This window comes from Melospiza melodia, unplaced genomic scaffold (assembly GCF_035770615.1).
Source record: "Melospiza melodia melodia isolate bMelMel2 unplaced genomic scaffold, bMelMel2.pri scaffold_28, whole genome shotgun sequence".
In the NCBI taxonomy this organism is placed as follows: Eukaryota; Metazoa; Chordata; class Aves; order Passeriformes; family Passerellidae; genus Melospiza; species Melospiza melodia.
The window spans coordinates 898,906-970,353 of NW_026948600.1; the positions used below are offsets into that span (position 1 = coordinate 898,906).

Sequence of the window (71,448 nt, forward strand, 5' to 3'; positions counted from 1 at the left end):
GCTCTTCCTGGCATCCCTTCCAGAAGGTGTCCACCGCCTCTGGCATATCCAGAGTGCTGAAGAACACTTGGAATAGCAGATGCACAAATAGGCGGGGGAAATACAGCCTCAAGATCCGTGGGAGACAGGGCTCCTGGAGGATCTTCCACATCACCACAGTTGCCTGCAAAGGACAAAGCCCCCCGAGACAGCGCTCAGTGCCGAGGTGTCCATGTGGCAGGGCCCGAGCGTGGCAGGGAGAGGCCCGGAGAGACCTTGGCAGGGGGAGCACGGGGCCTGGTGGGCCTGAAGCTGCCCCTGGGCCAGGTTTCAGGCCAGCGCCTGAGGCAGGGAGATGCAGTGGGGGAAGGAGGATGGAGAGCTGCTGGAGAGGCAGTCTTGGGGCCAGCAAAGGCCAGTTGCAGAAACTCACAGCCAGGGCAAAGACAGCCGTTTCGTCCCCATCGGAGGTGCAGGTGCTGTACTCTGGCCAGCTCCCCAGCACATCCAGGAGGATCAGCTGCGCCAGCTCCACAGTCCTGGCTGAGCCCATGATGGTCTTCCACATAGCCATGGCAGCTCTGCAGGGTTAGAGTTGTGTCTCAGGGGGGTGTCAGACCCAGCACCAGGGGCAGCTGAGCTGGCTGCCATTTCTGCCTGTGCCCACTGGCCCCCTGCCCGCAGCAGCCCGACAGCCCAGGCCTGTGGGGACAGAGCCCTGAGAGGCGGCAAGGGAGCATGGCAGCAGGCTCAGGGGCTGGCCTGGCAGGGCTGGGAAAGGGAGCAGCCAGAGGGCCCTGGAAGTTTCTGTTGCTGAGACACGTGGGGCAGGCTGTACAGGGTGATGGGCTGGGGAGGCCTGAGCCCTGTGGGTAGGTGGGCCCCATACCTGTCACAGGACGGAGCCACACGCAGGAGCGTCATGACTGCGTCATTTGGCTGTGCTTCGGTGAGATGCAGCAGGGTCTTGTCCAGCCTGTGCTCAGCAGAATCATTGGCCATGAGCCACTGGTGGATGTAGCTCACCATGGCAGGCACCTGGAGAAGGCACAGGGAGACTTGGAAAGCTGCCAGAGGGAGCAATGATCCCAGCTTCCCCAGAGGAGTGCTTCCCTTGCCACCACACTGCCATGTGGCCTGAAAGGCTCACAGCAACCAGCATGCGTGGCTTGGGAGGCCAAGCAATTGCTGGGAGGATCAAAGCCTGGCCACAGGCTGCTTACTTGCTTTGGAGTGTAAAAATGTTCCTCTACAAGCATAGACAGCAGGGCAGCACTGGTCTTGCTGTAGAAGATGGGCGAGTATGGTCTGAGGCCTACGCCCATGGCAATGGTCTCTTGCTCCTCAATTCTCTTGAGGAAGTTGCAAACGAACTGTAGGAGAAGGGCAAGGAGCCGGGGATGTTGCATGCAGTGCGGCACACACGGTGCTGGGCTGAGCAGGGACAGCAGGCCCAGCCCAGGTGGGGGTGGCTGCAGGTACCTGCGCTGTTCTGCGGAAGCGGCCACGGCTGGACTCCTGCTCTTGTGTGCACTCCAGGGCTGCATCTGGCAAAGAGCGAGCACAGCCAGAGCTGAGGGGCTGCGGGAGAGGCCGGAGAGCACGGCCCAGCCCTGCGCTGCCCAGGCAGAGAGCGCCGGGATGTGCCAGGGGATGGAGCACGGCCACTGCGGGGTGTCTGCCCGGCCCCACTTCTGTCCTGGCCGTGGGCATGTCCCCAGGGGATAGCATGGCACCGCACACAATGGCACGGCATGGCGTGGGGCCAAGCTGGCAGCAGGCACCAGTCCTGTGGCCCAGCTCTGCCACTCACCCTCCTGCGGTGGCTGGAAGGGCACCACCTCTTCAGTCTGCTGTGCCGGGGCAGCTCCAGGGCCTTCTTCCTCCTCCTCCACCCAGGCCAGCTCGGGCACTCCCGGGAGTCTCTGCTCCATGTCTCTGACTGGATTTGTGGCTATTTGCAGGAGAGATGCCTTGGAAAAGCTCCAAATCAGCACGTCCTGCAGTGGTGCCTGGAAGGCACCTTCAAGAAAGAAGCCTCAGGAAGGCTGCAGGACAGCAAGTCCTGCACTCGGTCACAAGGGCTCCTGCCACAAGGACAGGAGACTACTGACAAGGACTATGATCTGGCCTCAAGGGCACCTGCAGAAGAGAAGCCTCAGGGAGACCACGGGTCAGCAAGTCCTGTGGTCTGGCCTCGAGCTCAGCTGCAGGAACAACCCCTCAGAAAAGCTTCGGGTGGGACGCGAACGAGCGCACTGTGCGGGGGCTCCCCACGGCACTGCTCTCTCCCGTCCTGTCCCGTCGCCTGCTCTGAGCACTGTGGCGTGCTCTTGTCACCGCCAGCTCCTATGTCACCAGGTGTCACAGAGGTCCCTTGGACACCCGGTTCCATGTCACAATGACTGTGCTGCATCGTGTCACCAAGGGCCCTTGCGCCCACGGCTGCCTGCATGGGGCCACCCCCAGCCCACCCAAAGAGGCCCAGGTTGGAAGGAATGACGGGCCCCAGGTGTCTAAGGCAGGCGGACAGGATCTTTAGGAAGGGCTCAGAGCATCAGCGAAGGCTGCCCTGCTCTGCGGGCCCAGGGCAGCAGTAGGAGCCCCCAGGGCTGCTGACGCAGCCGCGCTGGGAAGGGCACGGGGCCTTTCAGGGAAGCTGGCAGGGCCTCCTTGGGACACGTCCCGGCTGGTGGCCATCCTAAACCCGGCGGTGTTAAAGGCACAAGGAACGTGCGGGCCCGGGCACGAATGCTGCTCTGAGGCCTGGGGCCCGGTGAGCGCTGACATCAGCAGGTGTGGCAGCGTCCCCGGCCAAGCAGACCTGCCCCTCCCGAGCCCTGGCAGCGCTGGTGCCTGACTCCTGCCCCAGAGACCTGTGCCCCCGGGGGGCTTCTGTGCCAGAAGGAGCCAAAGCCCACGTGCATTAGGGGCTGTGCTCCTTCCTGCAAGGGCTGATGGAAGAAGCACCTGGAGCAACTGCTGACACACTTGGTCTCTGTCAGATGATGTTGCTCCTTCCTGAAATGAATTTTTCTCATGGAAGGCATTTGCAGTAGCACCAGAGCACCATCCATCGCTGAGTTTCCCAGGGCAATTAAATTGCAAAGTAACAGTCTGAAATTTCCTTGCGCTTTTCTCACTCTCTTTCCCACATTCTGGAAAAAATGGAATCTGCCCAGCCTCTGCTATTCTCAGCCTCAGTTGCTGCATGTCGTGCTCCGGCAGCTCATGTCCAAACAAAACTGTGTCCCTGCTGAGCACAGCAAGGAGCGGCCACAAAGTGGCAAGTTCCCCAGTGAACATCAAGGCAGAGACTTGGAAGTGCGGAGGATAAGGACAACTCTGGGAGGAGAAGCTCTTCTGTGTCTCTGATGATGGTGGCCACACCCTGAAGCAGCAGCCAAGAGAAGCGCTGGAAGCAGACGGGCGCAGTTTTGGGCAGCACAAGAGAAAAAGTTACGAAGCCATTAGCCAGAATGCAAAGGAGGACTGCAAGGATGGAGTGTGGTCTGGAGGGGAAGGCCTAGATGCAGCTGAGGCCATTTTGTTCAGCCTGGAAGAGGGTAAAGGGCGTCATTGTGGTCTTCAACATCCTCCTGAGGGGAATCAGAGGGGCTGCTGCAGCTCTCGTCACTGTTGGGACCAGTGACAGGACTGGAGAAAAGGGCAGGCAGCTGGGACAGGGCAAGTTTCATTTCCATAGCAGGAAAAGGTTTTTCACCCAGAGCACGGTTGGGCACTGGGACGGGTTCCCCATTGACGCAGCCCAGCGGAGCCCGGGCTGGCTCTTGGGAAAACTGCGGCGCTGCGCCAGGAGTGGGGAACGGCCAAGGCGTGGGTTCTGCCCGCCGCTGACCCTGGTGAGCCACTGCTCAGTGGTTCAGGATCTACTAACTGCAGCACAGAGCAGGCCAAAGAGAAGGAGGAGGCTCCTCAATGGTGAGGTTCCACAGGCAAAGGTTTATTCCAAGGGAAGGATTCAGCACGAGAGCCGCCAGCACTTCTGTGCTGCACGGGATTTTATCGGGGTACAACTCAGGGGGTGGATACAAACGATTGAGCAAGAAGGAATCTGCAGGGGAGGAGCGAGGGGATTCCATCAATTGCTTGGCACTAATTAGGACAGATGAGGGGAGAGGGGAGGTCCCATGGGCCAGTGGGGCTTCCAGCAATAGAGGAATTCCAAAGCGGGGGTGCAGTCAGGGATCGGTCCAAGGCAAAAGTGACAGGGAAGGTTCAGGAATAAAGAGCTGGATTATCTTGAGAGGCAGGGAAGGAGCTGGAACAAAGAGTGGGGAATGGCATGAGGGAGAGCTTTGAGGGAGGGCATAACCTAGCGGTTACCCAACTTGGGGAAAATACGGGGTACATGAAAACAAACCATTCTACGATCACTGATAAATAAACACGAACCGGAATACCCCAGGGAAAGGGGCACAGCACCAAGCCCGTCTGAGTTTGAGAAGAGTTTGAGCAACATGGAGCAGTCACCTACGCTTTTAGACACTCCATCAAAAGTCAAGGGTTGTGACCTCTAGGTTTACATGAATATATACTCCTGAGTATGAATTCAGGCAGTGTTTTGCAAAACTCGTTTTATGTCCGATCATACCCCAATTCCTTGTAGATTGTGTGGAACGTGGAATCCTTTTGTTTTCATTGCTTGTTTAGGACTATGAGAAAGTATATTGGTGCAGGGTGACTCAGAGACAGCCCGTATGGGTTAAGTGTAGTCTACAGGGGATAAAGAGAAGAAAAAGAGAAGTACTAATACATCCTGATAAGTTTGGAAATTTAGATAGCATGAAGAATGAATAACACAAGAAGTAAAGATGGTATTAAAAAGAGTCCACTAGAATGTAATTTAGCAGATGAGAAAGATTTGGGAGGAATCCCAGAGGGTAATTTTTGAAGGAAAGGTAATCGGAAGAAATACTCTTCCCAGTGGTAGGCTTGGTATCCATTAGAAAGTGGTGAGAAGTCACGCCCTAATGGAACTTTACCATACACTGTTACAGTTGATGTTATTTTTAGGCCAAGAAGAAAAATGAGGTCCTGTGATATATGCAGACATGTTTTTCACCCTGAAGAATAAACCTGAGTGTCAGAAAGAATGTGGCTTTGATTTGGCCCCACAGGACCTTTAGTCCTAACTTTGGAAACAGATAAGAGGCAGAAAAGAAAGAGATGTCGTTCAGCATTCAGCATAGGGCAGAGATGTTTAAAATTGGCTCCAATGCACCAGGAAGATTGTGTTCTATGTGTCCAAGACTTAGAGCCCAGTTAGTCCAGGCCAGCTCAGGTACACTCCCCCTCAGGCAACCACTCCGGCCCCTGAATGAAAGCCAAATGGCAGTGAGGATGAGATGAGTAATTGTCCCCAGGTGAGGGGACAATTTCAGAGATCCCCAGTGACAAGCAAGCCAAGGAATAAAACCAAGAAAGCTTTGCCTTTAGTCACCCCCTTAAGGCAAGTCTTGAGTCCCCCAGGAGGAGCCATGAGGTGAACATCTGCTTTTCTACTAGTGACCTGAACAGCTGGTGGGAAAAAGTTACAATGGATAGAGAAAACCCTAGCAAAGTAGCAAAAAGACTGGAGTTCATAGTCAAGAATCAAGAGCCAGAGTGAGGTGATACTGATTTCATATTGACAGAGCTAACACAACCAGCAGAAGAGCTGGTGATCAAGGTAGCCAGAGCACGTGTGCAGGCACAAATTGCTAGTGGAGCCTTACAAGGTACAGTGCACCAGCTGTGTCCTATTGTAAGCCCTTTGTGGGACGCGAACGATGCAGGCAGCTGTGCAATGTTAACCAGATACCAGGAACTGGTCACATTGGAATTAAAAAATGCCCTTCCAAAAGCAATAACTTGGTCAGTAAGAGATAACGTTACACAGGGACAGCACGAGTCACCCGCTGACTTTGTGGACAGGCTCTGAGCAGCTGCACGTAAAGGCACAGCCCTGGATCCCTGGTGGCATATGGCAAAGCAGCAGTGGGTTTCCCTGATGTCAGGGCAATGTAACCCAGATGTCAGGCAGAAACTTGAGAAGCTGAAAGAGCCTGTAAAGAGAGATTAAAGGCATGAATGAGAAAAGCATAGAAAGTGGATGATAATCAAGAGAGAGAAAAAGGAAAAGAGCTCCCTGCAGCCATGGTGGCAGCTCTGGATTGGCACCAGGGAGAGGACGTGGCACGCCTCTGGATGAAGCAGAGGCAGGGGCAACAATATCAGAGGCAGAGGAGGTCCAAAGCAGCCACAGACCAAGCTGGGGCCAAATCAATGTGCATCTTGTAAGAAATCAGGACACTGGAAATAACTCCAGTGCCCAGAGTTAGCAGACAAAGTACACAAAACTCTTGCAGCCACTCTAGATGATAAGAAATGACCGAGACTGGCAATTCTTACCCTAGCAGGCCACCGGTTAAAATACAGCTAAAGAATGATAAAGAAGTTGAATTTTTAAGAAATTGTTGAGACACATTTTCACTCTTGAATCAAGCGCTGATACCCAAAAGTGAAAACTATCTCAAGCAATAGGAGCCACTATAGGCCAGCCAGAAAAAATTTTCTTCCTGAAACCACTTCAATGTAAAATCAAGAAGAAGCTGGGAATGCATCCGTTTCTTTATTTACCCAACTAAGCCAAATCTGTCCTAGGCAGGGATTTGCTTGAAAATTTGGAAGCAACAGTTCTGTTTAGAAAAAGAAAACTTAAATGGAAGGTACCTGAAGACAAATGAGCACTTTTAGCAGTAGGACTGACAATTGACACAAGAGCAACAAAGAAGAAGAACTATTTAGAGCAAGTATTGAATCAGGTGTATCCAAGAGTATGGGATACTCATAGCCCAGGAACATCCAAACGAGCAGACCCTATGAAAATTGAGCTACAGACAAGAGTTAGGCCAGTAGTCAGAAAGCAATACCCTTGAAGATTAGAAGCTAGGAAAGGAATAGAGCCAACAACCAATAAATTCCTGACATCAGGACAATTGGAAGAATGGGAGTCAAAATGTAATACTGGTAGGTTAGCAATAAAGAAACCTAATGGAACTTAGAGACTAGTGCCAGATTTCCAGGCAATGAATGAGTTCTACCTTACTAGCTCACTAGCTAAACTTGGAGATGATTTCATTTGGTGCGGGGAAGGTCCATGGGCAGGTGCTGTGGAGAGCCGTTCCCTCTTGGTCTGAGAGAGCAGCTCCCCCAGCCCACCTTGCTCTCATGCCCGGAGGTTGTAATGTGCGCTCGACCGGCAGCCGAGGGAGGGCTCTTGACACCGTGTCTGATGCAACAGGATTTATTGAAGGTAGGTCAGAGGGTGCAGGTTGGGTGAGGGTGAGAAGAGGGACAGGAGGAGGCAGGAGCACAAGCACTGTAACATGACACCTAAGGCACCTGCAAGCTGCTGGGGAAGCCTCAAGTCGGCTCAGTGAGCCACGTGTGCCCTCAGCACTGGGACAGCCACCTTTCCCTCAGTGAGCCTCACATCCCAGGGTCAGCAAATCAAGAGGCACCAGGCATGCTGTAGGTGACTCAGAGCGAGTGCAGTGGGTCATGGTGGCCAGGGGCCAGAAGCAGGCAGAAAGCCATCGGGGCTGGGGAAAAGGCTCTGCTCTGCTTACAGCGTGGGCTGAGGGCCGGGAGAGCTCCATTTCCCCCTTGAGATGTTGGAGACGGGGCCTTTCAGCCTCCTGATAGGGCTGCCCCTGGCTGCAGGCAGCCAAAGGAGTACGACGACACAAGGCCGAGAGCGGCAAAGCAAAGAGCCAGCCGTGCACAGCACAGGGAGGTGGCCCAGTGCAAAGCCAGCGTGGCACTCTGAAGGTGTCCGCTGCACTCTCATGTGTCCCTGGCCTGGCAAGGACAGGAACGCTCGTGGTCCAAGAGGGCCTTTCTGTGGCCCCTGTGGGCTCAAAGCTGCTGCTCTTCTGGCTCAATGGGGCCTAAAGCCACAGAGCTCGGCCTCCCCCACAGCAACAGGAACAAGACTTGGCAATCAGGCAGTGGAGCTCAATGCCTAAGGCTGAGGGGTGGGAGGCTGCAGTCTGGAGCACAGGGAAGGCACACGCCCAGCCCCACAACAGCTGGCCTCACAGCCCTGAAAGGCCAGGACCAGGGTTCCAACGCCTGATTCCAGGGGGCTGCCTATGGCCTCTGCCAGCCAATTGCTCAAGGCTTAGCAGTGCCTCAGCCCCTCAGGGTCTCCCCCAGCCTGGCCAAGCTTGCAGGCAGCAGCGCCGCAGCCCCACAGCAGCTCCAGAGGAGCCCCATCCAGAGGCGCCTGGGAGCTCTCAGCAAAGCAGCCAGCAGCACCCGGGCAGGAGGGCACGATGGCCCTTCCCGCCTGGCACAGGGCTTGTGGCCATCTCCAGGCACCGCTCTGGCAGGGATCCCTGCAGCTCTGGCCCCTGCCCAGCCGCTCTGTGGGCAGCACAAAGGCTTCAGCAGAACCACCAAAGGCCAAGGGGCTTCTGGCCATTTCCCCTTGCCCACTGCAGACCCTGGGCACCTGGCTGAGCACAAGCACCTTTTCCCCTCTTCCCCTATGCCCTGCGGTCCCTAGGCAGGAAAGAAATCTCCTTAGAGTCTGTTTATTATAACACATTTTTCTTATTTATCTCTATTATAACACATTCTATAGTTATCTATACAAAGGATAAAAAATGCAAGGGAAGGAAAAAAAAATCTTAAAGAAAAGGAAAATCCCTGCTGGCTCAGGTTGCCCCAGCAAAGAGAGCTTCCCGGATCAGCCCTCTACAGAGTTCCAGCAGTGCAGCCAGCTGAGCCGTGACAGACAAGGCCGAGTCATTGTTACGAATAAGAAGCTTGACTCGGCCAATATTCAAGCAGCAATCAATTTATTATTTAATATGGTAAAGTGTGAGCAATACAGTGCTGGGTACAGTGGGAGATGTTTTCCCTCCAACTGCACACTGATAATTGAGGGTTACAGGTATTTATAGGAGTACCCATCAGTTTTTTTTAGCAGTTTCTATTTCCAATCTTTTACTCAGCAGCAATTCTTATTCCAAATTATTACATCACAATTCCATACACTACTGTGATTTAAATTTCTCAGGATGTATCTCAAAGGAGTATCCCCAGATGGTGACGGTCCAGTTTCCGAAAGAAGAAAGACGAATCCCATCTGGTAGGGTCCGGATCCCCAGATGTGGGTCCACCTTTTAATTGCAGAGACCATAAATCTCATAACAGTGATGTCCAGCTTCCCTTTGGTCGAAACCATAAACCCTTGAGGTGATGTTCATCTTCCTTTCTCAAGCTGTTTTTCTCTGCTTCAATTAGGCGTGAGATAAGCATATTTCCTTTATATATATTCCAAAGCTACAGTTTCAAGGATACAAGTAATATTCTAAAATTATACTTCAAAAGGTTATTATTGCAGAGCTTTTTATGGATTAAATGCAAGGAAAAAGCAACATCTTTAACACCTTAATTCCAAAACACCTAAATCAACTAGGGTTAATTGCAAACAAAAGATAGGTTCAAAGGCCTTTTCCCATGCTTTATTTTCCTCAGTTATTATTAGAATTCACAGCTCTCCCATTGTCGAGGTCCACACATTTTGCATTCACAAATACACACATCGCCTATTTGTATCTGACACGAAACAGAGCTTTGCACCTCACAGCCAAGAAAATGCACTCATTGCTCTTCTGACACAGCTCTCTCTGTTCATGATGTGCGGGCAGGGAGTGTCCATGTGCAGGAGCTGATGCAAGGGACAGGGACAAGGATGCAGCAGACACACTGCCAAGCTGACAGAGGGATGATCTCTGGCAGTGGCACTGAAGGAGAAATGTTTGCAGGCAGGACAGAAAATGGCTCTTTGTTTGACCTCTTCTTTCAGTGCTGCTAAGAATGTAGCCTGGAGCGAGCTGGGAACACCAGAGCCTGGAGCCCTTTCCAGGCAGGGCTGCATCAGACACAAACCAGCCGGGGACTGAGGAGCCCCTGGGGTGGCAGTGAGCAACCTCGGGCTCTGCTCACTGCTGCTGGCATTTTCTATTGAACCATCTCCAAGGACTTCTGTTCTACTCTGTATTTCTAAGGGTTTTCCCTCTTGGTTTTTTTTTTTTGTTATCTCCTGCACCTTTTTTTTCTCCAAATTCTCCTACCCTGTCAGGAGCAGCCCCTCTCCGAAACTGGCTCTAAAATATCAGCACAGTAGCTAGGAACAACAATGGGTGGAATCCTGTGGCTCAGGAATTCATATGCCAGAGCCCTGCCTGTGCCTGTGCCTTATGTCAGGACCTCCTTCTCTGTGCAAAAACTAGGGATTAGTGGACTTTTTTTTGCCAAAGAGCTCCTGAGAGGCAAATGTTGTGCTAGGTTTCTCAGGAGTGTATCCTTTAAGTTCATTGCTGGCAAACAGAAAGTAATGCCAGGGTAGCAGAGCAGCTGGGAGCTGGTCACTCCCTGCAAAGGGCTGGTGTAGGATGTGGGAACACCACGTTCCAGGAGGGGCGAGCAGGGTCAATGTGCTCAAGGTGCTGCCAATGAGGTTTGGGTTCACTCAGAGAGTAGTCAGGGCTGGTGAGCACTGGAAGATCCAGCTGCAGTCCCCATCCATGTCCCTTTCAGTGCTGGCTTTAGGGTGTCTGCAGCCTGGATCCAGAGCGCCCTGGGGGTCTCCTGAGGCTGCCTTTGCACTCAGGGTGAGGATGCCCAGGAGCCCCTGAGGCCGCAGTGGGCACCAGGGCTGGGGCTTGTGGCCTGGCAGGTGTGGCTCTGGGGGCTGTGACATGCCAGGGCATGGGTCACTGTCACTGCCCTCCGCAGCCCTGGCTAGCTCTGTGATGCTCCAGGGACAATGGCAAGAGTGGGGAACTGGCTAGGTTGGGGTTTTGCCTGAGCCAGAACCTCTAGGCCAAATGCCGAGCAGCAAAGACCCCTGGAGGACTGAGTGGAGGAAGCACAGGAGGCTCTTCTGCGGTGTAAAGTGCAGGAAATTCATCAGGAGAGGCAGGGGGAAGGTTCTACAAGTCAGAATTCCCAAAGGGAACAGGTGTTCAGAGAAGTCCCAACACCCCTGTGCACAGGTTTCTAAAATCTTTCAAAACAAGGAGTGGACACCATATAGTAACCAATAAACGACTCTCGGGGTGTGGTTTTGAGGGCTACAACAAATCAGAACAAGGGGAGGAGAGAGCGTTGGGATAGGGATTTGATCTTGGGGTGAGGGACAGAGAACTTTCTGGAACAAAGGGTAGGGTTTGGGCTGAGGGATGGGGCAAAGGGGCCGGGTTGTGTTGACAGACAGGGAAAAATCTGGTGAGGAGGGAGGGGATTCCTTGAGAGACACTGGGGTAGGAGGGCATAACACAGGGGAGAGACTAACTGTAATAACTCAGGGAACACTTGAACATACCACTATATAACAGAACATTTGACAGAATAAACTAACACACTGCAACACAGAAATTCAGGCTTTCAGCAGCTGAGGTGGCAGTGTTATAACCCGCAGCAGCTGGTGAAAGCCATCTCTCTCCTTCAGGTTCTTGCTCTGTGGGAAGGTGCTGCGAGTTGTGGTGGCTGCACTCCCCCTTTGCTGGGAGGATGATCTGTACCTGGGCAGAGCAGAAAGCTGCCATGGTGAGCAGAACATGCTCAGAGCATTACAGTTGAGAGAATGGCACTGCCCCTGAAGGGCAAAAAGCCTGAAAGCATAGAATTCTGTGCAGAACTGTTGCACAAATTTTCTCTTCTAGAACAAGCCCATTTTGTAGATGAATACTCTGAGTTTTATAGAATACATGGGGTTTTTTCTTAAGGTTTTTGGGAGAACTCTCAAGTTTATTTCTCTTTGTATTTTACATCCAGCATGCATACAGGTTTTTTTTTAAATTATTATTTTTCTTTAATAAATACTTAGGGAAAAAATATCTAAGCATTTTTTAACCCTTTGGGATATTGTGATTAATATTGTTAGAAAGAAAACCTTGTTGAACAAGTGTGAAAACACAGAGAGAGGAAAAATAGCATAAAAGTCTTTTAGAACAGGGCGTGTAATAAGGACTGCAGAACTGAGTAATTCCTCCAAGGGCAGAATTAGCAAGATACATCACCAAGAATACCTGCCAAGATACTTCCTTAAATCAAGGGAAATGTGACCTGCAGCCATACGAAGTACAGCCAAAGCAAATGAAAACCTTTGGAAAATAGGGAATTTTGCCAGTGACATCAGTCTGTGTGGATAACTGAGGGATGCCCATCATTATTGCACTACACTCCTCAATATTTGCAATGCCTTTTCTCCCAATTTCTGTGAAATGAATAAGCTGCAGTTGTTTACCATTACCTTAAGCTCTTAGGGGAATTACCAAGCACTATGTGTTTTTCTGTAGCCGAGCAGGGCTTGAATTTCCCAAATCTTCTACAAAGCAGAAGGGAATCACTGAGTTACTTGTGCTAATGTTAATGAAGGGTTTCATGAAAGCAGGTGAATGAGAGCATTGCGTTGTAAAACTTGCACATGCAAGAAAACAGGAGTCCACTTAGAATAAAACATATAAGGCTAGCATGACATCAGAACAGGATAAAATGAAATTGCTAGACAGGAACTTATGCATCAGAAATTAGGTGTATCATTTCTGATACATCTGCATGCATTTGCAAGCTAAAACAGAAAAAGAAGGGCAGAGATAATAAGGAACGAAGATTTGGAAACTGCATTGTGCAGAAGAGACACACAAACCACCAGTGTGAACACAGCTGGGAGATTCAGCTTGGAGATGGATTAGAGTGGAATCCATTCACTGAAGGTCTCTGGTGCACATGAGTGCAAAGACTGAGGAAAAAAGAAGAAAAGTTTCATTTCTGAAAGCAATTTAGATTCCTGGAAGCATTGTCTAGAGACCTAAAAATCTAAAGCCTCAGAGAATCTGAACCTAAAACATCCCCAAATGGATTGATCAGGTATGATGTGCACATCTCTGCTGTTTTCAGAGTCAATGAAATTGACAATGAGTGTCTGGAAATTAGGAATGCCCACCCAGATTTTATCTCCATTACTTTAAGAACACCTTATAAGGCACTTCAGGAACTGAACACTGACATTCTCACCCCGCTCTATTTATTTTACATTTGAATACAGGCTGATAGAAGGAGAAATTTTGCTTTAATTTCAACCCAAATTACCTGTTACACTTTCAGGTTAGGAGTAGATGTAAAATTCAGCTAATCACTCTCTCTATGCATGAATATTCCACTAGTGAACTGACATACAGAACATCCTTTTTTCTCTTTTGTACCTTCCTAAATATTGCCCAATGAACAGGACTCTTGCATAAATCTCACAGAAAATCACCAAAATTGCTGAAATTAACACTCAATTCCCTGATAAAAACTTCTAAGATAAGGCTTGACAGGATCACTGAACAAACTGAAACTTGGAAGAGAAACACGCATTTCAGCACTTATCAAGGGGAAAGAAAAAGAAATGCTGTAAAAATTCCAAGTGGAAGGTAAGGAGAAACACAGGAAGCACAGAAAGAACAAGGCCCTGTCAGATGACCTGTGCAAGGTAACTTTGTGCCCCAGCACTGTTAGAGGACATTCCCTGTCATTGGTGCAAGCAGCTGGAGACATAAATGCTGATTGATTTGGGGGCCACAGTCTTGGTAAGTGCAGAGGTGGTTCAATAACCTGACATGAGGGAGTTCCCTCAGAGCAACTGGGATGCCAGAAAGAAGTGAACAGCTCCCCACAGCCTGGCCCGCTCGGCTGCTTTTCCTTCTGACCCTCCTGGGGAGGCTCTGGCATTTCCTCTGCCCTGATGGAAGCGCAGCTGCTGCCAAGGGAAACGTCCCCACCCTCACTCAGTGTTCCCTGTGCTTGCCAGATGTCCTATCTGCTGTCCCTGCCCAGGAGAGCTGCTCTGCTCGGGAGGAGGAGACCGAGCGAGAGCCTGGGAACATCGGCGGCTGCAATCCCTCCTGATCTAGCGGTGTTAATGGATGAGCAGCTAGATTTGGATAGTTACAAGTATAGGGATATTTACATACACTGACTGATATTTGTATAGGGATATTATGTGTGTATATTGTTATATTGATGCGTGTATATTCATCTGTTTACATACTTGTACAGCTTTGTAGCTGTGCATTTCTATTGCTGGGGTTGTATGGATTTTTTTATTGTGTCCATTGATATTTGTGTATTTATAGACAGGTTTGTTATCTTTGTATTATACTGTCATGTTACATGTCATGAAATATGTAATGCATGTTTACATCTCTATATTGTATGCCTATATAGGTATTTACTTCTATTTATTATGTATGGAGTTGTATAGTTCTAAAATTCTATTTCTTTAGTTCTGGATCTGGGATTCTTTAGAGAGGGATATTGATGTTTCTGTATTTGTATATGGGCTGTATGGCTGTACTAATATGTAATAAATTTAATTGTTATACTTCAGTTCAGTAACTTCAGTATGTGTGTACAGTGAGTTGCTGCAGAGGGTTGCAATAAAGTAATTTTTTTTTCACTGAAGTTGATATCTGTATATATTTACATATCACAATTCTCAGAATAAATTAGATTTTAATCATAAATTGATATTTCTGTGTTTCTATATTGGTAGCATAGCTGTGGCAATTTAAAATAAATTTCATTTTTAAACTTAAGTTAATGTTTGTGTATTTGTACATTAGTAGTGCGGGTGTAACTATCTACAATAAATGCAATGTTTCAACGGAAGTGTAGATTTGTGCTACCCAAAGCCATGAGTAGATGTAAATGCTGGAGGATTTTGGCCACGCAAATCTCCGGCCATGCCCAGCACCTGCCCCACCTGCACTCAGGCTGGGCAGGGGAAGCGCAGATTTGGGCTGGCAGCAGAGCCCCGCGTTGGCTCAGAACTCGCTGCAGAGGCTGCTGAGAAAACTCCGGGGCTCCATGAGCACAGAATCCAAGCAGGAGCCACCCAGGGAGGACAAATCCCTCATCCCACGGGCAGCTCTTTAGGAAAGTGCTCCAAGTGTCCCCCTGAAGCTCATCCCAGGGACCAGAAGCCAGCAGGGATCCTGATCCAGCTTTGGCAAATGAGCTGCAGCAAGGGGGAGGCAGCAGCGACTGTGACTGCTGCAGGCTGGGGATGAAGGAAGGGCCATGGACACAAGTGCTGAGATGCCCCAGAATCCAGAAGGAGGTTGGAGAGCTGGGAATCAACTTGGCATTTCAGTGCCAAGCTCTCACAGGCACTGAAATGATGGAATCCCTTTGTGTGAAGTGACCTGGAAGAACTGACAGGGAGTTGCTGCTAGGATCAGCAGTAGCAGAAAGCAAAAATGTACAAACACTAGGAGATCATCTAATACGCCCACAAGCAATGGCTTCAAAAATGATCTCATATATTCAATATATTATAATGTTTATAATATGTTATTATATTATATTATTATATGTTAGTAATTATGTTATGTTATGTTATGTTATGTTATGTTATATTATATTATATTATATTATATTATATTATATTATATTATATTATATTAGTCAAAATATATACTATATAATACGCATGAAATTTAATGCACATGTATTTTTGGACAATTTTTTTTAATATATATTATCATTTAACATATATATTTGAAATAGTCTTTCAGCTTGGGAGAGTGAAGATTTACAACAGTGCAAAACCATCTGCACACACAGCAGTCAGCCCCCGGGTGCGTGCATGCACACCCACCCACTGTGCTTGCTCTTCTCAGCATCTCGGGGCTGCTGTTTGCACACAATTGCGATGAATTTAACTCGACAGAGCCACGAGTGGGGTGTCCAGCTTGTCATGAACACTCATGTGGCAATGAACAACACAGAGCTCTCAAATCACATTATCACAGGTTATTTCATTCCTGCTGGGCACTGTGGAACTCTTAAAAGACACAGAAAAGGGGTGGAAAACATTGGCATCATGCTACTGCTGGTGTCCTCCTGGAGGAAAATCGGTTGGGTTTCTTAAGGTGGTAGATTTCCAAAACCTAGGAAAACTGCTCAGCACTGGTAGCCCAATTGTGAATGGTTTTCTTGACTTGGCAAAGCTGGGGTGTTACCAATGGACTCCGTCCTTGGTCCAAATCACCTGCCCTCACCTGCAGACAAAAGCACCACCATCACCACCAGAAGCTACATCAGTCAGTTTTCTCAAAAAGCTGTGTTAAACTTGGGAGAGGAAAGGAAAACACATCAGACACTGTGGATTAATGACAAGACTCTGAGGAACAGTTCCAAAGAAAAGGGCAGCAGCTTCTCTCTGGGCCACTCCTTGTGCCCCAAGGCAGCTGGGCTGCCCTGGCTGCCCAGGACCCTGCGCCCCGCGGGCTCTGCAGAGCTGCACAGCGGGGAGGCAGCTTTGGGCACCTCAGACCCTGGGCAGGAGGGGCTGCTTGCTCTGCAGGGCTGCCTGGGGGCAAAAGCAGGGTGCTGGCCTTCTGCTCCTGGCCCTAGCCTGGCCTTGCAGGGCTAATCCTGTTCCCTGTCTCAAATGTGCTAAAGACAGACTTGTTTGTTTCCAGCTCTGCACAGGTGTGATTTGCACCACAAAATACTGAAGGGCCTGAACAACAGACCCTGACTGAAGCCTCAACAACAGGACCTGAGCCAAAGCTGCCCTCTAGGTGACCTTCCCAAACCAATGTTCCATGTATCTGCTCCTTAACCAAGTGTTATTATCAAAAGGATTGTTGCATCCATTCACTGGTGAAACACGTCTTCACCTTTCTGCATGAGGAAAATTGACATGGCCACACCTGGCCTTGGTTCCTCCTTGAGCCCTGGGCAGGCTCGGGGAGAAAACCAAGAGGAGAATGACACCAGCTGTGCCCCCAGCAGAAGCTCTGGCACATTGCTCGTCCAGCACTGTCAGAGCCGGGCTACTCTCACAGCGCACTCGGGAGCCTCGTGGCCGCCAAAGGAGGAGGCACCGCAGGATTTCCCGGATCCCGGCCGTGGCTCTGCATGGCTTGCCTGGGACAGCTTCCCCCAGCTGATGTGCAGCTCTGGATGAAGGGGAAATCATTGGGGTACCTGGTGATGGATCTTCCTTAATCACCAGAAGAACCCTATTGTAATAATGCTGAGGTGCATTGCTTAGCTTATCCTTTCCTGACTCTTTTTTGCACTTTTGCATTACAGTAAATTACACTGTTCCTTCAGCTGGTGTCTGTGTCTGCATCTCTGACCCTCTCCACCATCAAAACAAACACACAGCCAGTTTAGCATGAGACCTGCCTCTCTGCCAGCCCATCTCTTGGCAAACACCCCTGGTGGCCATCTCCACAAATGAAATTCCCACTTTGCAACTTCCTTTTCTGCTGGCAGGTGAGAAAAGGAGCCACTCCCAGTTCTGGACACCTCCAGAAACCAGCTGCTTTCAGCATTCACAACCCTGAAGTATCAACCTCCTTCCTTAACCGGCCACAGAGAGCTCCCACCAAAAGGCCTTTTGTCCAAGGATACCCACAGAAGAGCTGGAGAAGGGAGCAGTTTGAAACACAGCTGCTTCAGAGTTTAAACCTGCCTTTATCAAATGAGCACACACCAACCTGTCCCAAAGGGAAAGCAGGCAGGAAAGAGAAGCTCCTCTCCCACAACAGCAAACTCTGTGCTTCCTTCTGTTCCAGCTGGAGAGTGGAGTCCATGGGCTACACCTCACTTTGGGAAGGAGCCCTGGGAATTGGCCTGGTCTGGGAGGACAGCAAAAGGAATTTCCCAAAAAGTAGGAAAAGATTCTCTGGAAGCATTAGATTATGACAGTATTTCTGGAGGAAAGGAAAAAAAATGAAAAGAACTGGGAACTTCAAAAAGTTCCCAGACTGAAATTTGTTTGCCAATACACCAACCCCAAAGTCTCTGTGGTGTGTCAGGAAGCTCAGGAATGTAGAGAGCATTTTGAGCAGACACTGGATAGAAGCAAGATGCACAACCCTGCATAGGTTGCCTTAGACCAGAAGCATGCTGCCCTTGGGCAAACATATAAAGAAGTTTGCCAAGATGTACCCCAGGAAAAGAGATGTGAAGCAAGATGTTCTAGGGATGTGAAGAGAAGATATGGGGCAGAATGTTCTGCTGACACTTTTGCCAATCTGTGTACCTGACCAAAGATATGTTAGCTCTTTGTCCTACACGTAACACTTTGTAACCACTTATAAGTATTCTCCCGTTGCTGAACCCTGCATTGCATATAAATGTACCCTGAGATTTGCAATAAACTGAGCATCGATCATTACCTCCATGAAGATTGATCTCTGCCTGCGGAGGGCTCCTTTCTCTATAACCCCTCTCCTTTTCCCCGTCTCTCTCCCATACACCTTGTTTCTCTATCTGGCGTCCGTATACTTTCTTTCTTTACAGGAATGAACTTGCAAGGCTTGGATAAACACCACTGGTGTCCGTCCCCGAGAGCACGAGCAGCTCCCCAACAAGACTTTAAGGGACAAAGCTTCCCCCTTCAGCTCTCCACAGCAGCTCTAGGGAGTCTCTCCCCACTGCCAGATCTCCTTTGTCAGTCCACAGTGACAAGTGTTGGCTGCAGGAGGCATTTGCATTGGAGCTCTCCCCAAATGGGGGGAAAAAAAGGAAGAGGTGATTCCTGTGGAAATACAAAGGCAACGCTGCTTGGGAAGACACCAGTGTTAGTTTGCTACAGCTCTAGGCCAAAAATCCTTTGAAGAAAGCAACATCCATCCATGGGGCAGCACTTTGGCCTTGATATCAATGCTAACAAAATTGCTTCCCATTCCTGCTGCTGTAGCTGACTCCGAATCACAAGAAATGTGCCAACTCTGCCAAAGACAGGCAGACATAGTGAAATAAAACCAGCTAGTCTGTGGAAAAGGAGACCAAATGAATGTTTTCTAATCACCCCTTTTCATCCTTTTCCCAGCCCAAACAGAGCAATGTCCTTCCTCTCTGTCACTGATGGTGACCCAGGCACGGGATGCAGAGTGGGGATAACCTGCTGTGCTGTGCCGTGCCGTGCAGAGCCGAGCCGAGCCGAGCCGAGCCGAGCCGAGCCGAGCCGAGCCGAGCCGAGCCGAGCCGAGCCCGGCCAGCCCCGGAGCCGCCCCGCCCGCGCTGTGCCCGCAGCCCCGGCTCTGCCGCGCGCGTCCCCGCGGGCCCGAGCGCAGCGCTCCCCTCAGGCCGCGCACCGCCGGCGCAGCCGCGGCCGTTGCGCTGCGGGCGTTGTGGCCACAGTCGGCGATCGACGCCATGGCGGAGCTGCCGCTGCCCGCCGGGCTCAGCGCCCGCACCTTCCCCGCCAAGCTCTGGCGCCTGGTGAACAGCCCCCGCGTCCGCTCCGTGCGCTGGGACAGCCGCGCCCAGGGGCTGCTCATCGACCGCTCCCTCTTGGAGCGAGAGCTGCTCAGCTCGGGCCGCGCCCCCAGGGGCCGTGGCCATGGGCCGGCCCCGGTGCCGCACACCTTCAGGGCCACGCAGTTCCGCAGCTTCGTGCGGCAGCTCTACCGCTACGGCTTCCACAAGGTGCCGGACTGGCTCGGCTCGGCTGCGCCGGGCGATGCCGGGGCCTGGCTCCACTACAGCAACCCCTGCTTTCGCCGCGACCGCCCCGACCTCCTGCTCCGCATCAAGCGCCGGAGCGCGGCCAACAGGCAGCGGCCGGCGGCGGGCCGGGATGGCCGCAGGCGCCCGCCCCGCGGCTCCCAGCAGCTCCCCGGAGCGCGGCCGCTGCCGGACGGGCGGCACGGGCGCGGTCGCTTCACGCCGCTGCCCAGGGAGCGGCCGCCGCTGCCGGCCAGGCGCCCGCCCAGCGGCTTCCTCCTGCTGCACAGGGAGCGGGCGCTGCCGGACGGGCGGGAGCTGCGCAGCCCCCGGCCCGGCCGCCTCCAGCAGCATCCCGGGGAGCGGCCGCTGCTCGCCCGGCGCCCGCCCTGCGGCTTCCACCTGCTGCACAGGGAGCGGCCGCTGCCGGCCTGGCGGGAGGGGCCGAGCCGCTTCCAGGAGCTCTACTGGGAGCGGCCGCCACCCGCCGAGCGGGCGGTGCTCGGCATCCCGCCCTGCCACTTGCTCGGGCTCCACGGGGAGCGGCCGCTGCCGCTCGGGCGGGAGGGGCCCCGCAGCCGCTCGCAGGAGCTCTACGGGGAGCAGCTGCCTCCGGCCGAGCGGGAGGTGCTCGCCATCCAGCCCTGCAGCTTCCAGCAGCTCCACAGGGAGCAGCAGCCCCCAGCCTACGACGCACGAGGTAAGAAAAGAGTTGTAGCCTTGTTTTTCCAAAAGGTCCTGAATAGTGACCGTTTGAAGTATTTTCCCACAAGGCTCTGCCATTCTCGGCCAGAAGTCAAGCCTACTAGGAAGGGGCACCTAGGAGGACAAAAGATTCTCTGCCTGGTTTTGCTGTGTGCTTCCCGTGATGTTTGGTCCACAGTAGCACTAGAGCTCTGTGTCCCACAGCCACGTTGTGGAGCCTGACCAATGTGTTTGGATTCTTGCAGCCACCCCGGGCACTTCAGGGCCCAGCACTCCACCCGGCAGTGCAGCCTGTGCAGCATGGACGGCCTCCAGCTCAGCACAGAACGCACCTGGGGAGGAGGAATGGCCACCAGCAGATCTGGGCCTTACCATAGAGAAAATGATTCGGGAGATCAGGAGGTCCCTGTCTGAAAGATCTCCCTCTGCTCAGGTAATTCCATTGGATTGGGATAAAAGGGGCTGGACTGAGAACTTTTGAACCTTGTTACATGGTTAAGAAGCAAAGGCTTCTTTAATTGAACTTATTTCATTATTATTTAGTTATTGAATTATTCTTGGTAAAGAAAGATTTCTAAAAGAGGGGATGAAGAAGAAATGAAGAAGAGGTTTTACTTGCTGGGGAAGAGGAGAAGAGTGTTTGGAGAAGTGGCACTGAAGGCCAAATGTCCCGTGCAGGGAGGGGCATGCCAGAGATGCCTCTGTTGCAGCTGCAGCAGATGTGGGCTGTGCCTCTTTTGGGTGGGAAGGCCAAGGCAAAGCAAGGACTGGGCTGCAGCTGCTGCTGCTGCTGTGTGAGCCCTGCCGAGCGTGTGGGCGCTCCCAGAGCCGTGGCTGGGGCTGGGCTGCAACTGCAGCACTCTGTCCTTTGCAGATTATTACACTGTTGGCCAAAGAATGTATGTCTTTCTGTTGATGTGCTGACCCATTGCCTGCAGTACATTTGTGATTATGACTCAAGGGGGAGAGTGGGATTTTTTGGATTTGCCAATGCCTTATTCTCAAGTGGCATGACTTTTGTCTTCTGTAAAGTCACACATAGCAGCTTAGAGAAGCATTTTATTCCATAATAAAAGGAAACATTGCAGGCTTGGAACCATCTTCAGAATCTTTAGGGTTCTGATGGACGGACTATGGCAGAAGAGATGAATGTTCTGAAACTGGTCATAGGGAGAATATCTTTGTGTCCAAAGGTAATTTGCTTCATTGTGGACATTTGCTTCCTCAGTATAGAGTATAGGAATAAAAACACGACTTGGTTGTCTGGCTTTTCCTGTCTTTTGGGTTGGTTTTTTTCCCCATCCTAACGATTTACAGATTTTTGCCACTGATCACAAATGTGATCCTGGAAATAGCCTGGGTGCATCAATGTTTGCCTGGATGACACAAGCGGGGCAGCAGCAGAGGGCTCGGAGAAGCAGCACCTTGTGATGGGTTGTGCGAGCGCTTGGCTGGGGGTGCTGAGACTGCCAGGCAGAAATGTGTGCTTTGCCTGTGGGTTTGCAGCACACAGCCCTGAGCAGGGCTGGGAGCCGTGCTGGCAGCAAGGAGAGCCCTGGCTTTGTGCTGGCTGATTTCTCACAGCTCTGGGATAAGGCAGGGTCAGAGTGTGGGGGCATGTCCCCTCACTTGGTGTCTTCTGGTGTTCTTTGTTCTTGTTTTGTCTCAAAGGTCATTTTGTGAGAGCTTCAGTTTCGCCTTGGCCCCCTGAATCCTGAGTTTAAAAGGCTTGTCATGTGAGCTGTGTGGGCAGTGTTCCCTCCTCTGGTCTCCATGTCCTTTGGGATTGGAGAAGGACAGTTACTGTATCCCTGATATGATTCCAGCAAAATAGTGAGTGATCTTTGGGTTCCTTTCTTTCTGTTTTTCTGCTCAGGACAATGTTGGTGTTGCCCCTGATTCTTCAGGAGGGGAGCCTGTGAACAGAGCTGCAGCAGAGGAAGCTTCATCTGGCACCGAGAGCTGCAGGAACAGTTCCCAGGAGCCCGAGGAGCCTGGTAAGGACAGATCCCACACTGGTTTAGAGAGCTGTGAGATGGCTGCCCTGAGCAGGGTTGGTGCTTCCTGGTGCCTTGAGTTCAAATCCTGCGCTGGCACAACCTCCCTGAGCCCTGCCCTCCAGGCTTCTCCAGAGGCTCTGACACGGAGTCCTCTGCTGGGGCAGAGAGCAGGGAATAAACCTGACCTTGTGCGAGTTGTGTCACCAAGCCGGGTGTCCCAATTTTGTGCTGAAGTTGGTGGATAAATTTACTGCAAGGTGCCAGGGGAGGCCAGGCTGAGCGACTCTTGAAGGAACAGGGAAAAAAAAGAGCAAAAAGTCAGGGTAGAAGTCCAAATCACTGACTAAATGTAATACCAGTGGTCGTGACCCAAAAGAAAAACAAGGAGCACAACATCAGGGGCCAGGTAATTGAAAAATCACGGTAACTCCAGTATCAGAAGGAAAAGCTTGAATGACCCCTGATTAGGGAGGCCTAAGAGGAGAGAAGGAGCACTGTGGATCCATTCCTTAGCCCAGCTGGTGCAGCCTGCAGGCCTTGTAGGGAGCTCTGTCCCTCCCAGCCCTTGCTGCCAGAGCTGATGGTCGAGTTGGAGCAGCTGCTGCTCACTGCAGAGGGCAGTTTGTAGATGGCAGGTAATGGAGCTGGTTCATGACTCAGCTCCCAGCACCTTCAGCTTCAGCCATTTCAGTGAGGACTGAGGTCTCTCTGTCAGCTCAGAGAAAGAACAAGGCTGAGCTTCCTTGTGGCCGCTGGGACTGTGTTTCAAGCTCTCCTGGGTGCCCTTTGCACTGCAGGGGCTGAGACTTCATTGAGATACTTCAATGTTTTGAAGCACACTTTTGAACACTTGGAATGGTCCCTGTTCTTTTAACGGCAGGTTGCTTCAAATTGCCAAGTGAGCGTCTGCCTTTCAGGCCATCTTTGACAGCCCCTGGTAGAAGGACAATTGCTGCCCAAAGGAAAGGTGCACAAGGGCTAATATTGACTGAGCGTTCCCTTTGCTTCCCAGATGCCATCTGACCAACATCTCCAGGAGGGCTGCCCTGCATGGCAGGAAGAGACAGAGGAGAGCCTGTGACCATCAGGCAGGTAGAACTCCTCTGCTTGTAGATATGTTTATAGATTTCTATGGTTATTTATTAGTGGTTATAGTTCCATTTATAGATGATAGTGTTCTATTTATATAGACATATATTGATAGATCTGTGTAGTTAAATGTGGATATGTATATAGGTATAGATATGATATAATTATATTTTATAATATATTTACATTTGTAGATTTTCAGAGTTAGATTTTTCTATGTGTAGAGTAAAATATTTATGTATATATATGAAGTTACATTTATGAATGTGTATAGTTATATAGTAAGAGGAATGTTTAGATGGAGAGACAGATGGAAGGATTGCTGTTTGTGTAGGCCTAGGCTGCATTTGTAGCTCTTTCCCCCCTCAGCTGCCTTTTTCACCTCTTGCTTTTCCCTCCGGTGCCCCCTGTGTCCCCTGTCCCTGTGCTGGGTCCGAGCTGGCGGCCGGGCCGGGTGGAGCAGCACTTCCAGCCCCGGCTGTCCCTGGAGCGGTGGGAGCTGCCTCTGGCCCCAGACACTGTCCCTGAGGAGCTGCTGAAGGACGGTGAGACTGAGGGGGCTGAGGGGGCTGTGGCGCTGAAGGGACGGTGACCCTGAGCTGCTGCTGGGGCTGAGGGCTGTGGGGCAGCCGAGGGCCTTGGTGGCACTGAGGTGACAGGGAAGTGGCACAGGCTGGCAGGGTGGTGGGTCTCAGGGGACGGGATGGCTCAGAAGGGACTGAGGGGGGTGAGAGGAATGTGAGGGGCTGAAGAAACTGAAGGCGGCTGGGGCTTCACCGAGAGCATGGCGGGGCTGAGGGGATGGAGGGGGCCAGCAGGGAGCACAGAGGGCTCTGGGACTGCAGCTCTGCCAGGCCTTGGAAGCAATTCCAGAGCCTCCACTTTTGCCACAGCTGCCATGAAGACCTTGAGGACAGCTGGAGACTGACGGGAGCCAGCAGGGAGGAGCTGAAGGCCAGCAGCAAGAGAAGTGAACGGGGCCCTGCTGCTGCCAGCCTGGAGAGAGCCCGGCTGAGGCCACAGGCCCGGGGAGGCAGGTGGGGCTGAGGCTGCCGTGGGCTGTGGCCGTGGGCACTGCCCGGCGGGGCAGGAGCGGGCCCTGCCCGTGCTGGGGCTGCTCAGCGCAGCTGCCCCGGCTGGCACAGGGGCTGTCCTTGGGCAAGGCAGCTGTGCCGCAGGGCCCGGGAGCTGTGCCGGCTCTGCTGGGCTGCCGGGCTGCGGGACAGTCCCGCCGCGGCTGCGCTCACCACAGCCCGGCCCGCCCAGCTGCTTTCTCCTTCTGACCCCCTGGGGAGGCTCTGACGTTTCCTCTGCCCTGATGGAAGAGCAGCTGCTGCCAAGGGAAACGTCCCCATACTCACTCAGTGTTCCCTTTGCTTCCCAGATGTCCCATCTGCTGTCCCTGTACCTGTCCAGGAGAGCTGCTCTGCACGGGAGGAGTAGACCAAGCGAGAGGCTTTGAAGATGGGGCAGCTGGGATCCCTCTGCTTTTAGTGTTCTTTACAGATACATGGACTTGAACATAGACAGGGATTATTACATCTGTATTTCTGTATGTGGGTTGCTATTTGTATGGATTTATTTCCATGTGTATATTCTTGTATTTATGTATATTTATTTTGTTATGAATGCATGCTATTTGTATATATACATATATGTTTGAAATTACATATATGTGTATCAGTTTATCTCTGTATACATGGATATTGTTATATCTGTGTTAATTCCTATTTCTTATGGGTACAGTGGTGTAGGTATCTCCTTTGACATGATTTTTGTTATATGGCTTTTAAAATAGGAATATTGGTATTTGTATAGGTATATAAGTCTATTTGTATAGGTATATTTATCTGTTTATGTATGTAATTCTATTTTCATATCTATGGATGTATTTTTGTATTCTTAGATGGCCTTAATCCTTGTAGTAATATATAATAAGTTGTTAAACGCCTAATTTTTCTTTGTGTATAGTGAGTTTTTGTAGAGGTTGGCAAGAAATTAACTGAGGTTGGTATTTGTATATTATTACATACACAGGTTGTAATAATCGAATAAATTCCAGTTTTTAACCTAAATTGAGATTTGTATAGTATAGTTCTGTATTGTCAGTGTGGGTGTAGCACTTTGTAATAAATGACATTTTTCAACTGAAATTGATTCTTGTGTATTTGTGGATCAGCAGCGTGGCTGTAGCAATCTGCAAGAAATGCCATTTGTTAGCTGTGATGTGTGTTCTGACATTTGTGCTACCCAAAGCCATGAGCAGGTGTAAATGCTGGAGGATTTTGGCCATGCCAATCTCCGGCCATGCCCAGCACATGCCCCACCTGCACTCAGGCTGGGCAGGGGAAGCGCAGATTTGGGCTGGCAGCAGAGCCCCACGTTGGCTCAGAACTCGCTGCAGAGGCAGCTGAGAAAACTCCGGGGCTCCACTGAGAGTAGAACTCCAAGCAGGAGCAACCCTGACAGGAGAAATCATTCACAATGAAAAAAAGAGAGAAAATGTGGCAAAGCAGATGTGGGGATACTCTGTGAGGCTGCTAAAATTCTCTGAATCACCCCTGCCTAGGCACGTCTTCTGCAAAAAGGTTTTGTTTTGAGACACACTCTCCTCATCACTAAGAATTTTTGCCCTTCAGCACCTCACATTTAATCAATGATGATGTACTACCTTGGCACCATCAATGAAAACAGCCCTGCCCTCGTGGCAGTGTTTGCAAAGTCTTCCCTCCTCCTGTCTCCACGTGTGACAGACGGAACCATCCCCTTCTGTCCAAACTGTGCCTGAGCTGAGTGAGGGCTCCAGGAGCTCACGAGGGTGCAAGAGCACCGCATGTGGGAAGGTTTAGCAAAGCTTCCTAAGCACCAGTAAACTCTGGGTTTGCCAATTTTCCCCTGCAATATTGTCCTACTCAAGAATGATCCTGGAGGACACTGTGCCTCCAGCTCCCTCAAGAAAAGTTTGTTTTCTTCAAGGTTTGAATAGAGGAAAATGAAAATTGTGGTTTTTAGAGTGAAATTCGGGGGGTGGTGCAGCTGGGTTCGCTCCACTATTTGCTGTGGAAAGTAGGGCAAAAGCTTTAAATTCCCAGCAGAAGCTGACTACCAGCCCACACAGACCTGAATGAGGCCCAGGTGGGCTTGCTGCACGCTGGTCCAAGGGAAAAGCTGGAACAAAGTCCCCTTTTATTGCAGATGGAGTCTGTACTGGTGTGTTCAGGGCTGTCTGTGGTAAGACACGGCAATCCAGCCAGAAACTGTGGATATGAGAGTTCCAACAGCAACCTGCTTCTCCAGGGTGAGGGACGAGGCCAGCCCAAAAGCCTGGAAGGTGCTCTGGGCACTGGAGAAGGCCAGACTGTCCTTGAGCAGGGATGGCCTTCAAAGGGGACCTCACACCTTGTGCTGCTGACCAAGGGCAGCTGGTGCCCTTCCACAAAATGCTTCTTTTGTCCAGCTCTTGGAAAATTCCAGCCAGCAACAATTCCTGCTGCTCACACCAGCCCTTTCCAAGCAGGAGGAATTTCAGCAGCAGCCTGATTGCTTAGTGGCAGGCGAATAAAATACTTAGCTGAGCGTTATCAACTCTGTCAGAAGCCACATCCTCAGCCCCTCATCTCCTCCAGTTGTCTCAGATGTGGAGGAAGCAGCAGGAAATCTCTGATCCTGGAAGGGAAAGCAGAAGGAGGAAAGGCAGTGGCTGATCCCTGGGGCCTTAGGAGCAGTGAGAGCCATCCAAAACAGGATCTCTGCTGGGCTGTGGAGATAGGAGTGACCAATCAGCAATGCTCTGTGTGAGACTGGAGCCATCTGTGAACATAAGCATGGAAATCTGACCTTGCAAAACAGAGGAAAAGGTGTTTTGGGTATTTGCCAAACCTCGCAGGGGCTCTGAGCCACCTGGTCTAGTGGAAGGTGTCCCTGCCCATGGCAGGGGGATTGGATCTAGAGGGTCTTTAAGGCCCCTTCCAACTCAAGCCTTTCTGTGAGTCTGAATTACAAACCCACAATGACAAAGAGAACACAGCAAACCTGGCCCCCGCTGGGTTGTTGGAGATGTCTGCAGTCACTTGTGTCACCTGGAGACTGGTTTGGATCTGAAGAAATTTTCATGGTCCCAAAGTATTTCAGTGTGACCTTCCTGGTTCAGGGCCCCAAAAGATGCTGGAACAGATTATCTGCAAGCACAGAATTGGTTAAGCTGCCTGTGAACCTGATGGAAGAAGTATAGTCATGTTATTGCAGCATTTACCCTGTACAGGTGATATTTGGTTTCCATTTTGAAGATGAAATGTTCTTGCACAATGCTTGTATATGCAGAAATACTGGCTTTAAATCCTAATTCCATCTTCACACAAGGATGTGTAATCCCTCAGAAATGTTTAACACAGAGCCATATTAGCTTTGGGCTGGGTGGTGTGGTTTGTTTAAAGTGTGTGATGAGTAATGGCAGCGTTAACAAATACCACTCTTGTTAATTTGGGTCCTCCCTTTATCAACCCTGTTGCATAGAAATCACTTCTTTACAGCAGAGACTAAATGAAATTCCTTCATACAGATGAGAATTGTGCAATTCAGGCTGATTAAAGGGGAAGTTTTCTGTTATTGTGAAAGGACAATTTAGATAACCTGTTTGCTGTTCATCCTGGAGGTGCTTTGCAGTTAAGAGTGAAAAGAAAAAAGACATTTCTCTTAAGAAGTGTCTTGAAAGAGCTTTTTGTATTACCAGAAGCAGCTACATTGATATTGACCTCCACAATTAGAAATGCACAACAACCACTTAGGTGACTTAATCTGGCCATGACTTTTAGCTGCAATTCCAAAGTCTCATCAAATATGTTGCTATCCTTTAAACAAGGAAGGAGAGCACAAATACCAACAATTCTCATCAGCCTTCTGGGTTGGAAAGACCATTTAATTTATGCTCCCTTAGCTGTTAGCCTAAACTCTGCTGTGCAAACCTTACGTCTGTGTTGGACCTCATAAACTTCTTGAGCATCAACTTAGGTGCAACCCTGCTACAAAACCCTTCAGGCACCACACTGATTTAGAGTGGCAGGACTTCACTGTTCTAGCAGAGAATTTACTTTACTTGCTCCTGCAAGTCATTTCCAGAGCAGACGTGAAATCAGTGCCTTGCTATCTGGATGTGATAGGATTTTCCTCCTGTCCCAACAGACAACAGGGGAAAAGATTTGTTTCTATTATACCATTGCATCTAAATCTTTGGTTTGAGAGCAAAAGGAAAATGTTCCTTTAAGAAGTTCTGCCCAGACTTTTTGGCATGAGGACAAGCTGTGTTGTGCTGGCAGGAGCAGCACTGTCCCTGTGGGTGCAAACCCCCTGAAGGATGAACAGGCTGCTGTCACAGGGGCCACACCTGCAGCATGAAAACCCACCGTGCCACTAACTCAGTGCAAACTAAACACAAGTGACTCAGCTCTGCATCCTCAGCAAGGACTTGCCTCTGCAGAGATGTTACTGACAGACTCAGCTCTTGTTTGCAAGGGCTGTTAAATTGTCACACAAATCAACCACCCCTCCCTCTCTTGTCCTTGGCGTCCAGCTGCTGAGCTGCTGCTGAGCAAGAAGAGGCAGAGTCCTTCAGGGCAAATGGGGACTTTCCAATGGGCAGAAACTTCCTCCTTTGTTTTGTTCTCAGTGACAACAGAGGGGTTTGTCTTCAGTCCCTGTGTCACCAGGGAAATTGTGCCTGCTCATCACACCTAGGATCTGAACAACCTGGATTTTTATTGGTGTAAAATCCACAGTGACGTGACCTTCTGCAGGAATATGGAGAGAAGAGTCAAAAGGGATTCCTGGAATGTTGCAATAAGCAGAAAGTGGTATTAAACATATATAGATAAAAAGGCATAAAAGCTCATAAAAGCTCATATGGAACTGATTTAAACCTAATAAAAAGAGGCATTTTATTGTAATAAAGAGTGAGGGTTGCAGACCTGTCGGCGGAAGGGAACCAGGATATCAATTTGATCATCACAGGCTCAATTTTATTGATCAGTACGGCGGGTTAAATACAGTTAATAATGAGCTTCATACATATTGCAAAAGTTGAGCTCAGGATTGGTCAGCTTACATATCAGCACCTACGCCTACTTCTACATTCCTATGGTTCTACTTTTGATACTTTCTACATATTCTTAGGATATATTCAGGAGTAATCTCTACTCCCTATCCTCATGTTGCAGCAAGGTCACTGCTGACTCTTCCTTTCAGCTTGCTGACTGCTGACTTTTCTCCTTCAGCTTAACCAGTGGCATTATGTCAGTATGGCCTTTCTCAGCTAACCAATTATTAATAATACTCTCCACACAGACCACAGTGTGAGAAATAGCTACTCTTCATAGTTTAGGAAGCTTTATTAAACCTCATCAAAAATACAACAGAAGACTGAATAAAGAAAAAAAGTTACAGCACCAGGAGCAAAAGATTTTCCTGGCCATGTGCTCAGCCCCCACACTAGAGACTTTCCCTTTTTAACCCTTTAACCCCTCCCAAAGTTTTGTCCATCAACCCCCTCTTTGCTGTCCAGTGGTGGAGATCTCTTCCTTAAATCCTGATTGGGGGTCAAGTGTGGCCATAGTTACAAGCCAGCCCTCCCAGATGTCCCAACCCCTTGGGGACATCTGGGAGTCATAGTGACAAGCCACCCCTCCCAGCTGTCCCTTGATAACCACGGGATGGGGTGCAGCATAACTATAAATCTATAAAACTTTTCTTAACTTATATACATGATATTTTTCTATTAATTGTGAGAGTCAATCATCACATGACTCATCTATTGAAATAAACAGGGCCAGGAGACTTCTTCTCCTTTTTATTGCCTTTATTAAAAGTGATCAGCTCAGGATTGGGCGGCTCGGCAGGTCTGCAGCGTCCCGTCGTCTCTCCCAGAGCAACTCAGAGGAGGAAATGCACAGCTCTGTCTACCAGGGGCAGAGCTGGGGATCAGAACCTCTTGGGAGCCTTTAGGGCCTGCTGAGCCCTTCAGATGTTCCTTTGGCGTGAATCTCACTCCCCTCCCAGACCTGGCCCGGGGGATCTCGAAGACAGGGTGAGGAACGATGAAGGTTTCCAGCATCTCTTGCAGGCCCAGCACTCTGCTCCTTACATCCAGACATCACTCCAGTCTCTCAACTCTTATTTGGCTCGTTGTTTTGGGGGTCTTCTCAGTACAGTGGGGGACCCATGCTGCATTGTGGTCTTGGAGTCACTTTGCATAAACCCCCCACCTTCTCAGGTGTCTTCACTATGAGAAAGGTACAACTTAGCCTCGGGCAAGGCTCTGCTGATACAAAAGGAGCAATTAGCCTCAACAAACCGTGATTACAATAACAAAACACACAGAACTTGGGCAGGGCCAGTGATCTGGCTGCCTTTTTGAAACTTTTTCTCATAAAAAAAACATTAACCGAATTTTTGTTCATAACAGTCCCCCCTTTTGTTCTTTGATCGAGCTTAAATTCTTAGCTCGCATCAACTCACAATTTTTTTGTTTTGAATCTACTATAAATCTTTTGTGCACTTTGGTAATCATGGTTACTTAACCTTGTTACTTTCCTTGGTTTCTTCAGGTTGGTCTGCACGGCAAGTACTATTCTACTAAAACAGATAAATAAGCATAGTAAAAAGAGCAATCTTCCAAATACACACACACTGAGAAAAACTACCTTTTCCCATACATCCTTTTTGAAAATCTTCAGGTTCTCCCACTCACTGGGATCAAGTGTAGGAGTTTGATCTTGATTATTTACACATGCTAATCTTTTTATTTCGTTTGAAATGTTCCTAATAATCGAATTCTTTATTTTTAATACTGCCTGGAGCCGGATAATTTTGTTTAACATAGGTATTGGAATCCGAATTTGGCTTTTACAATTTTGGATTTTCTCTATTTCTATTCCACTTTGCCTGTTCTGTTTAATTTCTCCCAAATCATTATATATAGGAACTCCCAAACTTGATCCAGTTTCTTTGGGTAATAAGAAAATTGGTTTTATCACTCTAGCGGTGCAGCTGCCAGACGAGATCAAATCTAGGGGTTTAAGGCTCCCCTGAAATGTGTTCCAAAAGGAGTTTATCTCTTTTCCAGTATACTCATATAGATACTTGTAACAAACAATTTTTCATACCATTTACACCATTTCTTTGCTTTTTACTAGATCTGCTGAGCTTGTTTTGGCAGCATCCCATTCAAAGCACAACCAGGCTTTCCCTATAGGGCACTCTCCTAGAAGTGGCTGCCTAAAAGTGGCAGTATTGTATGCTATCCAATACACTCTCTTATTTTTCTGATAAAGGACCAATTGGGAGAGGTTAACACAATCAGGGTTAGAACTGATGTGGACTCTCGACAAGGAGCTCACTTCCTCCTCACAGAGGGGTTGGTAGCATTCACTGCACGGCTCAGCTGGGCTCCCCTGAGCACCACCAGCAATCAGAGCCATCATTACTACCCTTCCCAAGAGTCCGGTATGGGTCATCGTGCACAGCCTGCCCACCCAGCCTTGCCTCTTGGGGAATTTTACTGAGGAAAAGCTTCCAAGCTCTTTAGAGTCCCTTCTACCTGCTTCTCTGGTTAAACCTCTCTTGGTCTGTTCCCTACCAATTTTGTCTTCCCCCAGGGGAGTGTTCTGTAGAGGATTAACCTGGAGTCTTTAGAAATAAATTGGGGAACTTAACCAGAATTACTTATTTACAGTCTTAAACTTTTTACCAACATAGTTTACACAGAACAGTCTAAAACATTTTAAGCAATATTAGAACTCTGATACCAATTTTTTTTCCCCACACAGTTCAGTCTTTTTGACTCTTCCTTCTGAGAGTCAACTTTAAATCAAAGTCTACTCAGGTGAATTAACTTGTGAAGCAGATGAATCTTGTCCAGTGCCGGGGGGTGAGAGTGATGTGGACTCTGGTCCAATGCCAGAGGGAAAAACTGATGGTCTGGCCCAAGGCCAGAGGGAGAATGGGGTGCAGTCCGGTCCAATGCCCAGAATGCCAGAGGGAAAAAAAACTGGTGTTGAATCCTGCTCCAATGCCAGGGGGTGAGAGTGATGTGAGTCCAACCTTTACCTTTTGGTCTGCACCGTCGAGTTAGTAATGAAGAGTACGTGAAATGGGCTTTCAAACACAGGCATTAATGGTCTGCAATTTAATGATTTTATCAAAACTCAGTTTCTCTGTTAAATATTATTGGTTAATTTCTCTTTTTTCCATAGCTTGCATGTTTCTCTCATCAACTTCTACATACTCTGTATTTTGCAAGGAGTTGTATTTCTCAGCTAACTTAACTCCCAAAGTATTTTTATTCACCTATTTTTTCTGTGTATTTAATTCACTGGTTTTTCTGTTCTATTTTTCAAGATGTTATCTATTTATCTCTTGCTTCTGTTTCTTACTTTCACTTATAGCTTAAATATTTCTTTCAACCCCTTACACTTTAATATTTTTTTTTACACCATTCTTCTAGAGGAAGTACACTTCCCTCTAAGGAGATGTGGTAAAACTTGTACTGCACAATCTACATTACCTCTATTCTTTGTCTATATTCACCCTCACACATTCCTTCACACCCTCAAGACACAAACTGGATCATTATTGCTAGAAAATCACTGTGGCTCCCCTCACCTCGGGGTTGGCCCACAGGTCTCAGCATCTCTGGGCCTCCTGGAAGGGCCCTGGCTCTGGTTGCCTCTGGTGCACATTCACCTGTGAGGCTGTCTGCGTGTCACTCACGCTCTTACAGCTACGGCTCCCTCACACATCTGGGGAGCACTAGTCTGGTTTGCAGGTCACAAAAACACATTTCAGCCACAGCCCCCACCTGCCCAGGGAACAGTATCTTGGTTTGCAGGTCACACACACACAAACTTCCACTGCCCCCTTCCCACCTGCCCGGGAAGTTGAGGCTGACTTTGCTTGTGACTCACTCTCACACACACAACAAGACAACAAAAAGGTACCTTTTACTTTCACATCACTTATTACAAGTTTAGTTTTACTGGCCAGTTTTGGTGCTATTGGATATCCTTTCTACCTAGCTGTTTGTCTAACTTCAGATGTTTTTTCACTATACTATACTTTTTAGTACTTCGTTGAGACAGGACTTATCTGCTCCTGTATCAACCAAAATTTCTGCCTGATGCTCAGGACTTTATACTGAAACAACTGCCCAATCTCTTGATTGCCCAACTTTCCCAACGTCAGGTCTTACATCTATCGAGACTTGAACACACGAAACCTCGGCCTAAGAATGCGGGTCGTGCCTGACTCCCTAAGTCAGGAAAAACAACTGCCTGATTTTAGTTTGCCTAACCCACCAATTTTTAGGCTTCACCATATCAGGACTTAAAAGCAAACCACAGCCTCCTTCGCTGGGGTTTGTGCCTGACGCCTTTGTCAGGACTTACTTTGCCTGCAGGGCTTGTGAGCTACCCGAATCCTTCTAGGGACTTACAAATCTGCCTGACTTCCCTCTGTCAGGACTTACTTTGGGTGCGTGCCATTCATACAAATATTTTCTCCGCACGCCTGGGGTGCTTATTATCAGTGTATGTTTTATCAAATGGAAAGTGAATTAGAGGTTGAATTTGGTGTCCTAAATTTGCAGTTTGGTGCATCTTAGTGATTACAAGGAAATGCATTTTAAAAATTATTACGTAGAAATCTGTTTTCAGTGCTCATGTGAAAAAGAGGATAAATGGAAGTAAACACTGATGTTCTTTTTAAAATCTGTTTATCGAGCGAGGAGGCATTTGTGCCCCAACTAGGAGGAGGTAAAGGGACAGCAATTGAAGGGGGAGAAGAGCCTCAGTGGATATTAAGTCGAGCTGGAGAAGGGGTGAAGAATGCAGCAAGTGGAGTAGGCACTTGTGGTGATGCAGAAGGAACTGGAGGAGCTGAAAGGGGTGGTGAGGGAGTGGTTACCGGAGGAGATACTGGGTTTATCACAGGGGAAGCTGAAGAGGTAGGAGGAGGAATTTGAGCAGGTGGTAATGAGATGGCAGCTGGGGGAAGAACTGGACCTGCCGTTTGAGGTACTTGAAGAAGAGGATTATAAAGTGGAGGGGCAGAAGGAGGCAAATAATCCAGGGGGTCCCATCTTTTACTAGTCCTATCCTCCCCTCCTTCATTCCCCTCTTTCTTTCTCTGTACCTAACAACTTCGCACCCCTTCATCCTCAACAGTGCTCTTTACCCAGCAAGATACATACAGTAATTGCTCAGGATCAGTATCACCTCGAGCTGTCAGATAATTATTTAGTTGTTGGCACATCCACTTATCCTTTGTCCCACACCAAGGCCATCCTCCTTGCACCTCTAATTCTGGCCACACTTCCATACAATAATGGGTCATTTTCACTTTATCTAATCTTTCCGTGGCCTCTATAGAATCCCATTTTACTAACAGGTCTCCTAAGGGACTACTGGGATGTATATACCTCAGTCTCTTGCCGGTCTTTTTACTATTACACCCTCCCATTTTTCAGGTCTCAAGAGTAAAAAAAATCCTAAAGGTGCCTTTACTGACCAGTAATTTAAAAAAAAACTTGTTTGAGGAGCTTCAGCCTCCTCCACTGAACTTCAGATTTCTGCCTGATGCTCAGGACTTTATACTGAAACAACTGCCCAATCTCTTGATTGCCCAACTTTCCCAACGTCAGGTCTTACATCTATCAGGACTTGAACACACGAAGCCTCGGCCTAAGAATCCGGGTCGTGCCTGACTCCCTCAGTCAGGAAAAACAACTGCCTGATTTTAGTTTGCCTAACCCACCAATTTTTAGGCTTCACCGTATCAGGACTTAAAAGCAAACCACAGCCTCCTTCGCTGGGGTTTGTGCCTGACTCCTTTGTCAGGACTTACTTTGCCTGCAGGGCTTGTGAGCTACCCGAATCCTTCTAGGGACTTACAAATCTGCCTGACTTCCCTCTGTCAGGACTTACTTTGGGTGCGTGCCATTCATACAAATATTCTCTCTGCACGCCCGGGGGGGTTGGGGGGGCCTTTTTTCCCCCTTAGGAGACGACTCACTCACACTAATTCCAAGCACCCAAGCACTGCCCCATGTTCCTGGCCGGCTTTCTTGCGAAAGACCGAAAACGCAGTACTGAGGGGCCCACTCTCAGGTCGAGGGTCCGGCTGCCGGCCCTCGTCTCATTCACACACACCCGTGCTCATCTCCCACTCCCACCACCGGATTTCTCACCAGTCCAGTGCTCCGGTGCTCCTCTGCATCGCTGCTCCTGAGCTGATCCCTCTGGTCCTTGTAGCCAGCTGTCCTTGAGGTCCAAGATGGCCAGTCTTGAGTCCTCTTGCAGCGTGGCTATCCCGGACGAGCTCCCAGCTGAAATAAACAGGGCCAGGAGACTTCTTATCCTCTTTAATGCCTTTATTAAAAGTGATCAGCTCAGGATTGGGCAGCTCGGTGGGGCTGCAGTCTCCCATCCTCTCTCCCAGGGCAACTCAGAGGAGGAGGATAAGCACAGCTCTATCCACTAGGGGCAGAGCTGGGGAATCACGTCCTCGTGGGAGCCTTTAGGGCCTGGTGATCCCGTCCGATGTCAGTTTTCTCTGTTCCTTCCTCCCTGGTCCTGGTTTCGGGACAACTCCCTTGCTCAGGGCGAGAGGGGCTCCGAAGGTGTTCAGCATCTCTGCATGCTCAGCACTCGGCTCCTCACATCCAGACATCACTCCAGTCTCTCAACTCTTATTTGGCTCGTTGTTTTTGGGTTTTTCTCTATGTGTTTGGAGCCGTAGTCCCCCACAGCATGCTGGTCCTGGAGTCACTTTGCATAAACCACCCCCCCAGGTCTCTTCTCCTCACTGTTTGGGAAGGTCCCCACGAGTTACTGTCTCGGAGAAGGGCCATTACCTCGCCCCAGCCAGGGCTTTTACTAATACAAAAACAACCATTAACAACAACGACCCGTAATTACCATACACAGGCAGCAGCCCAGCAGTAGTGGTAACTTTTTTTCTCACAGAAAAAAATCAACTGAATTTTTGTTCATAACATGGTCTCTTACTGTTCTTCAGGTATCTCTCATTCAACAGGCACTAATAATTCCCATCCACAAAACCAAGTCAGTTCTTTAACACTTTTTGCAATAAGAGCATAAATTTTGTGAACTACAACACTAATTACTCTCACAACTTTTACTTATAACCCAGCTAGCATGTCTAGTATTGGAATGAATCAAATAAAGTTTACTAATGGAAATGGTAATTCCCCTTCTCCTCTGTACAATTCTCAGGCTAAGGTCAGAATACAAAAACATTCTTGATCCTTCTATCTGAAGTTTTCCTCCCCCAAGGAGATGTTTTATTCAGGTAGTGCTCAAAACTAGTGATATAAGCGTTGTCTTATTTCTTAATTCAGTGTTATTCTTTGAACATTTCTTGGATCATTTGGGTTTTCTCAAACTCTTGCCACTCAGTCCCCATTGGAAAGTCAGTTCGGTATCACACAGTCTAAATGTGATAGTCTGTTCCTCAGGTTTCTTCACAAGTCCTTTGATTCTGCTGGCATGAATTCACTCTCTTTCCATGATTTTGATTGTTGCTTCAGTAGTACGTGGAAAGGACTTCTTAATAGCATAGTAATAAAAGAAAGATAATACTGCATTAACTTTTACTATTCGCTTTCCTTCTAAAATTTCTGGGTTTAGCTAAAAGCTTTCTCTACAGCAGCCTCTTCTTCAGGAAAAAATCCTTCTCGTTAACAACAAACAAAACAACCACAAAAAAAAAAAAAAAAGAAACTAAAAAACGTTCTTACTTAAGAAAATCAAACCGCTTTGTGAGGTTTGGAGAGTCATCAATCTCTGCTTTGATTTTATCTTTTAGTGCTAGTCCCCCTCCCCCTCTCTTTCTCTTCACGGCCTTGCTATCAGTGCTGTTCTTGGCCCTTCCCCTGCTGCTGCCATTTTGCTGCAGAGCAGGAGCAGGGCAGAGCAGCCCCAGGCATGGGGACCCTGGGGGCATGCCTTGGATCTCTTTTACCCTCTCTCTCTCTTCTCTCCTTTTCTCTTCTCTCTCTCAGCCCACTTCCTGGGCCAATGCTGCCATCCTGGACTCAGGACCCTGACAGTCTGGGAGCCCCCCCCGGCAGTTCTGCCACAGAGCCAGCCTGCTCCTAGCCGGCAAACCATCCTCTGCTACCAAATTGTGAAAAACGCCAATCACTTGTTTTTAAAATTTTTAAAAGTTTAATAGTAATAAAATGGTTAAAAAGAATAGTGACACAATTAGAGTAATAAAAATTTGGACAAATTAAATTAGGACAATATGAGATAATAAAAACAAAGAGTTACGGGCGTTCGGGTACCTTTTTTTGGGCAGCATGAGCCCGAAAAAGGACACCTGTTAACAAAGGACTAACCCTTAAAAACAATAGCCCGTTGCATATTCATACATGATGCATAAATTCCATTCAAACACAGGATTCTGTCTGGTCAGTGTCAACTTCTTCCCTCTAATCCTAACCATGCCTTCGAGGTGGGAAGAAGTTTGTTTCTTCTGATAAGAAGGCAATAAATTCTTCTTCTCTGAAAGACTTCAGTGTCCTGTGGCTGCTATCTCACTGCAAGTTCTTTCTTTAAAAAAAGTATCTCACATAGCATAGTTTCTATTTTAACAATTTTTATAACCTAAAACTATATTTAACGCAGTACTTAAGAAAATTAATTCAGCATTGCTTTCTAACACAACACATATAATATTGATTTTAATATTTGCAAAAAGCCAATCATAAAATACATCTATTTTTCACACCATGTGAGCAGGGACGCCAGAGATGCCATGCCCGGGATGTTGTGCCCATGTGAGCAGACACACCAGAGATGCCGTGACTGGGATGTTGTGCCCATGTGAGCAGAGATAACAGAGATGCCATGACCAGAATGTTGTGCCTGGCTGGAGCCCGCAGTGCCCGACTGGAGGGAGCTGCGCTGGAGCCGTAGGTTGTGCCGGGGGCAGGCAGGGGCCACAGCCCTGGGCAGGGCCCGGCCATGGACACTGACCCTGGGCCGGGCAGGGGCTCGGGGCCCTGTGGCACCGGGCGCTCGGGGCCCGCTCCCAGTGGGGCCGTGGGGGAGCTGGAGCAGTGAGAGAGCCCGGGCCGAGCATCAGCCCCGGGGCGGGCACAGCTGGGAGGGGGCCCGGCCCGGGGGTCCCGCAGAGCCTCCCTGCTCCAGAGCCGCGGCTGCGGCAGCTTTGGGGCGCGGAGGAGCCATGGGCGGGCTTTCCAAGGTCTCCTTCAGGCGGGTTTTTGTCCCGGTGCGGGGCAATGCCCGGGCCTGGGCGGGCTGGGGCCGCTGCCGAGCACCGCTGCCTTTGTCCGGAGCCCCCGGGCAGAGCTCTCTGTTTGGGGCTGGGAGAAACATTGTAACTCTACTGGGAAAATTCAAAGAGTTTAATAAAGGACAAGGGGAGACAAGGAGCATGGAGCAAAGGTTATTACGGCCGGGTGCATCTTGGCACTGAACCAAGACCACCCTGTTATCTTCGGGATATCCCTTAGATACCTTTTCCTTCCATCAGCCTGTTGCATATTCATGGACCCTCATGCATAGTAAACTTTTTTCCCAAACTACTTTCCATATTCCAAGAACTGTTTAGCATGGCTCTTCCTCGGTTCCACCTTTTTAGAGCATGCACATGCCTTGGTTGTGGTTTTGGTCCTTTTTTATCATCATCTTCAGTTTTGGCCACGGCCCACACTGCCTTCAGACAGTGAGTGCTGATGGCTGCCACATCTGTACCAGGTGTCTTCATCTCATGTTCATTGGATGTTATCTCATCCAAGCAGGCATTTTAACACAAGCATACTTATATCAGCTATTTCACTATTATGTCTAAGCTTATAATTAACAACAGAAATAAAAACTGTATCTTTATAACAAATGTTGTAGTGCATTTTATACTTTGTAATACTTGGAAGTAGTTTTGTTTTGTATCCCCATATTTTTCCCAAATGATTTATTCCAGACTGTACCCCCCTCCCTTTACCTGTGTAAACCCTTCCCCTTGCTGAGATCACCCCCAAATCCCCACCCTGGCTCTCTGTCAATCACTCAGCATCCCATCCCCTCCATCTAGAAGCTTTGCTCCAGGATGTCGAGTGATTAGCCAGCGTCCGGGGGTCAGCGCCCCAAGCCTTGCCCCATATGCTGTCCTAAATATCTGTCCACCAATACCCATCCCTTAAGGTCACTTATTGGTCAGTAAAATGTTATCTCCTTTCAGTTTCCACCTCCCTTTAAATGTAACCTTGGCACATCTCCCGGGGCTCTCAGAAGGAGCCCCCTGAGGTGCAGGGGCTCCTTTGGGACTCCTAGAAAAAAACCTTGGATTAACCCCTGCTAAGACCCGGCCCTTTATCTCCTACCAATGTCTCTGGTGTCTCTCCTGCGGCAAAGGCGCCCAGCCCAGGTGCCCTCAGTACCCTCGGGGCACAGAGAGCGTCTCCCCGCTGTCAGCCGTGCCGGGGTTGCCCCCGGTGTCTGCCGACTCGAGACTGGCCGGGGATCCTGAGGGGCTCCCAGAGAGACACAGACAGTGCTGCTGGTGGCAGCACCAGGAAGCTGCCAGGTTTAGGCTTTCTTTGCCAGCAAATTACTGCACTTGGGCTGTGGTGGCACAGGGAAATGTCCAGATCTGGGCATGGGCGGTGCCATCAAACACCAGGTCTGGGTGGTGATAGTCTTGGCACCAGGAAATTGCTGCCTTTTGTCTTCTTTTTCAAAAAAATTGCTGCACCTGGGCTGTGTTGGAATAAAAAATGTCCAGACTGGGGTACGGGCAGTGGCAGCAAACACCAGACCTTGGCATTGCCGATGTCGGAAGCGGAAATTGACAGATTTTGTCTTTCTTTACCAGAAAATTGCTGGACTTGGCTCTGCTGGAACAAGGGAATTTCCAGATCTGGGCACTGGTGGTGGCAGCAAACACCAGATCTGGGCAGTGCCAGACCCAGTAATGTTGCAAATGAATTTGTAGAGAATTTTTAAGGCTTGACAGAAGGGTTCTATAGTATGTATGCAAGTGTCGTGATCTGTCCTTATGAACGGGTTTCATGATGGTTTGTGGGTTGATCTCAGAGTACAAAAAACACTGACACGGTAGAGGGGATTGCAGTGATAATCAAAACAAATGTACCAGTATTGAATAACCACAACAAAATGCGTTGGGGAGGAAGTGGGGAAAAGGGAAAAAGAGGGAGGAAGAGAAAGGAAGGTATAGAGCTACCAAAAGTAGAAACAGTGAAGTTCTTCAATGTCCAGCCAATGGAGTTCACCAGGTCACGTCCGGGGAGATCTCAGGGTTGCAGTTCATCCGAACTCTATTATACTCTTTTTTTTTTTTATGGGGGAAGGGGTAAAACTTGAAACCAAATCAAAGGTAGTCTATTGTATTTTTTGGGGAAAAAATGGTATTTAGAGAAGGGTACACACAGTCCATGTTCTCAGCAGTGGGCGAGAGCCATTGTCTTCTTGGTCCACTGCTCACACCTGTAACATCCATCTTGCTTTAGTCAGCTTGCCTCCCCCACACACTTCCCCCAGGTTAGGGGCCTCAGTCCCAGTCCTTGGAAAGAGTGTGGGGGGGCCTTTTCACGTAGGGATTTCATGTCTCGGTCTTTGATGGAGAGGCTTCTTACATCTCAGTCTGTCTGTCACAGCGGTTGTAAGACAAGTTAGGGGTCTTCTGTGGGGAACCACCCAAAACTCAGGAGAAGTCCAGCCAGGCCGAGGGGTGGGACAACTTCCAAGGGTAGTGTTGCAAAAAGGCAAGCTGCCCCCTTCTTCCTTTCATTGGGTTCAGTGTAGCATACAGCAAACACACCTGTGAACAATAGCTTAGCAATACCAGGAGCTGTGCTCAGGTCTCGGGGCCCTTGGCATGTAACTTTCTCCAACAGGGCCAGAAACTTCAGACAAGGGTCTTTTCTTCCGTGGTCCAGTGATAAATGTGAGGCAGATGAGAGAAACTTTGGACAGAGTATTACACCTGCATTACATGGATGATGTAGTAATCTGTGCTTCCATCAACACTTATTAGACACAGCACTTTCCAAGACTGTCACAGCTGTCGAAAGTGCGGGGTTTCCGATAGCTCAGGACAAAATCCAGCTATCAAGCCCATGGAAGTACCTCGGGTTTTTAATCACAGGAAGGACCATTGTGCCTCAAACCTCAAGCACTCCCAGACATTAAGAGACAGGCAACAGCTGTGCGGCATCATCACGTGGATCTGACCTCTCCTGGGCCTCACCACAGAAGAACTGGCACCGCTCTTGGACCTTCTACGAGGAGATGGCGACCTGTCTTCCCCACGCTCGTTAACGCCAGAAGCCTGTGAGGCTTTGGAGAGAGTCGTCAACGCTATCAAACACTGCCAGGCACATCGGACAGACCGGTCCCTTCCCCTCAGCCTCGGTATTTTTGGTAAGTGCCCACACTTCCATGCATTGCTCTTTCAGTGGGATGATACTGCAAAAAACCCACTCGTCATCATCAAGTGACTTTTTCTGCTGCACCAACCACATAAAACAGTCACCACCCCACCAGAACTTGGAGCCAACTTATTATTAAAGGCTGACATCGCTTCCGGACCCTCGCAGCTTGTGATCTGGTGTGCATTTACCTCCCTTATACTTTGGAACAATTGGATTCTCTATTACAAACAAATGAACATCCGCAAATTTCATTAGACAGCTATCCCAGAAAAGTTTCAATTCATTATCCTAAACACAGACTTTTTAAAGATTCACTGCATTTGGCCCCAAAATCATATAAAAGTAAAACTCCACTCAAAAACGCTATCACCAAGTTCACTGATGGCTCAGGCAAATCTCACAAGTCAGTGTTCACCTTGAGGGACCCTGACAGTCAGAAGGAGGAGTCTGATATCCAGGTTGTTGAAGGTTCCCCCCCGACTGCAGAACTTGCTGCAGGTGTGAGGATGTTTCGAACATTTCAACAACCCTTCAAATTAGTCACAGATTCTGCATTTGTCACTGGGATAGCAGAGCAGGCAGAGCATGCCCTGCTCAAGCAAGTCCAAAATAGAAAATTATACAGCTTTCTCTCTGAATTAATTTGGTTCATCTCCCACAGAGAGCAACCTTATCACATCCTGCATGTCCGGTCGCACACAGAGCTGCCAAGATACATCACTGAGGGCAACCAGAGAGCACACTTGTTAGCAATGGCAGCAAGTGCCACCCACATTTCCCTTGCTGCACCGCATCTTTCAACAGGCTCGTCTAAGCCATGCATTCTTCCATAAGAATGCTCCAGCTTTAGTACGTCAATTTAAGATTTCCACAGACCAAGCCAAGGCAATTGTCTCCACCTGCCCCAATTGCCAATTGCTCGCCCTCCCTACCATAGGGACAAAACAAAGAAAATTACAGTGACAACTAACTTGACCATTCATGTTTCTATCAGTGCTCGAACAGTTGATAACTGACTCACTTGAGGACCAGATGGCCACTCCCAAGACACCCCGAAATACCTTAACAGCTGCTGCCACCGTCATTGTGCTCCTGTGCATCCAAACAGCGGTTGGATGGGTTGTGCCACAACCAACAGAAAACGTATGGATCACACTGGCAAAATCTCTCAAGCAAGATAACTTTTGCACGGCCATGGGACGTGCAAATGACCCACTGTCTACATGTCAGGTGGGAATCCCCCTGTCACCAAATGAATATCCCTATGCAGGTAAGAAGCCCACCCCGGTAGACACCTGGGACGAGTGGATGAAGATCTTACCACATGCACCACAGGAGCCCAAAGAACTAGACCTACCAGGCTCCTCAAAGCGACTTATTGTGTAAACTTTTTCTACGAGCAACCCTAACAAAATTGGCATGAGAAATCCAAACCACAGATGATAGTGAGAAAAGATATATCACCAATTTATGAGAGATACAATGTCGTTGACTGGTACAATTATACTGCCAAAACATTGTCTAAGTCCTCTCCGTTTCCCAGAGTGCTTCCCAAGGGAGTGTTTCTCATCTGTGGAGAGGGGGTGTGGCCAGGGATCCCCTCAAAGATCAAAGGGGGCCCCTGCAGCCTTGGTCAGCTTACTACCCTCACCCCAAACACTACCCAAATTAAAAACTGGAAACGAGAAACTCAATTGGCACGCCAAAAAAGATCATACTCCCAATTCAATCAAAATTGTGATGACCAAATTTATAATCGGGGCAAGACGAAGAGGGTCGCTGTTTCTATCTTTCTACCATGGGTTGCAGCTGTGATGGCCCTCGGTGAGCTTTCTCACCTGGAGTGCTGGCTTAGTAAGCAAACCAACGCTACGTCCCCTGCCTTATCAGACCTTCTAGTGGACGAGGAAACCACCAGACATGCCACCCTTCAGAACAGAGCAGCCATCACCTTCCTGCTGCTCTCCCATGTCCATGGTTGTGAAGATTTCAAACGGCTTTGTTGTTTCAACCTGCCATCGAAAAGCACATCGATCCAGGCCAACATCAAACAAATGCAAGAGCAAATTAAGTCTCTTCTTACTGAAAATAAAGTTGTGGACATGATGGACAAAACGCTCATGCAGTGGGGCGTTCCTGTGTGGGTGGCCCCCATTCTTAAAAGTTTCTTGTGGGTCCTTCTCATAGTTGTTATTGTTTCAGCAGCACTGATGTGTTTTAAGGAAAGAATTGACAAAACACTGGGAAATGTTTATTTAATAAACAAAAAACCGGGAGATGTGGGAGACAGCCATGGAGAAGATGAACCTGGAATGCCATGGGAGGACAGCACTGTTTAAGTTAAGGTGAGGGACTGGTGCAATTCCCCATGGTTCTTTGCTTGTTAATGTTAATGTGCTGTTGTCAATCGACTGCTGTTCATCCTGAGACAGAGTAGAGATCCATTCTGAATTAGGTGAAGTGTCTAGGAGAGGTTAAAACTCTGTGAGGCCAAAGCTGAAGGAAAAACTGCATGCCGAGACAGCAAGGAGACAGAGAAAGAAAAACAGAAAAAACTACGAGGTCAATTTGCCCCTGACCTAGGAATTCCTTTGATAAAGAAGAACTGGCAATAAATGTCACGTGGAATGAATATGTATGAACCTACTGTGAAACTGTATGCATATGCATTTGGAAGGGGGGATAAAAGGAGACCTGAGATCTTCAGGGGTACGCCTTTTGAGGAGAATTTTCTCCGTCTGCGTCTGGCGCCGTAAATAAACATACCGGGCTTTACAACTTTTATAAAGTTGTGAGGTTTCTTCTTTTCTCTGCAAATCAATCCCCCAGTTCCAGAAAGTTCTGTACTCCCCGTTCCTCCATTGGCTTTCCCTTAGAGACCCCTCTCACTCTGCTCCCCCATTGGTGCATCCCGTGTCACCCCAGCTTAACTCCACCCCTGGCTCCCTTCCCCATTGGATAATTTGTACCCTGACCCCTCCTGCCTTCCCCAGTTATATACCCTGGCCCCAGCCCTGCTCCTGGCTCTTTGCCTCTGGTTCCCTTCAGCAAAGGTTGTGTTCCTGCTTGCTCCTGTTTCCCTCTTCACTCTCACTTCACTGGACCCTTGGATTTTCCTTAGTAAAGCCAGCTGGATCTGCTATGTGAAGAGTCCTCTCGTCCCTCTGGTGAGGCTTTGATTGCACCATCTGGGCTCAGGGTCTGCTGGGCTGGGGGAGTTGTCAAGGCAGCCCCAAGTGGAGACGCTTTCAGTGCTGCAGGCACCTGACAGCACCTGCCTGGGGAAGCTGCTCTGGCCACCTGCTCAACCAATTCCTTTTCCCAAGCAGCAGCTCCCAGTGTCCTCCTCCGAAGCCCAGAGAGAGAGGGAGCAGCTGCCCTCAGCGCTGTCCTTTACCGCATCCCAATTCTCATGGAATGTCCCCCCTCAGAGAGAAACTCCCAGAGAAGAGAAGTGTGATCACATCCCCTCCTTCCCTGAGCTTGATCACTTCTTTTGTTTCTTAAGGACCCAGTCCATCAGAGCAGTGGTATTGCACTGACAGCTGGGACACCTGCAGGGGATCGCCTCACACTGCCCAGTGTGCACCAGGCTCAACAAGGTCTGCTTCCCCCCTGATTCCACCAGTCCTCTTCCCTTGGCTGTGGTTTTGCTGGATAGTGGGTCAGGACAGTGAGAATCTCCTTCATTCATTCACCATTTAGGGTCCTGCAGACACTTCCTCAATTTCTCTCCAAGGTGACCTCAGCCCACCAATGATGTCACAGCTCTTGTCCATCTGGTCAAATCTCCCACGAGGAGACTCTGGTCTCTCCTCCAAGGGCACAAAGCTGCAAAACCCCTGAGGAAAATCTTCGCCCTTGGGCCCTGCGTCTCCTTGGGTGAGTTCCAGAGCAAACAGTCAAGGCAGTGGCCTGAAATGTTTTCCCAGCTGGGTCATAACGCTTCTCTGATGGATCCACTTTGTGCCTGGGGAAAGAGATGTGCAGAACCCTCCACTAATGCCCTGGAATGTCAAACAGGAATCGCAGCCTTGGACAGCTCTCAGGAACCAGTTCACTGTGGATTTTCCTTCTGGAAAGCCCAAGATGTCTGAATGTCTGCCTGGTGCCTCAGGGCCTGGGTAAACAGGGCTTGTCAGAGATGCTGGCAGGGCACCAACACCACTCCTCCTCACAGGGCACCTCTGTTACCCCAGTTAGCTCCGAGTGGCTGCCTGGGGACAGGTGCCCACTTCCCCATGTCCCTGGGATGGGCACATCCTGCACAGGGCCAGTGCTGGCCTGGGCCCAGAGCCAGGGCCATGACCCAGGTGCTCTGGGAGGGCTCCATGGCTGCAGGTGTGACTGGATGAGGGGCAGGGCAGGGCATATTCCCCTCTGGACAATGCTCTGGGCATGGAGCTTGGTCAGGTTTGGCATCTGCAGGGAAAGGGATATCGGGTTGTGTGGATGTGGGAATTGTCACTCCTGAGCCATTCCCCAACCCTCAGCCTGTCTGCAGGTGATCAGCATTGCCCAGTGCTCCCCAGTGCCTGCAGTGCCTGAGATGCCCATCAGCCACCTGATCACATGTCCCTTGTTCCCCTTGTTCTCCCACATGTTGGGTTTGGGGCCAGGCTCAGCTCTGGGGTGTCCCACCGGGAAAGCTCTGGGAGGGGAGGGGCAGCAGGAGATGGGGGATCTGGCACTGGGGCTGTTGGAGGATGGATTGTGTTGGATTGTCCCCACAGGGTCCCCAGGTGCTTTTGTCTCCCTGGCTGCCCCCCTTGGCCCCCCAGGTGCCTGGGCCCTTCCAGGGGCAGCTGCCCCGTGCAGGAGGCTGGAGGGATGCCGGGCAAGGGGGCTGGATCCGTGCCTCAGATGGGGTGGGATGGGCTCTGTGCCAGGGCTGGGCTTGTGGCCAGGGCTGGGGCTGTGCCAAGCTGGGCTCTGGCCTGGGGGCTGGCAGGGAGGGTGCGGGGAGGAGTCCCGGCAGGGATAAAGGTGCTCCTCACCTGCTGCAGCCTCAGGCAGTGCTGCCCAGAGCCAGAGGAAGAGGAAGGTGGCTGTGCTCAGCGTGGCCCTGCTCTTCTCCATCCTGCTGTGCCCCCCCGCACAGGCCAAGGTGAGGCACCAGCCAAACACTGTCCCCACATCCTGCCCTTTCTGGCCTCCCATCCCACCCTTTTGGTCCCTCCCCTGTGTCCCATTCAGGGTCCCCAGGTGCCCTCCCACTGACCATTCCTGAGGCCTTTCTTTCCATGTTCCCTCTCAATCCTTTGCCTTTTTTCCTGGCCATGCAGAGGGGTCTCCCTGTACAATTCCCTGACTCACCCCCCACTCCCAGAGCATCTCCCAGTACTGTTGGTTTTGTCTCCACCCGTCCTCGTCCTTGCTCTTCTGTCCCCACGAAGCCCATCCCTTGCCCACCCATGTCCCTACACCTCAATTCCTTTCTCCTCCCCCGTACCTCACACCCTGCTCCTTCCATACCCCCAGCCCTGTCCCCTGGACTCTCCATTGACCCCAGATCAGTGTCTTTGGGTCTCCCCCCACCTCAAACAGATCTCCTTGGAGGCCCTGAATTCCCATCCCTCTGCCTGCACCCTGCTCCCTGCACCCGTGTGTCCCCCCACAGCCCCACAAGGTCCAGTCCAGACCCTGCCTTTGTTCTCCTTTCCAGGCACTCCTGGAAGGAACCCAAGATGATCTGCGGGAGGTGAGTGGGCTGCTGGCATTGCAGGGCATCCCCTCAGGGAATTGGGGGGCAGTGGTGTCCCCCCATCCCTTGCTGGCACTGGGGACATCCCAGTGACCAGTGAGGTCTCCTGGTCTCTCTGCAGTTGGATTTAGACAATGTTGCAGTCCTGGAGACGCCTCTGGTAGGTACGACAAGTTCTGCCGGTGCCAGACCCTCCCCTTGCATGGCCACCACAGCCCAGGCCATCCCAGTCTGTCCCAGCACAGCCCAGTGCACCCCTCCTGACAGCCCAGAAAATGCCCTGCCCCAGGGCCCCTCTCCAGGGAAGCCTTTGCGCAGGGCTCTGCTGCATTCCCATCCCTGTCACCCCAGGATCCCCTGGATGAACCAGGACGCAGCCCCTGCCCCAGCTGTGGCTCATGGCCAGGAGCCCAGTGCTTCTGGGCAGCAGCACAGCAGCTCCTGCACCCCATTGCTGCCACAGCCCCTTCCCCAAGGCCCCCCTGCTCTCCCCTGCCTCCCAGTGCAGCCCGGTGCCCCCAGTGTGTCTCTAACGCTGCCTTTGTCCTCAGCCCCCTGTGGCTGAAGAGCTGCGGGCTCTCCTGCGGCAGAAGCGCCTGGCTGCCTCTCTGGATGCCTAGGTGAGCCGTGCCTGCAGGGACAGGGCTGGGGACAAAGCCCAGCCACGGCCCAGTGGGCTCCAGAGGTCACCTTCTGGGGTTGGTCTTTTAGGGTTGGAAGGACCAGTGTCCTTTTTCCTCTCCAGTGGCATGAGGAGATGATCATCACTGGAAGAAACCCTTGAACCCTTTGAGCCCTGGGCCATTTCCCCTGAAGAATCAGTCATACGAATCAATAAACCCTTTGAGCAAAGCTTTACTCTGTGTTCATGTGTGTCCATGGATCTGGATTTCCTCCTTTCCAGTGGTCCAGGGAAGTCAGGCCAGGTCTGGGTTTTGCTGCCTTTACACAGTCTGTGCCTTCCCCCAGACAAACGGTGTGTTGGGAGTTGTGCAGAATCCAGGGGGAGTGGGTTGACTGGAGGGATGGGTGTCCAAGTGGTGAGAAAGGTGGTGGTGCACTGTCAGTGTGGTAGGAATGGCCTGGGTTTAAAAGAAAAAGGAATAATTTCAAAGAAACTTTCTTTTACAACTTTTTCTCCCTGTGAGAAATCACCGTTTACTTCTCAATATTTTGAAAGGTCTATTGAAAACTTAATAAAACTTACAACAAAAGCACTAAATAAGGAAAAAATTATGGTGCTGGGAGCCTCCCCCACTTTGCGGCTGGTAACCACGTGGCTGGCTCATCCACACAATGACTGCTCTCCCTTTTATATCCTTGCTGTTTCAACAGGCAGCCCTAGCTCCTCCCAAAGGCTGTCTGTTGACTCTCGGTCGCTGTCCATTGGTGTAGACTGCTTTCTTGGAACTGGATTGGAGGACAGCTGGTGCTAAGCCTTGCCCCTTAGGAACAATTTGCCCCTCCCCAAATGCTGGACTACCAAGATCAGCCCGGGATAACAATGCTGGGCAGGGGGGACACATTGCAGTAACAGAACTATACATCTGTGCAACTTTTCTTAACATACTTATCATGTTCACCCTTTAGTTGGGAGAGCCAAACATCTCATTACTCATCTCTAACACTGTGGCATTCACATTCTCTGAAAAAATCCCTTTGCCCAGGATTTTTCTCCTGGGAAGCTGAGACACCTCAGAGAAAAAGGAAAACAAATCTTATCTCATTTGCTTCTCCTGTGTTGTGCTCATGTGCAGAATGTGTTTGGAGATTGTTTACCCACAGGTGATTTGTTTGATTGGATTCTGGTGTGAGTTATTTTGACTCATTGGCCAATTATGGCCAAGCTGTGTCGAGACTCTGGAAAGAGTCAGGAGTTTTCATTATTATCTTTTGAACATTCACCAAGTATCCTTGTATCCTTTCTGCATGCTTTAGTATAGTATAATATAGTATAGTGTTCTTTAATAAAATATAATATCGTAAAGTAATAAATTAGCCTTCTGAGAACATGGAGTCAAATGCAACATTGCTGCCTTCGTTGAGCATCCCTGCAAATACAATATAACACCCCCAAAATTCTTGATTTACTCAAAAGAATTTAAATGCCAGAAAAAATCTTCATATGTCAAAAGTATGTTGAAATTATTTATTGGTCTGGAAATTTGGTACCCTAGCAGGACGGGACTGCTGGGTCTACCTGTCTACAGGGCCTTGTGGGGCTGTGGGGTTTCCTGGGTGAGGGGCCCTACACAGTCGCCTGTAATGCCTGGCCACAGTGGGGTAGATCCACCACGGTGTCCTGGGAAAGGGTGAGTGGTTCTACCTGGCTCTGGGGTTGTTCTTGGCCGCTGGGTCCATCGGCTCCAGCAGGACTTGCGTGAATTTTGGGGTGGGCCAGGTGGATCAGTTGTCCCCGGCCATCCTGAGAGCTCACCAGGGCTCAGTCATGTTGGCTGACTCCAGTTCCAAAACTGAAGGAACCACTGGTGCTGGCACTGCCCCAGGGAAGCCTCACAGCAGAGCTGGCACAGGGCATTGCCCTGGCAGAAGGGCAGGGAAATTGTCTTGGCCATGAGCAGCAGAATGGCGAGAAAGCCGCTGGTGCAGGAGTTTCCCACCCCAGCAGGTTGAAGGCAGGTTTGGGTTGCATTCCTGCTGTTCTGCAGTGAAATTCTGAGCAGAGGGCACAGAGGTGTCTTCTCCACGGGGCTCACAGGTTGTGAAGGTCCACCCGAAATAAACGGGTGACGAATGATTTTTGGGTGCAAAAATAACCAACAAGAGGCACAGGGGTTTTGCAGTAACAAATCAACAAGGTGCAATTTATTGATTATAACCACAGTTAAATATGCGTTTGGTTAAGGGATCCGGGGAAGAGAAGGGTAAGACAAGGAAAAAAAAAGGGAGGAAAGAAGGTCAGGGAATGGGGTATAGCTACCAAAACGTGATGTCTTCAGGTCCCGCCGCTGAAACTCGCTGGTACACGTCTTGGGGAGATCTCAAAGGACAGTTGGGCCGAACCCCAATATATATACTGTTCTTGGCTGGGGGAAGGTAACTGAAATTAGGTTTCCATGGAGGGGAGAAGTCCATTGTTTTCATGGCTGAATGCTCACATGTACATTAAGTTTTCCCCCTCCCTGAGTTGGGAGGGAGTACAGTCCCAGTCTCTGGAAGGAGGTTGCCATGGGGGTGCCATGGGGGTGTCAATAGGGTGCCAGAGGGGTTCTTGGTTCCTTGATGAGGGGATTCGCATCTCTGTTGGTCTGTCACGGTGGTTGAAGACAGGCAAGAGGGGTCTTCTCATGGAGCGGGGGGGAGCCACCCCAGAGCTCAGTCCAGCCAGCTCAGGAGTTTGGAAGAAAGTCCAGTTCAATTGTCCAGAAAAGGGCAGCATGCCCCCTTCGAGTACAGCATGGCGTGTTCTGCAAGCATCACTTGTGAACACACTAGATAAGCAGGAGACTTTCTTTCCCAACCGGCTCAGCACTTTTAACTCTTCGGTAGTCTTTTCTCATGACAATTGTGAGGCAAAAAATGAAGGATTTTCGGATGGACTTCTACAAGCCCGCAGTTAACCCTGAGGGAAACACTGGGGAAAGGCTCCATTTCAGCCTTTCTGCACTCATGGGTGTGAAGGGATGGAAATGAAAGGAGAACAAGCAGGGCCCGACCCCTCCTCCTCTGGGAGGAGCCCTGCACCTGGGGCTATGAGGGGCTGTGAGGCGCTGTGAGGGCCCATCAGTCATGAGGTGCCATTAACGGTCTTGAGAGGCCATGACGGGCCATGGGGAACTCTGAGAGGCCATAGCAGTCTTTGAGGGGCTGTGGGACACCAGGCACCTTATGGAACCAAGGGGCCATTGTGGCCTACCAAGGTCTTGTGGAACCAAACGGACCATGGTGACACTTTGGAACCTCATGGTACCACAGGTCCATTGTTACACAGCAGCCACAGCAGGGCTGCAGAACCAAGGAGATCATTGTGACACTGCACAACTGTGGAAACCTGTGAGCCTACCAGGGAAAAGGCAGCAGAAATGCTCTGGAGAGACACACCGTAGGCTCTGGGCATTCCTCAAAGTTCAGGGTGAGAAAAAAAGCTTCCCCGTGGTGCTCTGCAACACTATGTTAATTTGTCTCAGTTCTGTCCTCTCTGTCCTCCCTATTGGCCTATTGGCCTTTCCGACTCATTTTATATGTTCATTTTCTGGTGAGTTCTCCCTTGCCTGTCTTCTCATTGGTGTGTAACGCTGTCCATCTACCCTGGCATTTCCTGTTGGTCCCTTCCCTGTGTACCGCCCCTGAGCCCTCAGAGCATTGGATCCCTGGTGCTCTCCTCTGCACCCTCTTTCCCTGTATTTATACCCTGGACCCTCCTTTGTCTTTGGCCCCTGGACACTTTTGGTGTTGCTCTACAATGAAGCATGTTGGAACTCCATGCCTGGACCCTCCTGTGTCTTCACTGCTGAGCTGCTGCATATGTGTGTCTGTGTGTCTGTGTGCATGTATGTGTGTGTGTGTGTCTGTCTGTCTGTCTGTGTGTCTGTGCTGGTGGTCTCATGGCTCCTGCCCGTTGGCACAAGGTTGTGTCCACCACCACCATGGACCACAACAATAACTCCTTCCTTTACTCTGTGGTGTAAATGAACCATTCTGTCTAATCATGATCAGAATCAATCAGAGCTGTATTTATATAAATATATCTGGTATTCCATCATTATTCCTGTGGGGAAAATTGTGTAAAAGTTTAATTCCACCTGTCCAAGCTTTTACAGCTTTGAAAAAATCTGCGGCTGGGATTGAATCCAGCCACTCCCAGTGTTCTCTCATAGAAGGAATTTTAGAAGTCTAGGGGTCCTGCAGGGTTTTAAGGAACCATGGTTGCTGTTGAGCGTCATTTTTCCACCTCACGTCTCGGCAAGAGTTTCTTTAATAAAGAAACAAAGCTTTTGCCTGAAGCTCCCACTGTGCCCGTAAGAGGAACCCCTGTGAGTGTCTGGGACATCCCAGCTCTTTGCCAGCCTGGGGACTCCTGGGGTGTCACCATGGGCCCCCATGAGTGCCTGTAACAGATCTGTGCCTTTGCAGCCCAAGGTCCCCTGGGATGCCACCATGGAATGGCTGTGACTGCCTCTGACCACAGGGCTCTTTACCATCCCCAGAAAGCCCTGGGAGGTGTCCATGGAGCCCCAGTCTCTGCCTGTGAAATTCCAGCTCTGGAACAGCCTGGAGACTCTTGGAAAGTCCCCCTGGAACCCCTCTGAGGGCCTGTGACAAATCTGATCCTTAGCAGGCAATGATCACCAGGCCCCTGTTGCTATGGTCAGTTTCCATGGCAACCATCACCAGTCCCCTGTTGCTATGGTCAGTTTCCATGGCAACCATCACCAGCCCCCTGTTGCTATGGTCGGTCCCTTGGCAGCTCCATGGAGACCCCATGCCAGGGGTGGTTGCCATGGACACCAGCTCAGGCCACAGCCACAGCCCGTTGCCATGGCAACCATTGGCAGCCCCATCCCCAGGCTCATGGGATCCCAGAACCACAGAATTGGCTGCGCTGGGTTGGACCCATCAGGATCCTCCAGTCCAACTGCTGGCCCTGCACAGGACACCCCAAAAATGCCAGTCTGGGCCTGGCAGTGCTGTCCAAACGCTGGTGCAGCTCAGAGAGCCCTGGAGCTGGGACCCTTCCCTGGGGAGCCTGGGCAGGGCCCCAGCAGCCTCTGGGCAAAAACCTTTTCCTGACATCCAACCGGAGCCTGCCCCGACTCAGCTGCAGCCGTTCCCTCCACTCCTGTCCCTGGGCACCAGAGGGAAGAGGTTCCCACAGCCCCAGCCAGGGACCCGCTCCCAAGGCTGTTGCCATGGCCACCAGGGCTGGGACCAGCTGGGATGCTCCATTTCCATGGGCCGGGGTTCAGGAATGGGATTCCCCAATTTCCTGCTCCCACTACAACCACGCTGCCCTCACTGCCCTCCTACCTCCCATGGAAAGCAGAAAAGGCAAAGATCCTGGGCTGGGATAAGAACAATTTATTGGGAACATCAATGAGATAAGGAAGAAACAGAAACAGAAATGATATTGATAACAGAAGAGATAAGAAAAATTATTTACAGGGAAAACTAATACATCACAGCAGGCTCTTCCTGGCCATGCATTTCCCCTGCCTTGAAAGGACACCCTTCTCCTCAGGGAGTGAGAGAGAGAGTCCCTTTCCAGCCCCTGGCAATGTTCTGAAGTGGGAGTGAATGTAATGACATTGCCATGGCCAAACCCTCATGTTCTTCCATCCCACATCAGGCCACTGGCAGGGGCAAGAAAATGGACAGGTGTCTTCCCAGCATGGATCACAGGGAAAATGGATCACTAGGGCTCTTCCCAATGTGGGCCCTCTAATGGAGGATGAAGCTGGAGTAGTGCATGAAGCTGTTCCTGCATTTGGGGCATTTGCAGGGCTTCCCTTACTGGTGGCTCTGTTGGTGTTGGGTCAAGTGAGAACTGCTGGAGGAGCTCTTCCCGCACTGGGGACACTCGTAGGGCCTCTCCCCAGTGTGGATGCGCCAGTGGGTGATGAGGGCGGAGTTTCCTTGAAGGCCTTCCCGCAGTCGGGGCAGGGAAGAGCCTTTCCTTTCATGAGCGAATCTGCTCATGCAGGAGGAGATGGGAGCTGGTCTGAAACCTCTTCCCACATGTGGCGCACTGGTAGGGCCTCTCCCCAGTGTGGATGCGCTGGTGCCTGATGAGATGGGAGCTGCGGTTAAAACCCTTCCCACAATCAGGGCAGCAGAAGGCCCTCACATCTGTGTGAATTCGCTGGTGGCGGAGGAGATGGGAGCTGCTCTGAAACCCCTTCTGGCACTCAGGACACTCGTAGGGCCTCTCCCCAGTGTGGATGCGTTGGTGGGTAACAAGTTTGGATCTGTATCTGAAGCCCTTCCCACACTCCCCACACTCATAGGGCTATTCCCCAGTGTGGATCATCTGGTGGCTGATCAGGTGGTTGCTCTTCCTGAAGCTCTTCCCACACTCCAAGCACTTGTGGGCCTTTTCCCCATCATGAAGCTGCTCATGGACCACAAGCTCTGAGCTCTGGCTGGAGCTCTGTCCACCTTCCTGGCTCAGGGTGGGTCTTTCCTCCTCAGAGCACCCTGGGCTGGGTTTGGAGCCCCTCCTCATGTGGGATGTCTGAGTTTTCTTCCCTGCTGGATTCCTGTGTGCTAGAGTCGCTCAAAACGGCCTCTTTTGCAAGGTTCTGCCATGGAGATTTTTCCTCCCTGGTCTCCATCCTCAGTTCCTTCCCTGGGGCCGAGGAAGGACAAGGAGAGTATGGGATTTTCCTCCATACCAGAGGGAAGGGGAAGGAGATCCCACCAGTGCATCCCCGGCAGGACGGTGTTGGCACTGGGGTTGTCCTGCAGCCGGGGGCTGTACTGGGCTGGGAGATGGAGCAGGAGAGAGGGGTAAATAGGAACTGACTTCCTCCTCACCTGCCTGAGTATCCCAGTGCTCCTTCCTCTTCCTCACAGCCTCCTCTTCCATTGAATACAGGTTTGGGAATGGGAAATCCTGTTTAGGGAAGAAAACAAAGGGTGCGCACATTGTCTTTTTTACTGGTTTTAAGGCAAACCTGGGGAGGGTCTAAACCAGAATATCAATTTAATAAGAAAATTTAGACCAGGGCAATGATAGAGAAAGACTGCCTTAAACTGACACAGTCAGGATATAACCTGATCCCTGTTGGTCAGGGTGGTTGCAGCAGTCCCATTAAATGGTGGCTGCAGTCCTGTTGGAGTGATGAATGTGATTCTGTCAAAGCAGTGATCTTGTAGAAGGGTCTGGTCTTCCTCTGGAGGTCCAATGGTGGTTATGGAGTTCTTATCCTCTGGGAATCCAGTAGGCAAGCTGCTCCTTATGTTAAAAGCCTCAGCTTATATCCAGGTAGGAATGCTTGGATCCTCCCCCTGGGCAGAGCATCCCACAATGGGATGATGGAATTTTATCAGTCCTGCAGTGACACTCAATGGCCCATTAGCACAAGATATCTCCCCTGGAGGGCGTTATCAGGGGTGAGTCATGGAAGAGATAAAGAACACTGCCCCACCTGTTTATAGCTGTGGATGAAGATGGGGATTGAAAACATGCATTTGGTTACATCTTACATTGCAACCTGAAACAGTGGGGTAATCCCTGCTCAGGGGGTGAACACCACCCTCCTTATCCAGAATGGCTCAGGTATAAAACCCCAACCCTGGGAAGGCCACACACACAGGGGACAATATCACACTTGCCTTTCTCCAGGGGAGGGCTCTTTTTCCTGTCATTCCCTTCCTGTCCCCCCTTTTCTATCCCATTTACTGTTCAATAAAATCCATTTTGAATTTGGTTTCATTATCACCTTAATTGGGGCAGAGGAATCTCTCTAAAAATTTTCTTAACCAGACTAACCAGACTGTGAAATTATTTTGGCACAGTGAGTTTTGACACTGTTCTCTAACCCTAAGTGCCTTTGACAACAGCATGGTTCCCTCCTCTGAGGAGGTTCTGGCTCTCTCTGGAGGAACTCTTGGAAACTGGGCTGCAGCTTCCTCTGAGTGACTTATGGGAGAACTGTTAAGGAAAATCGCAGTTGTGGGTCCAGAAAAAATATGTAAAGAAAATATGTTGTTGTCCTTCCTTGAAATGTTTTTTAAAATCACAGGAGGAAAGGGAGCAAATGATACCAGCAAGACTGACAAGGTTCATTCACCCCATGGTGAGGAACACAAGGATGCTAAAAGTCCTACAAGAAGCCCAGCTGAAGTTGCAAAATTCCCAAATAACTCCTGAATTTCCAGGCTTGCATTCTTTGCAAAATGTAAGAATCATTATTCTCTTCATCCCTGTTGCCTTTGTGACAGCTACAAAGAGTTTCCTTTCCTTTTAATGATATCTGCATTGGGCCAAATTTACACTTTTCTTTTATCAGAATGTGCTAGCAGCTGAGCTGAAGCTGTGCAGGAACCAGTGGAACTTGGAATTGCCACAAAATTGCTTGTACTGTCAGTTTTTTAATGTTTGGGATTTGTTTGCATTTTCATCACATGTGACTTGTGGGAAAATCAAATATTCATCAAAGTGATTTATGCAGAATCAAGTTTGATTTCTGCCAAGTTATTTTGTCCAGATCCCAGGGGATGCTCGAGGGGTCTCTGTGCCTCTCGCCCTGGGGGATGCTTGGGCGGGGTTTGGGAGGGTTGTCCCTGTCCCTGTCACCCCAGGCCATTCACCAGGGGATGTCTCTGCCCCTGTCACCCCAGGCCATTCCCCAGGGGGTCGCCATCATTCTCACCCCAGGGAATGCTAGGGGGGTCTCCCTCCCTCTCACCCTGTGCCAGGGGGTGCTCGGGGCAGTCTCTGTCTCTCTCAGCACAGGGGATGCTCGGGGGTCTTTGTTCTCTCACCCTGGGGGATGCTCGGGGGGGTCTCCATCCCTCTGGCCCTAGGGAATTCTTGTGCAGGGCTGGAGACCAGGGGCTCTGTGGCCCTCTCACCGCTGAGGGTGCTCGGGGCTAGGGGGGCTCTCCGACCTTCTCACACCTGGGGAGGCCGGGGGGGTCTCTGTCTCTCTCAGCCCTGGTGTGACCCCACCCAAACATCATCGGGGTCAGAGGGACAGAGACACCCCCAAACCCCCAGAAGGGCTTAACCTGGGATTTGGTTTGGGACTGAGGATTTAGGAAGTGGCTGGAATTTGGGCTAGGGTCAGAGCTGGGGCTGAGATTTGGATTAGAGCTGGGATTGGGGTTAAGGCTAGACATGGGATTGTCTTGAGGGCTGGGTTTGGGATTGGGTCTGGGGCTAGATGAGTCTGGAACTGGGATGAGGTTAAATACAGAACTGTGAGTGTGTTTCAACATGGAGTGAGACTGAGGCCAGGATCAGGGTCAGGTTTGGAACTGAGCTCACTCAGAGCAGGACAGGGGGGATGTCACTGCAGGATGTCCCTGGCATGGTCTCACCCCTTCTCAGACACCTCCAAACATGGGGGGCAGCTGGGTAATCCAAGATCCAGGTGCTCCCACGATCACCCTCCATACCAGGCGAGCATTCCCTCAGGCCAGCCCTGACTGCCAATACATTTTTCCCTGCCCCTGTGCCATGGCAAGGTCCTGGGCCGGTTCTTCTGTGAAATCCCACAGATCATCAAGCTCTCCTGCTCACACTATAACCTCAGGGAACTTGGGCTTCTTTCTGTTAGTTCCTGTTTATCATTTGGTTGTTTTGTGTTCATTGTTTTCCCCTATGTGCAGATTTTCAGGGCTGTGCTGAGGATCCCCTCTGAGCAGGGACAGCACAGAGCCTTTTCCACCTGCCTCCCTCACCTGGCCGTGCTCTCTCTGTTCCTCAGCACTGCTGCATTTGCCTACCTGAATCCCCCTTCCATGTCCTCCCCATCGCTGGATCTGGCCCTGTCACTTCTGTACTCAGTGGTGCCTCCAGCCCTGAACCCCCTCATCTATAGCCTGAGGAACCAGGAGCTCAAGATTGCAGTGTGGAGGCTGATGACTGATGCTTTCAGGAGCATTAAACTGCTGGCCAGTTTCTGCAAGTCACCCATAATAAAAGTAATCTTTGAAACTTCTTGTTTCTTTCATTTTGAATTTTTTTTTCTCTGTTTTAATTTTTAAATATTTTCAACAAAAAATGTCATTTTTCGTGCCATTTCTCATTTTGTTTCTCTCCACCTTGCCTGTGGCCACAGCCTGTGTCAAGGAGGGGCTGCGCTCTCAGTGGCTTTAAACAAACTGAAGGATCTCGCAGCAAAGTTTTCTGCAGAGTTGCCCATTTTGTTGCCTTCTCTTGAGCTGCAGCAGCAATGTCTGTGTGCAGAGCTGGGGGCAGATCAGTGCTGGCCCAGCAGCTGTGCCCAGCAGCAGCAGCAGCACTTGGTGTTGCCAGTGCTGCTGCCGTGGCCCTGCCCCGCTGCCCTGGTGGCCCTGGTGTTGCTGCAGGGTCTGAGTGCTCTCGGGGCTGGGCACAGTCCTGGGGTGGCAGTGCCGGGGCTGCAGCAGGGACAGGCCATGGGCACTGCTGGGACAGCGCTGATGCCTCAGGCCAGGGCCTGGGGGCTCCAGGCTCCTTGCCCAGGCTCTTTCAAGAACACGCCCAGGCCAATGCTCAGCTCAGAAAAGCCCCGTGAGCCGTCCCGGGCTGGCCATGGACAGGCTGGGGGCAAACAGCATGGCTGGGGCTCTGCAAGAGCCCTGGGGCAGATGGGAAGGAGCAGCAGAACAGGGGCTGATCCATCCCCAGTGTGCTGCACCACCCAGGGCAGCGTCCCAGAGCGTCCTCATGGAGCTGCCAACAACATCCTCCCTCTGCAGCCCTAGCCTCTCCCCCAGCTCACACAGGGGCCCCATCCTTGCAGGCTGTCATGGTTTGACCAGAAATGGGACATCTGGGATATGTTGTTTTGCTGTGATTACCAATGGGTGTTCGGATTTTAAGATGAGCACCTGGTTTGACCAGTAGGGCATTGTATCCGCCTCTTGAGACTACAAACCCAAGGAGTTAAAAGCAGGGCTCTTGTCCTTCAGAGCCCTCTTGGGATTTCTGGCATGAAGGAGTTGGGTCTCTCCCCCGGCCCAGTTGCTGGCTGGGCTGGGGGAGGGGAAAGCCGCCTGGCCCATCTACGGTAGGCCCGGATTCGGTGGAAGGGTGGGGGAGCATCCAGCGACCTGTTTACCACCCCCCCCTTTTTTTTGGAGACGGAGAGAGAATGCAGCCTGTGCTGGAATTTTTACCTTGAAACTTGATATAATGTGCCGGCAGCATGGCTGAGAGGAGAAGGGGGGGGGCTGTGAGCAGCCCAGCGGCCTGGATGAGCTTTTAACTCTTGTGGATAGTGAGAACTTCACGGAACATTACCTTTCCTAGGAAAAGGATAAGAGTGGAAGATGAAGGAAGAAACAGGCCAGTAAGGGGGTCTGGCAAAGAGAAAGAGAGATGTTGAAGGAATGGGGGAAGATGGAGTGGCAACTTTGCTGGACTCTTTCGTTGTAGATCCATGGACTGTTTCCTGGTGATACAGAGGCTGCATTGCAGGGGGAAGCGGAGGCTTGGAGCCAAGAGAGTTTGGTGTTGAGACCCCTCAGCCCCAGGGGGTATAGAAGAAATGGGGGGGACAAAGGTCCCAGAGATGAGAGTGTGCTCTGCTTGGAACGAGACGAGGCATCCTTAAAAGGTCCACCCTGAAAGCAGACCTCTGCCTCATCCCATTCCTGGTGGTGAGAGCACCTTGGCATGGAAAGGAGATGTCACGAGATAGCAGGACTCCGGGCGGTGCTAATTGTGACAAGAAGTCCGTGGTACAAGGAAGGACTCCGTCTACTCTTCATAAGCTAAAGATTTGATTTTCTAAAGGGTGGTGACAGACCTTTGTGGATAATTTTGGGAAATGAATTGTACTGGGATCTGGAGGAGGAGGGGAAAGTGTTTCTGTGTAGTTTTCATTCTCCTTGTGATTTTCGGTTTTTTTTGTGTGTGTGTGTGTGTAGTTTAGTAATTGTGTGTAGTTTAGTAATTGTGTGTAGTTTAGTTAATAAACTTTTCTTTATGTTTAAGCTGGAGCCTGCTTTGCTTATTCCTGCTCACATCTCACAGCAGATATCAGGTAGAGGGTAGACTCATGGGGGCTCTGGTTTTGCCAGGCCCAAACCATAACACAGGCACAGACACGGCAGCAGTGGCTCAGGAGCCCCCGTTTGCATTGCACAGAGCAGGGGGAGCACCCCCATGCTGTTGGTGTGGGGACATGAACCTGAGGGAGCACAAATGCCATCAGCCACTGGGCCCAGCAAGGGCTGGGGGACACCAGGGAAACCACTCAGCTTTGTCCTGGCCTCTGCAGTCAGCCAGAAAGTTTGTTCCCATCAGCTGGGAGTTTCCTGTCCCACTGCAGACGCTGTTGCTCAGAGCCAGGGCTGCCTGGCAGCCACCCCCAAACTTCCCTGAGCATTTCCTCTGCTTCACCTTTGCTTTCTTTCCTCTTCCTGATACAAATGTGTTCCCATTGCCCATCCCTGTTCCCTCCCCTGCAAACGGGCCATCCCTGTTTGCCCTTTCCTCTCTGGCCTCACTCCTCATTGCAGTTCCTGACTTGGCACCATGGGAACGTCCCTTGGGGACCAGGATCATCCTACAAGTGCTGCAGGAATTGTCTGCAGGCTCCTGCAGTGCCTGGTGCTGCTCCCTTGCCAGAGGCACCCCAGGTCAGGGGGGCACATCTGGGCTGATGCGTCTGGCTCTGGGGCTCCCTGTTCTGGGCCATGTGGAGGACCAGCAGAGGCTCTGCAGGACTGACAGGATAGGCTTTAGGGCTGGCAGGAGAAGCTGAGGGATCTGGGCTGCTGGAGCTTCTGAAGAGGAAGACTCATCCTGCAACTGCTCCAAGGGTGGTTTCAGAAAATCCCAGAATCAGCAAGGTTGGAACAGGCCACTGTGAACATAAAGTCCAGCTTGTGCCCTGGCACTGCCTTGTGTCCTCTGAGCCTCCTCTTCTCCAGGATAAACAACCTCAGCTCCCTCAGCCACTCCTCACAGGAGTTGTGTTCCAGACCTCTCCCCAGCCTTGTTGCCCTTCTCTGGACACACTCCAGTTCCTCCATGTCCTTCCTGATTAGGGGGGCCCAGAACTGCAAACAGCACTCAAGGTACTGCCCAAGCAGTGCTGAGCACAGGGGAAGAATCACTGCCCTGCTCCTGCTGGCCACACCATTCCTGATCCAGGCCAGGAGCCTGTGGCCTTCTGGCCACCTGGGCACACTGCTGGCTCATGTCCAGCCCGCTGTCCATCAGTCCCTGCAGGTCCCTTTCTGCCTGGCTGCTGTCCAGCCACTCTGTCCCCAGCCTGTAGTGCTGCAGGGTTTATTGCGGCCAAAGTGCAGGACCTGGCACTTGGACTTGTTAAAACTCACCTTGTTGGATTTGGGCCCTGCATCCATCCTGTCCAGGAGCCCTGCTCCCAGCATGAGCCCAGTTGCTGCCCCTGTGTGCTTCCAGTTGTCTTGTCACTCCCACGATGATCCTGGTCACTTCCCCTCACTCCTGGCAGGATCCCTCTTCTTCCCAGTATGAGCCCAGGCACTCCCAGTCATTCCCCGTTATGATGCAATTTGTCTCCAACATGTTCCCAGTTGGTCCCACTTTCATCGATTGTGTTCCCAGTTCTACCAGTTGCCCCTAGTATAGTCCCAGTAACTCCCAGTATAATCCCAGTCTCTCCCAGCAGGGCCCCTGTCACTCACACTTGCCCCCAGTTACCCCAGCATGGTCCCAGTTCCCCCAGCACATTCCCAGTGGCTCCCAGTGTGGTTCCAGTCACCACATGCATGGTCTCAGGCACTCCCTGTATATCCCAGTTGCCCTGAACAGTCTCGTAGTTATTGCCAGGCACTCCCAGTTACCTCAGTGGGGTTAAGCTGCCCCCAGTTTTATCCCAGTCACTGCCAGGACATCCCAGTTATCACCAGCATCCATCCTATCATTCCCAGTTTCTCCCAGTTCTTCCCAGTGTTTGTGCAGGCAGCTCCCAGCATGGATCTGGTAGCTCCCAGTAACCACAGTCAGGGTCCATTGACGCCCACTACAATCCCAGTATGATCCCAGTCACTCCCAGTATGATTCCAGTGACCCCCAGTGGGATCCCAGCTGCTCCCTGTCAATGCCAGCAGGACCCCAGTAGTGTCCAGTATGATCCTCATGACTCCCAGTCTCTCCCAGTATATCTCAGTCACCCCCAGCATGCTCCCAGTCACTCCCAGTTCCTTCCAGTTGCTTTCAGCATGATTCCAGTTGCCCACAGCCCCTCCCAGTCAATCCCAGTATGATTCCAGTCACCCACAGTGTGATCCCAGTCTCAGCCAACATGGACCCAGCTGCTCCCACTGTGATCCCAGTATGATCCCAGTTCCTGCCAGAATAGTCCCAGTTGTTCCCAGTTCCTGCCAGTATGATCCCAGTTGTCCCTAGAATAGTCCCAGTCCCTCTCGGCATAGTCCCACTCACTCCCACTTGCCCCCAGCATGGTCCCAGCTGCTCCCAGTGTGGTCCCAATTCCTCCCAGCATGTTTCCAGTCACTCCCTCAGTTGCTTCCAGCCTGATGCCAGTTGCTCACAGCCACTCCCAGTCACCCTCACTGCAGTCCCAGTTGCTCCAAGAATGATGTGTGATCCCAGTCAATCCCAGCATGGGCCCAGCTGCTCCCACTGTGATCCCAGTAGGAACCCAGTTGTCCCCAGGATGGTTCCAGTTGCTCCGTGTTGCTCCCAGTGTGATCCCATTTGCTCCCAGTATAGTCCCACACACTCCCCATATGATCCCAGTCATTCCCAGTATGGTTACTGACACTCCCAGTATATCCCAGTTGCCTCCAGCCTGCATCCAGTCATTCCCAGTTCCTCCAGTTTGCTTGCAGCATCATCCCAGTTTCTCTCAGTTGCTCCCAGTAGCCCAAAGTGTGAACGCAGTTGCTCCCTTTCAACACCAATAGGAGCTAGGAAGTTCCAGTTTGATCCTTGTCACATGCCAGCACTCCCAGTATGGTCCCAGTATAATCCCAGTAACTTACAATCACTCCCAGTATGGCCCCAGTTGGCTCCAGCTAGATCAGCCCAGTCAGTCCCAGTATGCTGCCATTTGCTCCCAGTTGCTCCCAGTCACCCCCACTGTGGAGGATGATGTGCAGGGTGTGTTCCCAGTCGCTCTCAGATACTCCCAGTATTAGTCCAGTCCCTCCCAGTATGATCCAAAGATGAGCCCAGTGTGCTCCCAGTCCCTGCCAGTATGAACCAGTTGTGCCCCACATGGTTCCAGTTGTTCCCTTTCACCCTCACTTTTGTTCCAGTCACTCCCAGTCTCTCCCAGTGTACCCCAGTTCCCTCCAGCACATTCCCAGTCACTCCCAGTTCCTTCCAGCACGATCCCATTTGCTCCCAACCACTCCCAGTCAGTCTCAGTGTAGTTGCACTCACTGCCAGTATGATCCCAGTCACCTCCAGCATGACCCCAGTTCATCCCAGTATAAGCCCAGTGGCTTCCAATCATGCCCATCATGCACCCAGTCACTCCCAGTTCCTCCCAGTTGCTCCTTGCATGATCCCAGTTGCTCAGAGCTGCTCCTGGTCACCCTCAGCATGATCCCAGTCACTCCCAGTATATCCCATCTGTCCCCAATATGGTCTCAATATCCCCCTGCAGGCTCCTACTCCATCCCAGTGTGATCCCAGTATGATACCAGTCTCCCTCAGTGTGATCGCAGTCTGTCCCAGCATGGGCTCAGCTGCTCCCAATATGATCCCCGTAGTATCCCAGTACAATCCCAGTCATTGGAGATGTTGATCTTTGACATCCCTGAAGGTCCCTTTTGGTCCTGAAACAGACTTGCAGAATCCTGAAACAAAGAACTGCTGAAGAAAAATCACTAATAACTATTAAAAGAAATCCATTAATATTTATCAAACAATATTGAGAAAATTTCTGGAATGCCTTGGCACTGTCCTTAATTGAATCACTTGGGCTGAATCTGACTCGTGGCTTTCCAGTACTTTGAGCTGGTAGCTCTGTCCACCTTCCACAGAACAGTGCCCCGGGCCCTGGTAGGGGGATCAAAGCCCCCAAACCCAACTGTGGGCAGGCCAAACAGCCCAGACCTGGCCTGCAGGGCGGGGTCTTTGTTCTCACAGCCCACCCCCACCGTGCTGCCAGTGCCTCGGCAGCAGGAGTGACCGAACGCTTTGTCCCTCTCCCCCCAGAAGCACCAGTGCATGCTGGCAGCTGGGAAGGAGAAGCTTTCCCAGGGATCTCCAACCCGGATCTGCAGGTCTTCTTTCCCCAGAAAAAGTGAGCGATGCTCGCTGTCCACCATCCACCCCCCCAACCCCACAATTCAAATTCCAGTGTTCCTGTTTTCTGCTCCTCAACATCACCCCCATCCCCTCCAGGCTTGTGGCCAGAGGCAGCACCTCTAGGAGCCAAATCCTCCACGCCACTGGCGCACATGAGGGGAGTCAGGCACCCCAAATCCCAGCGAGAAGCCCCTGATCAAACATCAATCAGCCTGTGAAAAATGTTGTGTCCCAGAAAAACACTGAGTTTGAAAGTTTTCAGCTGGGAGGCACCAGCTGTCAGCAAATGAGCCGCGCCTCCCCTGAGGGACAGGCCAGCGTCCCCTTCTTCTCTCCCAGCTCCCACCACAGGGGTGTTATAAATGAGAAGCTTGACTGGGCCAATATTCAAGCAGCAATCAAGTCATTAATTAATATGGTAAAGCATGAGCAATACAGCGCTGGGTACAGTGAGGGAAGTTTTCCATCCAACTGCACACCAATAGTTGAGGCTTACAGGTATTTATAGGGGTACTCATCAGCTTTCTCAGCAGTTTCTATTCCCAATTTTTATGTCACAATTCTATACCTATTGTGATTTAGTTTTTCTCAGGATGTATCCCAGAAAGGAGTATCCACAGATGGTGGTGATTCGGTTTCTGAAAGAAGGAAGAAATCTCCCAGATGGTGTGGTCCAGAATCCAGATATGGGTCCAACTTTTGATTGCAGAGACTATAAAACTCATAACAGTGATGTCCAGCTTCCCTTGGTTGAAACTATTAATCCTTGAGTTGATGTTCATCTTCCTTTCTCAAGCTGCTTTTCACTGTTTTGTTAAGGTGTGAGATAAGCATGTTTCCTTTTATATATTCTAAAGTATAGTTTCAAAGATCCTTACTACAAGCAATATTCTAAAATTACACTTCAACAGGTTATTATCACAAAACTCTTCAAGGCTTAACTATAAGCAGAAAGTTCCTGTCAAAAAGCAATATCCTTAAAGCTTTGATTCAAATGCTCCTAAATAAACACAAGACATATAAAGGTTAATTACAAACAAAAGATAGGTTCAAAGGCCTTCTTCCATGCTTTACTTTCGTCAGTAATTATTAGAATTTGTCTTTATACCTGTCCCATGGTCAGTTTCCACACAAATTACAATCACAAATACCACGTTGCCAGTATGTACCTGACACGAAACACAGCTTTGTACTTCACAGGGGGGCACAGGGACGGCTCCTGTGAGAAGCTGCTGGAAGCTTCCACCGTGTCTGGCACAGCCAATTCCGGCTGGCTTCAAGGATGGACCTGCTGCTGGCAAAGGCTGGGCAGTTACAAATGGTGGCAATGCCTCTGCGATAACAGATTGAAAAAGAAATCAAAATAGAGATTGTGGCGCAGTTTTAACTCCAGTCAGAGGAGAGCAGAGGGAGAACATGTGAGAAGAACAACTCTGCAGACATCAAGGTCAGTGCAGAAGGAGGGGCAGGAGGTGCTCCAGGCACTGGAGACCCAGGCACCCTGTAGGAGAGCCATGGAGAGAGGGGCCCTGCTCCCAGGCTGGAGCAGCCTGTCCCTGGAGGAATGCACCCCCTGGAAGAGTGACCCATGCTGCAGCAGTTTGGGAAGGACTGTTGTCCCTGGCATGGACTCACACTGCAGCAGTTTGCAGAGGGTCTGTTGCCCCTGAAATGGACTCACATGGGAGAAGCTCCTGCAGAACTGTCTCCCTGGGGAGGGACCCACGGTGCAGCAGGGCAACCACTCCTCTCCCTGAGCAGGGGCAGAAGGCATGGGTCATGAAGAGACCATAACCCCCATTCCCTGTCTCCCTGCACTGCTGGGGTAGAAGGCAGAGCTGGAAGGAGGGAGGAAAGGGACTTATTTTATTTCCCCTTTTCCTGCTCTGACTTTATTAGTAATAAATTAATTTCACATCTCTAAGCTAAGCCTGTTTTTCCAGGACAGTATTTGATGAGTAATCTCGCCCAGTCCTTATCTCAACCCATGAACTCTTTATTAAATTTTCTTTGTCCAGCTGCAGAGGGGAGTGAGTGAGCAGCCCACATGGATGCCTTGTATTTGGCCTGGGTCAACCCATGACACCTTGGTACCACAGGATCACAATGGACCCTTGGTTCTATGGGGTCTCATTGGTTCCATCAGGCCCTGCAGGGCCACTTAATTCAACAAGGCCCCAAAGTTTCACAGTGGTCTCCAGGATTCCATGAGGCCCTGCAATGACAAAATGGACCTTTGGATCCACAGGGGCCCACAGTGTCACAATGGGCTCTTTTGGTCCTACAGCTTCACAATGGCCCCTGGGTTCCATGTGTCCTGCACTGTTCCATGAATCCTTAGTTCCATGGGGTCCTGTTGTGTCACAATGGTCTCCTTGGTTTCATGGGGCCACAGTTGCCATTATATCCATGGTATCACAACTGCCCTTGGAGCCTAAGAGGCCCCAGAGTGTGACAATGGCCCCTTGCTTCCACGACACCCTGCAGTGTCACAATGGTGTCCATGATTCCATCAGGCCCTGCAGTGTCACCATGGACAGGTGGTTCAATGACACTCCACAATGTCACCACGGCCTCTTGGTTCCACAGAGCCCCACTGTGTCACTGTGGTCCCTTTGCTTGCAAGGCTCAGAAGTGCCAGAATGACCCTTTGGTTCCACCACGCCTTGAAGTTTCAAAACGGTTTCTGTGGTTTCATGAGCACCTTCCACTGTGTCACAAGAGACTCTTGGTTCCCTGAAGTTCTTCAGTGTCACAATGGGCCCTTGGTTCCATGAGGTTTGGTAGAGTCACAATTGACTCCTTGGTTCCATGAAGCCCTGCTGTGTCACAATGCCCATGGTTCCATGAGTGTCCATGGTGTCACCATGGTCTCCTTGGATCCCCAGTATCACCATGGTCTTCTTGGATCTCCAGTATCACCATGGTCTCCTTGGTACCATCCAGGGCTTGTAACAAGAGATAGGGAGCTATTTTGTGCCTTAGATGAAAGGATGCAGAACTCATGCTTGTGAGGCTGTTTCACTGGTAAGAAACAGAAACCACCTGAATCTGAATGCGAAATATCAAGTACCTTCAATCCCAACCTCGACAGAAGTTGAAAATTCAAACAGAGATTCCACAGTAAATAAAAAACAATGCAGGCAAAATGGATTCAAGTGCATTTGAATGCACTCGATATGATGGGGAGGTGATGATCCCCTATTCCAAGAGTGAACTTAGGAAGGACTGGCTATTGAAGGAACTACAGAGAACCACAATATAAGAAAAGCAGGTGCCATAGGTGATTCTGGGATAGGGAGACCAGAAAGCAAGAGCAGATGAAGCAGTGCAGTTGCCACCAAGAAGATCACGTTCATACGCTGTGGGCAGCAACCCTATCAGGCCGTGCCACAATCCCCTGGTGCAAGAGGGGTCATGATGGTTCGTTTCACTGATCTCAGGGTGCAAAGACACACAGCAGGGCACTTTCATTATTAACCAAAACAAATGCACATTTTAGTGAGTGCCCACAGCAGATGCAACACAAGGATTAGAAAGGAGATGAAGGATAGAGAGACAGAGAAAAGGAAGGGGGGAATAGCTGCCAACAGAGAGATGAAATCCTCGTGGTCGGGCCAATAGATCCGTCTGGTCACATCAGGGACAGTCTCAAAGTCTTTGGTTAACTCAGGGCTCTTTTATAATCTACCGCCAGGAGGGGAGCAGGACGGCACATGGAGGGAACAGTGGAGAATAAATCCATTGGGAGCAGGTACAGACAGCCCAGTTCTGAACAGCACAAACCGGTGCCAGCAGTGAGTGGGGCCCGTTGTTTCAGGGCTGCTTCCTATGGGAAACATCCCGCTTCCTATGGCAGACATCCCGCTCCAGTCATGCCAGCAGCCCTGGGTTAGAATTTGAAGGGTCTCAGTCTCAGTCCTTGGGGAGGGCTTCAATCTCCGTCCTTGACGGCGGTTGTGAGGCAGATGAGGGATCTTTGGACCGTCTCTTACAGACTGACATCCCAAAACATAAAAATAATTATGCATTTCCCCTTAAAACTAAAATTTACTGAATTAATAAAATTATATTTTTTTCCTATTTATAATAGTATTATTCTATATTTGTAATACCAAACTTTAATATTTATATAATAAAGTTGTTATGTTTGCCCAATTATCCCATCATAAAAAACCACAAACAATATTAAAAGTAGTAGCAATTTTAATTGAAAAGTTAAAAGAATATAAAATTGGATACAATATAATTTGGCTAAAATAAGGGATAATTTGGTTCCAATAATAGTGCATAAGCAAAAGATAACCGTGGGGTACTGAGTGCAGGGTTCTGGGACCCTTGCCACCTCACGTACAAGCTTGCCAAGTGAAAATCACCCCTTATATGCCATGTGTCAATACCATCTCCTCCTATTTTCGGTTCGTCATATCTTTATTTCTGCCTTCATTATCACCTTTAACACGCATATGCCACCACTCAGTTTGGTGGTCGCACAAGTCTTGGGGGGTCGTCACTGATGAAGGCCCTGTAGTCTTCTTCGTTGTCCTTTAATTTACCTTTGGGTTACACATGCACATCAAGCCAGTACAGTGTAAGCCAAGACTAACGTATCACTGCATCTGCATATCAAGGCAGTAAATCCCTTATAATTAGCATTTTCTGGGACCCAACCAGGTTTTTGCTCATTTTTAGCAACTGCATCTTCAGCTTCTTTCCTGTGGTCCTTGAGAACATCTGCTGGGAAGGAGGGGGTGGAGCCCCTCCTCTCCCTCTCTTCTTTGGCATGACAACTTTTGACTATTTTATTATTCCCAAATATTAATTACTGTATCAATATTGATTACTGTTTCAATTTTTATCAGCACAAATCATACCTATTTATCACAAATCCCCCATTTCTTTTTGATCATTGTGATTTGTGCTGTATTTAAAAAGCTGTGCCCTGATATCCTTTATATTCTTCGGAGTTTTGATTTTCTTGTCTCTTTTCAGCTTCAAAAATTTCCAGCATCTCTATTACTGCCTCTAGTCTTTCACACTCTCTTTCAAGTTTAGTTAGCATTTCCTGGTCTATTTAAATTTTTTTAGGTTCTTGTTCTTTAACAGGGGTCAAATTAGCTTTTAATACCATTATAGATCTTGGTTTTCCTTTTTCTGCTGATTCTGAATCTAGAGACATTATTGTAATCTGCATCTCCTGAATCACTGAGTGAATTAGCCTAATAAAACACCAAATCATACAAGGCAGAAACAGTAGTCCCAGAATTGAGCATAACAACATGATTTCTGACTTTTTCCTCCAAACACTTCCAAAGAGGTTACCCCACCGATCTGCTTTCAAGATTGAATTCCACTTTTGTACCGGGCACACGAGCCACCCTTTTAATTTCCTCTGCAAGTTCTGTGATAGCTTCCCCATAATCATCAATTTCTACACAGCACTCAAATTCATTAAATCTCCCACAAATTCCTCCTTCTTCTGCCAACAGATAGTCTAGAGCAATCCTGTTTTGGTACACAAACGCCCGCATTTGTGTATATTGCCTGGCCAACATTTTAAAAGTACCAGAGGTGTGATTTGACACCACCTCCACTACTGCTTGGAGCCTTATTAATCTATTCAACAGGTAAACTGGGGTTCTGTTATCCCCATGACCCATCCTGAGCCCATCTTGCTGGGTTATAATATGCTATAATTTGTTCTGCAGGCCACTCGTCCTCCCCCCGTTTTTGGTTCCCTACTGCTGTTGGAAAGTTGAGACTCAAATCTCTTTTATTCCACTGCAGGGTTTCATACAGCACAGTTCCTAACACATTGCTCCTAGACCTTGGTAGAACAAAGAAGGAGGGTTGTATTATTCCCAAGGTACAGGTTCCACCCCATTTTTGAGGTAACTCACTGTATGCTCGTTGCCCACAAATCCAATATATCCCATCTGGGGCTTTCCATTTCTTATCAGTTTTCTCTGGTTGTTCCCAATAAGACCTCAGGCCATTGATGGATTGGTAGGAGTTAGCTCTAGGACTTCTGTACCAGCATAAATTAATCTGTTCATCCCATTCACAATTTATTTCTTTTATTCAAATTTTTGAACGATTATCCATATTAACCACCAATGTGGATTTACAAGGAGTATGCCCTACTACTTTATTACATTTCCTTCCTTCTCGAGTTATACAAATGATTCCAATTACTTGATGGCTTAAAATCCATCCTTCAGGTCTCTTCAATGTTCCAGCAATTTGGGTGTGGTTCCACTGTAAAGATTGCTCTGGAGCTAAGCTCTCACCTTTCCACTGCCATCTTTCAGCCATTTTTAGACCTCCACAAATCCAACATTTTGATAATCCCAATTCTGTAACAATCTCTTGCATCAATCCCACAGATTCTTATTTGAGGCTGGCAAATCCCAATCTTTGTAGTACTGTTTTAGCTGTTTATACAATTCAACCAATTCCGTGGACTCTTTTCTCCTGTTCTTTCCTCTATTCCCCTTTGATTCTTTTTCTTCTTTTATTTTATCTTTCAATTTTTCTTTTAGTGCCCGGTTTCCCATGCCTATACTTGGTTCTTTTCTATTATCATCTCTTTCAAAACAAAAGAATCTTTCATATTGAGGGCAAATTTGATCACCATGGGGATAAGGAGCTCGTCCATTATATCACAAATTTTTCCCTCCCAATACATCTTTCCTTCCTTAATAAAAACATCTATAAAGCTGCTGTGATTGTAGCAGGCAGAACTGTCGTATGGGTGTGTCACAAACACAGATTCCATCTTGTCCTTAATCCACACAGGGTGATTGCAATAGTCACAAATATTGAAACTGCTGGGACTTAGTTTTTGCCTTGTTTGTTTCTCATTGCTAAAACTCTGTCCAGTGTGGCCTTCTGGCTTTGGCCAACTGCCCAGGGTACCAGAATGATCATAGCGAAAATAATCCTCAGGAAATCTACCTTTTTACCATTCTCAAGGCCCCTTGGGTTGCAACCAAGGGCCGAGATGCCAGTCTTCTTGGTAGCAAAGGTAATATCGCAGGATCTAGTCACTGGTGCT

At 49.9% G+C, this 71,448-nt stretch overlaps 1 long non-coding RNA gene across 1 annotated transcript; it reads left to right on the forward strand.

Moving 5' to 3' along the window:
- The first annotated feature begins 47,619 nt into the window (after nucleotides 1-47,619).
- On the forward strand, nucleotides 47,620-48,286 carry LOC134433944 (uncharacterized). Its single transcript, XR_010031770.1, has 3 exons — nucleotides 47,620-47,660; nucleotides 48,052-48,120; nucleotides 48,212-48,286. It is a non-coding gene; the product is annotated as an uncharacterized LOC134433944 (long non-coding RNA).
- The last annotated feature ends 23,162 nt before the right edge of the window (nucleotides 48,287-71,448 follow it).